This window comes from Felis catus, chromosome C1 (assembly GCF_018350175.1).
Source record: "Felis catus isolate Fca126 chromosome C1, F.catus_Fca126_mat1.0, whole genome shotgun sequence".
NCBI classification, from domain to species: domain Eukaryota; kingdom Metazoa; phylum Chordata; class Mammalia; order Carnivora; family Felidae; genus Felis; species Felis catus.
This window is the reverse complement of record NC_058375.1, coordinates 170457442-170529530: the sequence shown is the minus strand read 5'-3', so window position 1 is coordinate 170529530 and position 72089 is coordinate 170457442. Positions and strand designations below refer to the sequence as shown.

At 39.0% G+C, this 72089-nt stretch overlaps 1 protein-coding gene across 1 annotated transcript; it reads left to right on the top strand.

Annotated features, from left to right (window-relative positions):
* The first annotated feature begins 15341 nt into the window (after positions 1-15341).
* Positions 15342-48093, top strand: FRZB (frizzled related protein). Its single transcript, XM_003990920.6, has 6 exons — positions 15342-16450; positions 23693-23737; positions 38197-38262; positions 42740-42944; positions 43332-43395; positions 46841-48093. Exons 1-6 carry the CDS (start codon positions 15973-15975, stop codon positions 46955-46957), a joined length of 975 nt encoding a protein of 324 aa, XP_003990969.1. The 5' UTR covers positions 15342-15972; the 3' UTR covers positions 46958-48093.
* Positions 48094-72089: the final 23996 nt, after the last annotated feature.

The following is a 72089-nucleotide window of genomic DNA, read 5'->3' as shown; positions in this document are numbered from 1 at the left end:
AGAAAGTAATGACCAAGCATTTTGTTAAAAAAGCCAAACTGTTCTTTTTCTTTCAATCACCATGTGCTCACCATGAAGGTTAACAGCCTACAGAAAAACCTAGTGCTAAAGTTATTGAGTTTTATAATTTTATTCCAATAACAAGTGATGGTTTTCACTAAGCAGCAAGGAGGCACGTGGCATTTGGTAGGATAGGTCATTTCAAGACTTCTAGTCAAAGGATTTTTATTTCATTATTAACAACATCAGATTTTCTCTGAAAGCATTCTTTTGGAAAGACCATGTTGAACCTCAGAATGTATTTTAAGTGCCTTAATTGCCATAATAAAAAAAGATAAACACTGTGTCTGTTTTCATAAATTTTAATGTTCATTTTATGTTTTTGCTGCCCAACCAAGTCTAAAGGGAAAAAATGAGCACTAGAACTTTTGGTATAGTTCATCTAAAATTTGTTTTGGTGTTTTGCTTTCTTAACAGGGCTATAGTTACCATTTAGGACTGGGCAAATGCAGCAACACTGACCTTGGCAAAAACTTTTTTTTAAGAAGTTGAAAATTTTGGAACATTTTCAAAACATTACACTAAGGAATCTTTAATTGGTAGCAGTAAGGTTTTGTTTAAGCTTAGCCATTTGATATTTTGTGTTTGTCTGAAAAAAACTGCCTAGTGTGTGGCTGCCAAAGAGCATTAAATGCACACAATAAGTTAAATTTGTGATTCGGTATGCCATCTTGAAACAAAATGGCAACCTGGGAGAATTTTCAAGTCAATGTAACATTTTATGGGTTTCTGAAAATATTTAATGTGAGTTATTATAGAGTCTATTTTATTTTTATTGTTTATTTATTTTAAAATGTTTTATCTTTTTTTTTTTTTTTTTTTTTTTTGAGGTCGAGAGAGAGAGGGCCAAGTGAACAAGAGGCAGAGAGAGAGAAGCGGGGCTCACCCGAAGCAGGGCTCACATTTTACCTGAAGGAGGGCATGAGCTCATCTCAGGTGGGCCTCTAGCTCACGAACCATGAGATCATGACCTGAGCCGAAGTTAGATGCTTAATGACTGAGCCACCCATATGCCCCTAGAGTCTTCTGTTTTAGACTGGTGTACTAATCAAACTGTAATGGAAAGTCTAAGTCTAAAGCTTTTCTACTTAGTTTATTATTATTTTTTTATTATTTTTTTTATCTACTTAGTTTATTTTAAATCAAATGGATTTAAAATTTGTTGGTGGATATTCATAAATTGGAAGAGCTTAAATTAAACATTAGAAATCCTCTTTAGAATAGAATGGAACGCCTTTCTAAAGAGTTGTGTTTTGCTTATGTTTAATCCAATTTCAAAGCCTCCTGTCTTCTTATCAAGCTGTGCTGCACAGATACAGGCCATAGGCAGATCTTGGCTATAGTTGATGGCATTATCACAAGTGTAGACTATCATGGCTTTCCTAGAGGCCCTAATAATGAGACACTGAATCTAATTCTAACCTTATGGTACCTCATTTGTCAAATCAGGGCAATCTAATCAGAGTTGGAAAGAGAGAAAGATGTGTTGATAAATCTCTGATGAAACTTGCTCAGGTCCTTCCCTCTCCCTGCTCCTGCAAGCTGATTCTGAACCTTAAATGGTTTCTCTGCGTGTCTTAATGATCTGTTTTTTCTCTTTCCTCTTTCTCCCCTAAATTATTGTTATCAATAAAACAATTAATATGCACTTCTGATCCAGTAGAGTGATTTAAGTTACATAAATATAATTGAGTTTTCTTATAATTAAAAACAGGATTAAAAAGCCCCAACAACCAGGTAAGTCAAAATTCTATTGTATTCAATCTGGTTTTTTGTTTTTATTTGGTCAAATTTGTTTGTTAATATATAGATTCAATCGTAAGGATGGGTAAATAGTTTCTGTTTTCTAAGTGCTTAAAATAACATTGATCTAAAAATACAATTGAGTATGTAGATATAAGTATATGTGTGTATGTACAGTGAGAGAAGGAGATAGAGGAGGGGAGAAGGAGAGGAAGGAAGGGAGAGAGAGGGGAGAGAAAGGGAGAGGGATGAAGAGGTAGAGAGAGAGAGACAGAGAGAGATTGAACCTTTGGTTTGGTGAGGGAGTAGCGTTTGAAGGTCACAGGTGAAGTTACACATCATTCTATGGAATATTTGCAAATGTAAATAATTTCTAGGCCATGTCTGCTCTTGAGTACACAGATACATTTTGAAGTTTTTAATTTCATTTTTCTTCTCTGTTCCTCTGTATTTTCTTTATTAGTTTGAAAGCTACACTTGTAGTGGTTACCTTAGATACTTTGGAGGACAAATTTAACCCAATACAATCTAATGTTAATAATTAGGCAATCAAATAATCCTTCCAAACAATAAAGGATTTTAAAATGCCTTAGCATTGATCGCCACACCTTTTGGAATAACATACTATTGTTATCCAGTAAATAGATACCTATGTGAGGACATTCTTTAAAAAAAAAGAAAAGAAAAGAAATTGGTACAGATCGGTTGAGGTTCAACAGATGTAAATTTTTATAAACAATTTATAAACTAGTTAATAATGGAAGTGTACAAGAATTTTTAGCCCTAAGGCATCCATATTTTGTAACCGTTCCATCATGTGAGAACATATTTATGTCCTGACTCGAGTCTTGGCTCACAGGCTCCTGTGAACATACTCAGAATTCATTACTTTTATCAGTGAAGAGTTGCAAATAAAACAAACAGGAGAATCTTGGTGACAGCACATGATAAACCTGGTAGGATACATGGCAGATAATAAGCAGATTCACACAGAAGCTTCCTGGTTTTCATAGATATTGCCTCAGAAACGTATATTATTTAATGGCTTTAGCTACAGTACATATCAGGTTACTGAATAGCACTCATACCTTAAAAAGGTACAACACAATTTTGGCCTTATGGAAACATACAATATGCTAAAAGCACCTTCAGTCCTAGGTTTTCTGGTGGGGGGGGTGGGGGGTGGTGGGTGGTTATTTAGCACACCATCTGTTCCATCTTATATTTATGTAATGCTTAATCTCCAGGGCATTTTTGTTTATAGATAGGCGAAGAACAGGCAATATGAGAGAAAAATTGGTGGGACGGTCATGGCAAACAAGAGAAAAATGAAAATGGTAAGAATTGAAAGATTGGTAAACAGTATATCATCTGTGACTTATTTATTCTTTGTAATCCTATTTATAAATCAATTATAATATTATTTAAAAAACAATAATATTAATAAAAGTAGTACTTTGGCATCAAAACATCTCTTCGGAATTGTGTCGTTTTTGGTGGTATAACACTGAGGCACCACACAGAGGTCCCATTACTGTCCATATTATAGGGGAACTAGATTCCAGTGGCATAAAGTTGTCCCTGAGGCCAATGGAGTAAAATTAGACTTCAAGTAAATCTTGAAGGAGTCCAATAAGCAAACCCCTCCCTTATCACTTCAAATTAGGAATCCAGTTGGAAAATAAGTTACAGCAGAGAAACTAATGAATGTTGTTACTAACACAGTTGATAGGGGAATGTGGCTTTAGGTGTATGGCTAACAGGGCTTGCTAATTTTTGACTCCAGGATTAATAAGAATTAAATACCCAGTCACAGGAATGCTGGACCCCCTCAGGCTTTCCCTCCAGTGGCTGAGCCCCCTGGGGCCACCTGGAGAAGAGTGGAAGAGCTTCCCAGGAGAAGGGAAAAGCCTGAAGCACTCTTTGTTCAAATTCATAGGTCAGGAAAATGGCTCCTCCGCTTAGGTTCCTCCCATGATTTTCCATCCTGGGGAGACAAGTGGACATCTCCTCCTCTCTGACAAAATATCTTCTTGTTTCCCTACTAGCATTAAGTTTGTCCCCAGCATCCTACCAACCTGTTCCTTTCCTCTTTCCTTTGCTCTCTTTCCCTTCCTGGGATGAAGGGGGTAGTTTCACACTGTACTGATCATGGTTAGCCAACAAACATTTTTTCCTGCATTTTATCCTCATAACTTAGTTCAATTATGTATCACAGTCTTGGCGATATAACATTAACAGTACACCCATTTAAGATGTGAAAATGGGAACATGTATTTTACCTATTTTGAGATCTATATATGAAATGACACAAATCGTAATGATCTATATTCAAGAAAGAAAAATTCTCTTTGTACATTGGTTGAAAACATGGAATGTGTGAGTGCCTAAGGAACATTACATTTGTTAAAACTATAGAATAAGTTTATTTATATACAGAACCTAGAAATTTGTTTTCCTAGTAGCAATAGCTAGATAGAAGCAATTGATTGGCTATCTATTTGGGTAATTTTTTCTTTTCTAAATCTGCTTGAATTCTGTTTGATGTAAAGTAGTTTCTTGGTTGCCTTGGTTCCTTTGTTATAATCTAACTATGAATTGAGTGTTACAATTTTACAGTTTTCTGTTTGATTCTTCTTAAATACTTCAGGGAAAACCGTAGCCGGTTGTTGACCACATTCTTCAAAGAAAAACAAGTTCTAAGCCAAAATACATAGCAGATGTAAAGCGCTGCTAAGTTCCCTACCTAATCCTTCACTAGAAATGATATTTGTAACACTAGGCAGCACACTGAGTTATTGATGCAGTGCTGAGTGACAGAGAGTTCCTTGTGGCCTGTGCAAACCTGGCAATTAGGGTCTTACAGATACTTCTGTTAACATTTTTTTACATCTAGATGAGAAAATGCAATTTCCTGCAAAGAAAAACATGTCCATGGATGATGCGGGGAAAGAAAAAGAAACAGAAAATATGGACCTATAATGTGGTAAAATGAAACATTAAATGTCACCTGCAGGACAAATAATGTACACACTTAGAGTATTATTATATGCAAAGTGACTAAATAAATACATACACCAACATGAAAATATGTGTCAGTGAAATGTAAGCAGTTTTTCAAAAGCTGTTTGTATGCATTATCAAAAATGACAAATTGATCATTTTCTATCTGCCCATTCTTTCTAAACCTCACCTCCCAGGGCCTTTGTCTTCCATGTGAAGTGTAGGACCTGTCTGAAGAAAAGAATGAAATTTGTGGCTTGGTTTGCAAGGTGGAGTCATCTAAACTCTTGGAGGAGAAAGGTATTCTTTCAACAGTAACTTAATTTTTAAGAGAACAATTTCAGGACTTTACCAACTTCTACCCAAAACATTCTTTAGATCTAGTATAACTCTCTTGCCATAACATACTGTTGTAACTTAGTCTTCCCTCAGTTAAGATGCAGGGCTGACCATTTATAGTTCTTTCCATTTTGTAGAGAAGAATTTTATCAGAATGCGAGTTTTATTACGGTCCTGACTTTGCTTTGTTTATTGTGCTATTTATTCCACCTAAAACTATCTGGAACTTAGAAGGCCAACAACAAGTGCTCAATAAATTAATGGATGAATTATCTCCTCCAGGATAACAATATTCTTTAAGGTTTTTCCAGAGATTATATTCTATCACTTCCCCCCCCCCCCCGCCTCAAAAAAAAGAAACATTTCATGTTTCTTCTGAATCCTGTCCAGTTTGGTTCAACTGGGCACAGATTTTTAGACCTTAATAGCTATGTTGTCATTGTGTTAATCACCATCATTATTGTAATAAAAAACATGAAAACATTTATATTGTTTATAACAGTATAAATGGATGTAAATGGACACTTGCCTCCAAGGCCTTCTTGAAGAACTATAAACTGTTTTCATTCAAAGCAGATTATATTATGCTCACAAGTTAAAATCACTTTAGTTTCGAATTTGGTGAGAAAGGAAATCTAAGAAAAGGGATGCTATTTTTTACTGTTGCAAAATATTTAAAAAATTCAAAATGTTTTTGTTTGGCAGTTACTAGTGAAAAGTCAAAATCTGAGCTTCCATCAGAAAAGGAGGCAGATTTACAGAAATTCTGTACTTAGGAAATACCTGGATGGCCTTAACTGATCTTCATGTGTGTTGTTGTTTTCGTAACTTTGCCAGGCTTTTATTTTTGGCAGGACCAAGAGATGGCTAATTTTTTGTCCCTATCTCCCTTTTCACCTCAGATGGAATAATTGAGTGATGTTAACTCTATGTAAGATCTTTCCCTGATTCTCTCTCTGGGAAACTTTCCCAAGTACCACGTTGCCTGTTATAGAACACGTATCTAGGGGGAAGGGAGTGGTTTCCCAGAAGACCTATGTGCAAAATCCTATCAAATCCTAAACCTCATCAGGTCAAGCAAGGAATTGGAGAGGCTCTCCCTTCTCTGTCACTTTAACAATGTCCATGATCAGATTGATAGCAAATACTGAGAATCAAAATAACACATTACTTATTATTAACTATAGTTCTTAAATATTTTCTATATAGCCTTAGAATCTTATTTCTTATAAGGATATAAGTAAAAACAAGTTTTTATTTAGAGATAGAAGGTATAATTCTCTCCTAGAATTATTCCAGAGACTATCCTACATCATAATGTTATAATAAGTAGTGGGTATAACCAGATGCTTTTCCTTTGGGTTCAAAACATTATTTGCCATTGTGTTCAATTAATAACATATCAGTCATACACTCAGGGTGGGATTTGAAAATTATAATCTTCCTGTCTTGCCTTATTATTTCTGAGAGATTGCTCAAAGAAGACAGGCTTTACACAACGTTTCCTAAATAAAACCAATCTTGGTGTTAAGGTCTTCACTAATTATCATCAGAATGAACCAGGATATCAAGAGAATCAGTAGAATAGAATTGAGAATCCAGAATGATCCTTTACATTTATGTTCACTTGATTTTTGATAGAGATGTCAAGACAATGAAATGGGGAAGGAATAATCTTTTCTGCAAATTGTGCCGAGACAACTAGATAGGCACATGCAAAAGAATGGAATTGGACCTCTTCCTCACACTGCACAAAAACTAGCTCAAAATGGATCATAGCTCTAAGCACAACAGCAAAAACTATAAAATTTAGAAGAAAGCAGAAGATTAAATCTTTGTGATTTTGGGTTACTCAAAGCCTTCTTAGATATAACAATAGAAAGCACAAGGGGCAAAAGAAAAAAAAAATTGAACTTCATCAATATTGAAAACTTTTGTGCTTCGAAGAGAACTGTTAAGCAAATGAAAAGACAAACCATAGAATGGAAAAGATATTTGTAAATCATCTATCTGATAAGGGACTTGTGTCTAGACTATATAAAGAACTCCTACAACTCAAAACAAAACAAAACAAAACAAAACAAACAAAACAAGCAAAATCATCAAGGACAAACAACCCAATTAAAAAATGCAAAGAATCTGAATTGAGATTTCCCCAGAGATGATATATAAATAGCAAATAAGCACTTGAAAAGATGCTTACTATGAATAGTCGTTAAGAAAATACACATCGAAATCACAATGAGATGTCATTTCACACTCATGAGGATTGTGATAATAAAAAAGACAGACATTTATAGTAAGTGTTGACAAAGATGTGGGGAAATTGGAACCTTTTACATTGCTGGTAGAAATGCAAAATGGTATAGTGACTTGGAAAAGAGTTTGGCGGTTCCTCAAAAAGTTAAACATAAAGTTATTTATGATCCAGCAATTTAGTTCACTCCTGAGTATATACCCAATAGAAATGAAAACATAGATCCACACAAAAATGTGTACACAAATATTACAGCAGCATTATTCATAATAGCTCAAAAGTGTAAAAAACAAAAACAAAAACAGATGCCCATCAGCTGATGGATATTTGGATTTTTTCCCCCTTTTGGCTACAACATAGATGAACCTAAGAACATTATAGGAGGTGGAAGAAGCCATTCCCAAAGAACTCATATTGCATGATTCCATTTCTATGGACGTGCATATATATGTCTAAAATAGGCAAATCTATAAATACAGAATGTAGATTAGTCGTTATCTAGGGCTGAAGGGATTAAGGGGAAATGAGAAGTGACTGCTAATGGGTATGGTTCCTTTTATGGATTCATGGTGTTACATAACTCTGTGAATGAGCTAAGAACCACTGGATTGTAGGCTTTAAAAGAGTAAAGCTTTTATATTTTATATAAATTATATCTTAACACAACTGTTATTAAAAATAGATACCTGAGGAATGTCATGCAGTTTAGTAGGTAGAGTATTTATATGAAATAAAAGCATACCAAACAGCTCCTCGTGGGCGCTGCATCTAGGGAAGGAGCAACTTCTCACGTAGAGCGATGCAGTGCTAAGTGGAAATGTTCAGGCTTTGCAGCTGGATTGTCTGAATCGGAATCCTGCTATGACCTCTGATGAAGTCGTAAGTTCTTGGGGAAATGATTCCCTCTGTGCCTCAGCTTCCTCATTCATAAAATGGGAGTAACAATGTTCCTGTGTTATAGAGCTGTTATGATGATTGAATGAGTTAGATGCTTTAATCGTGCCTGGCATATCGTGAATCATAATAGATGCTGTATAAGTGTTTGTTATTATGATATAGTCTACAAGATTCAAACCTCTGGTCTGATGAAATTCCAGCTTTTTCTGCTTCCAACTTAGTGAATAAATACATGAAAAAAGGAGCCCAAGTTTGAGTGAGGAAAAATAGATTTCCCAGGGACAAATTTCAGACAGATAATAACAAAACAAGATACAGAGGAAGAATAAAATAATGTCTGCATTTGCCTCCTCATGATCCAGTTCTTTATGAAGGAAAAATGGAAAGGGTGAAAGAGTGTTAGTCAGAGGTAGAGTTATTAGCCAGTGATGGGAAGAGTAAAGTAGATGAGGGGCATCTTGAGGGTCAGGGAATCAATTAGAAAGGATCATGGGGGTGCGCCTGGGTGGCTCAGTCGATTGAGTGTCCGACTCTTGATTCTCACTCAGGTCATGATCTCATGGTACATGGGATTGAGCCCCGTGTCAGGCTCTGTGCTGACAGCATGGAGTCTGCTTGGGATTCTCTCTCTCCCTTTCTCTCTGCCCTTCCCCTGCTCATGCTCTCTCTCTCGCTCTCAAAATAAATAAGTAAGCAATAAAAAAAAAAAAAAAAAAAAAAAAGAGGAAGGATCATGGGGGAAAGACTGAACAAGATGATTAATGTTCTTGGGTTAGCAAGGTCAGTGGGCCAGGATTCTCACATGGGGTAAATTAGTTGATTGGTGATATAGAGATAATAAGCCTAGTCTCAAGAAAGGTTTTGTTAATACTAGGAGGATCCATGTCAAGATTTAGGCCTTTTCCAATGGCTACATTATTTTGAAATATCTCATTTTGACCCTAGAAATCTTTCAATAGCAATTTCTGATATTCTGATGGACATTTATCCTTCAAACCTGAAGAAACAATTTTAGACTTTAAAAAAATTCATTGGGTCTAGTAATTGATATATTTGCTAATTTGGCAGATTCCTGTTCTCATTATTTATATATGCATGGAGGAGAGTGATTCATCTTCCAGGTTAAACATGAGGTATATGACTCACATTTAACAAATCTCAGATGACTGTGAACTGGCCAGGTTATTGCTTCTTACTGTTTTGCAGGATTTCTAATACTGTGGGGATTATTTTAAGGCCATTTTCTAACTTGGCCTTGATGGTCACAGTCAGTTGCTCAGTTATTCAGTCATAACTCAAGCCAAAAGCCCATGTTGGAATGACCTCTGTGCCACTTGACTTCCCTTCTATCACCATCAGAGGGGGAACTGAGGAGTAAATAAAGATTTTAAATATATAAGATGAAAGATGTAGCAAAACATGCAGGTCTATTCTAGAGTAAGATGGTAAAAGGGTATTCTAGAAATCATCTGTAATTAAATCTTGTCAAAGGGAGATTTGAAAGAAATTCAGGTTCATCTGGGTTTCAACTGACATTAGACAGGGGAAGCACTACAGTCTGAGGTCCTCTTGGATGTGTCCCTTACCTCCCCTTCTGGACCCCAAGTCCATTTAGGTTGTTTGGGAGGTTTGGATGATTTTAAGGGATTGTGAAAGCTAAATACCATTATGTTTAATTGTCATACATATTGTATATAGGCATTGGTGTTTCCAAATGTAAGGAAAACACACTTCCAACAGAGAAGGATGGTGTAAATGGAAAGAATATTGAACTGAGCCCGTTAACTGCCATTAACTGACTTCATGGCTTTACCTAAGTTATTTTTCTGAGGTTTTTTTCCCCCCAAAATAAGATAGGGAAGCCTAGGAGGTTAGGGGGGGAGGAACAGGTGGGTAGGCTAAATTGTTGAGGTTCATTCCATTACTAAGATACTATGGTTGCTTCTGGAACTTCTTTGAAATGGATCTATTGTTCTTTTGTAGCAGTGGGGGTGGAGTGTTGCTATTTTCCTTTAGGAAAGTACATTAGGGTCAGAGAGTAGCTGATTGTATTGTCAACTCTCACTGGGGCTCTGAGGTTGACCTTTGAGTAACTAGTAGACAAATCTAGTCCTGTCTTCCTCCCTGGCCTCCCTTCAGAGTATAATTTAGATATTAGGCTGCTTTATTGAAATTATGTTTCTAAGTTCCTCATAAGAAAAGATAGGCAGGAGATTAAAAAATGAAAGCTTTTTTTTTTCAATATATGAAGTTTATTGTCAAATTGGTTTCCATAAAAATGAAAGCTTTATAGCATGCAAAGTTTACTAAGGCAAATCAAGGCTTCATATCTAGTTCAAAAGAGTGATTCTCAAAGTGTTGTCCCTGGACAGCAGTATCAGCATCACATGGGAACATATGAGAAATGCAAATTCTCAGTCCCTATCCCCAGAGGACCCACCATACCAGAAATTCTGGATGAGGCCCACACAATCTGTGTTTTCAATAGTCCTGCAGGGGATTTTGCTGCAGGTCACAGTTTGAGAGTCACTGCCTTAATGTTGATGTACCTAACAGGTGGGAAGCTTTTCTGGATTGTTTGGAGATTGGACAGGTAATATCTTCTTAAAGTGGAACTTGAGGAATTTCTAGGTGCACAGAACAGCTTGAATGAGGCCATGAAGCAGGAAGGTCTCCCCATTCGAAGCACAAGGATTTGCATTCTATTCCTGGGTGGTGGGGGGTGGGGGGGGGTGGCAGTCACAGTCAGTGTCTGATAAGCAGTGTGGACAGGGTTCAGGCTAAGACCTAGGTCCACAGAAAGCCGTGGTCTTTCCCATTCCCAAATCCTTTCTGCTTAGGAAAAAGTGTGATTGTTGGAGTTGGGGAAGGAGCATGGATTCAAGTCCCATCTCTGACTGGCCTTTATCTAGCTGTGAGAACTTTGGGTAAATCCTTCTTTCCTCTGAGCCTCAGTTTCTTCATCTTTGGAATTAATACCTCTTGTAAAGTATCGTATGGTTTATATGCCTCACAGATAGTAGGCACTCAATAAACACTAGTTCTCTTGCTCCCTGGGTACCTAGGGCTGATCCCCAGTTGGTACAGAATGGGACTGGCCTCAGTCATTCTGACTGATGGATGCCCATGCTGTACTAGTTGTTAATTATTGCACACATCAGCCCTGCTTGAAGAAACGTAAGCACGTTTTTTTGGGTGCCTGGGTGGCTGAGTCAGTTGAGTGGTTGACTCTTGATTTCAGCTCAGGTCATGATCCCAGGGTTGTGGGATTGAGCCCACGTTGAGCGTGGAGCCTGCTTAAGATTCTCTCTGTATCTCCCTCTTCCCCTCTCCCCTGCTTGTGTGTGATGTCAAAAACACAAAACAAAACAAAACGATGTAACCACATTTTCTTAAAGGACAGATGTAGATTGTCTTACAAACTCAAACCTGGGGTAAGTTTAAAGTGTATTTACCAGATGAAAAAGCATATTAATACTTAAATTGTTGACAAAATACATCACAAATTCTTCTTTTTTTTTTTTTTTTTTGAAATTGGTCAAATTTAAATTTTGGAAAGAAGGCTATTTCACAGTGAAAGATCTTTTATTTCTTTTTTTTCCCTGTCCATATTTATTTTTATTTAAAACAATTTTAATGCCAGTATAGTTAACATACAATGTTATATCAGTTTCAGGTGTACAATATAATGATTCAACAATTCTATACAGGAAGATCTTTCCTTGAAGTCACCACTGGAACCCTTGTCAGGAAGTTAGATGAAATGCCAATGCCATCATGCATTCTAAGAAGACTGGCCATGCCTAGGTCTGGGGGTACTTCCAAGCAGCTGTTGAGCCCAGAATTGACTCACAGTCCCAAATAGGTGCTGGAGATGGGTGCTATGCTGCCTCTCAGAGAGTCACGTGCCACATGGTTACTCTGAAGTGCCCTCACCCCCTTAAAAGGCTCGAGATGTGTGTTGGGGAGCCTTTCAAGGTCCTGAAATCTAGGGTTCATAAGATATTTTTCAGTAGCGTATTGGTACACTAATAGTTTGCATTTGCCACCTTCATAACTTTCTCAAACATAAAACCCACTGTAAAAATCTGTGATTTTCATCCTTAGTTCTAGAGAGTGAGTTTTAAAAGATCCCTGTTGCTCTGCCCATCAAAATTTCCTTTAAAAGCTTCAATTCTACAGCCACTTATGTGTTCCCCGCAGATTATTTACCTTAATGCCTTTTCAACAGATGTGGAGAGATATCTAAAACAGGCGGCTATCACACAGCCCTGGTGCATTTTTACATTAGGATCAGGGTCCTAATGGATCAGGGTCAGTTCAATTCTTGTTAAATTAAACCTTAAAATAACATAAGAGAAACAAATTACCTATGACCCGTTTCCTCTGAGGAATCAGGTTTCAACCTTCCCTTAATTTCTGTAAATGTGGGCCTTTTGGAAGGCACTCACTTTTAGGGGCATGGCTCATCTACTAGTGGAGACTGTATTCCTTATCTAATTTGTGTTTCCTTCATGATCACATAGCTTGGTTTTCAGACGTCACTCTATTTATTCCAACTGTATTTTATTTCTCTTTTCTTAATTTTTTTTTTTTTTTTTTTTACATTTTGTTTATTTTTGAGAGATAGACAGAGACAGAGCATGGGTGGGGAGGGGCAGGGAGAGGGAGACGCAGAATCTGAAGCAGGCTCCAGGCTCTGAACTGTCAGCAGAGAGCCCCACGTGGGGCTCAGACTCACGAACCCATGAGATCATGACCTAAGCCAAAGTTGGACGCTTAACCAACTGAGCCACCCAGGCGCCCTTGTATTTTATTTCTCTTTAAGGCATTTATTTATAATATGTTTTTAAACATTTATGTTTTAATATTTAAAATATTGCATCCCAAATTCCACCAGCTCACATTTCTCAAATGCTTATTTCAAAAGACATAGAGGATGAAGTCTCTTCTTGAAGAAAATCATACATACTATTTAGGAAGGCAGGGCACGCCCAGATGAAATAACAAAAGAAAAATATTTTAAAGCAATAAATTGACAGGTGCTAAAGAATAATTTGCACAAATGAACAAAGTTCAAGAGGAACTAACTAGAAAAATGAACAAAACCAGGCAGTGTATTCAAAAAGACATGTGGGAGGCAGTGAAATTTATTTTGGGTGTTGATAAAGACAAGTTTGGATTAGAGACTAAAATTGTGAGGGGACATGTTAGACAAAGTGGATAATTAACTTCTGTGAAGGGGAAGGAAAGTAAGCTTTTATTTCAGACAGTTGTGGAACCATAAAAACAATTAGCTTGTTTCCTCTTATACTGAAAGACTTATGGCAAACAGGGAAACACATATAGCAAACAATCTGTTGCATCTATGGTTCACTTCCTTCTAATTTATTGAAAATTCCACCTACATTTTAAAATATGGATTCCCCCAAATGTTCTAATATTGACTGTTTCAAATTTGCTTTTCCCCCCCAAATTTTACTTGCTATAGCATCTTTCATCTAATTCATTTATACAATTTTGGCTTTGTTTTCTTACATTACATGAAATAATTGTAGACCAGGCAAAGTTTGTACTAACTAAATGACTCCCTATCTACCATCTGTTGTGTTTTCTCCTAAGTGGAACAAACTTGCTTCTGAAGAAATTTACTATAGTCACAAACTGCTCTTTATGGTCATTTTAGAGATAAAATTTCATAAACTCAAGTGAGCACTGATGTTTTGTAAGTGCCATCAGGTCAGTGATGGGGAATGGACACCCACAACTCCCTGTGTGCTCTAAAGTGGGGGCATCATTTTTCTGCTTCGTGTTGACTCTGAGAAATGGCTGGATTAAAGCAGTGAAATATTTCAATGATGCAGGGCAAAGGTGACTTCCTGTTTTGTTTTAAGGTTTCTTTCTCTTCTCAATGAAAGCTGTGTTTTCTGACATTCTACAATCCTTTTGCTGGGTTAAAGGGCAGGGTGCAGGGCCTCAATAGGTCACTCCATTTACAATATGCCCTGAGAAGGCAGAGGGGGAGAGGAAGGAAAAGATGTGGCTCATTAGTGACAGAGAAGACCAGGAGGGGATCTGGTTTCTATTTTCTTCTCTAGATTGAGCTAATTTGGATGGGAAGGGTTTTATTGTTATCATCATCATGATTATTATTACCTGTGTGGTATAATTTTCCTACACATTTCTTTCAAGTGTTAGGTGAAATCCTTGGTGACAAGAGTTGAATAATAAATGCCATTTTATTTTAGTGAGTAAAATCAGAAAACAAAACAAAACCAGATACTTCAAAGCAGGTAGTTTTTCACTCTTCACCTTAAGAAGCAAAACTCCAAAGTTCTAATTCTGCAGGGCAAAGAAAAAAAATGCTTTTTTAAAAACCTGTTTCTTGCTTCTGGTGGCCTACTTGTATTATGTACAGATTTCTTTCCTTTTTATGAAAGGCTGCCCCCCCCTCCCCCGCCCACCACTTTGTTATTCATAATGCAGACTTCTGTAGTCCTGAACTCTGGGTTGATAAACCTTCACTACTGCATGCAGGGGGCTGTGTTTTCTGTGACTTGGACATTTAAAGTGACACTGCTGAAGTCCTTCCTCCTGAAGTCTGACTTTGTGCAGAGCTGGTGATGCGCAGAGGTAAAGCGGTAGTTTGCCTGAAGAGCTGTCTCCAGGGAGTGAGGGTGCTTGGGTGGGCTCCCAAGTGGGGAACTTGGTACTCCTCCGTCAGGGATTGGGGTGGGCTTTCAGCGAGGGTCTGGGGGCTTTTCTTTGGAGCCAGCGTGGGGATGGGAAAGAGGTGCACGTCTCAAGTCAGCGCTGTGTTGCGTTACGGCATCCTGGCTGCTTCTCGAGGCTTCCCTCCCCTCTGCCTCCAACCGGCAGACCTTGTCTTTCCCCCCACCCCCACCTCCGCTCCCATCCCAGGAAGAGGAGCTGGCATTGGAGGGCTGGGACTGCACCGAGGGGTTGGCGGTGGGGGGTGGGGGCGGGGCTGCCTCTCTGGCCCGGAGGTGGGAAAGTGGAGCGCAGCGGGTCCGAGGCACAGACCTCTCGCGTCGAGGCTCCTCCGGCTGGTCCTTCCTGCCTGCGGCGGTCGCTGCTGCAGCAGCGTCAACTCCCACCAAGAACTGGATCTTTTTGCTCAGCCTACAAGAACTGAAACTCTTACCGCACCCTCCTCCCCCATTAGGAGTCTTTTCCCTCTGGTTTCCCCTCCCCCGCCCCAGCCCCTCCTTCCCCCGTTGGAGAATTTCATGCTTCTGTTAGCACCTTTTCATAATCCAGGGGACGTGACAGTCCAGAGCTCCAACTGCCTCAGCTGAATTCTACTTTTGATTTTATTTCTCCCTCGCTTCCTCTTGTTTTCCTCTAATCTGCTTCATCTGCGAATCTGACGCTTCTGCCAGAGGGAGCGAGGAATAAATAGATGCTGCTGCCCCAGAAGGCTTAGACGTCGGGAAAGAACAGCCAGAGAGGCAGGGGCGGCGGCGGCCGGAGGTCGGCGGAGCTCGTGGGACCCCATTGGGGGAATTTGATCCAAGGAAAGAAACTGAGATCGTCGGGGGAGGAGAAGCTCCCAGATCATTGTGTCCACTTCCAGGGGGGAAGAGGGGACCGCGAAGCGGGCCTGTCGGCGTCCTCGGCACTGCTGAACCCTGCCCCGTCCTGCCGGGATCATGGTCTGCGGCGGTCCAGGAGGGATGCTGCTGCTGCGGGCCGGGCTGCTCGCCCTGGCTGCGCTCTGTCTGCTCTGGGTGCCCGCAGCACGAGCTGCAGCCTGCGAACCCGTGCGCATCCCCCTGTGCAAGTCCCTGCCCTGGAACATGACCAAGATGCCCAACCACCTGCACCACAGCACCCAGGCTAACGCCATCCTGGCCATTGAGCAGTTCGAAGGTCTGCTGGGCACCCAGTGCAGCCCGGATCTGCTCTTCTTCCTCTGTGCCATGTATGCGCCCATCTGCACCATTGACTTCCAGCACGAGCCCATCAAGCCCTGCAAGTCTGTGTGCGAGCGGGCCCGGCAGGGCTGCGAGCCCATCCTCATCAAGTACCGCCACTCGTGGCCCGAGAGTCTGGCCTGCGAGGAGCTGCCTGTTTATGACCGTGGCGTGTGCATCTCTCCCGAGGCCATCGTTACCGCGGACGGAGCGGGTGAGTCCGGCTCTGGCCCAGCCTCCGTCCCGACCTCTAGCTACCCCACTTCTCGGAGTTTTTGTTACTCGCCTTTTACTCTCTAATTCTGCCTTTTTTTTTTTTTCCCCTTGGGGTCGCTTCTCTTCATCACTCCTCTCTGGAGCACCACTTCTTTCTTCTCTCTTCCAGACTGATGCACTCCATTCCGATAGGCTATCCGTCTTTCTAAAACTTGCAGTTCATTCCACTCCCCGTCACACTTGTGCTCAACGGTGACCCTGCGCTTTCCATGCTTTCCATGTCTAAGTAACCACATCTTGCGTAGTGATGCTCTTTTTTTACTTTCTTAATTTGTTTACAGTCACTGAACTTTCTTGCCGGATTCTCTTGCATTCTCAATCACGCATTTTCCGTATTTTTCCTGTTGTAGCTGCTTGTCAAGATTGTATGGTGAAAACAGAAAAACTGAAGCACCATTTTCTTCTAATCATTAAAAATGCCTAGATAATTTCAGTAATCTTACTCCAACCCACAGATGTTAGTGATATGTGTTTGCTCAAAGTCCAATTTGAGCAATTACCTTCACCTTAAATTTCTTCGTCCTTTCAATGAGATAAATTGTTCTTCCATTCCAGACTGAAACAGCTGTGAAACATTGCTATGCACTGCTAATTAGCTTCTGTGACTTGCTCCCAGCCACAGAGCTGGCGAAGTGAATTGCTGGGCTCTTTTCACATTCCCACATGCCTTCAAGTCCTTTTGTAAGTGACATATGGATGAAAGGAGTTATATTTAAGGTGTGCTATCATCATATGCTCACGTAATGTTACTTTTAATCTCACCCCTTGCCCTACTGTTTGTTATGCCCTGCAAATATGTCTTTAATACCTTATTTCATGCCCTTTGTGCTGTGTGTGCACCAACCACACATTCATTTTCATCTTTCCCTACTGTAAAGCTTGATTGTAGTTCTGCATTTAATGGAATCAACCACAAGTTGTTTTCTCACTAGTATTTGGTCTAATTAGGACAGTCATAACTCTGAAGACCCCAGCTAAACCTGGTTCATTATGGTTCATTTAATTCTCACTTAATAGCACTCCTACCAATTACCCCTCAACTCAAATTTCACCCTTCATAGAATTTCATATTTGTTATGGTCTGTTCTCTTTCATACCTTCCCCAGATGAACTCTGTTATTAAATGTGCTGACTCGATTGCCTCCTCTGTTCATTTCCTGGGCGTCAAATTTTTCCTCCTGCCACTTGACCTGCTCAGCCTAAGCTCATGCCCATAGTCCATCTCTAGGTAACAGTTCTTGGCTGTCAGAGAATTGATTTGGAAAAATTATTTTCTGTGCACATTGACATGCTTACCATAAAATGAGTGGAGAGGCAGAGAGTACAAATAGCTGTAAAACCAAAAAAACAGGAAGATTCCAGAAGCTTTTCCATGGTCCCCTCACTTAATCACTCTTTGAATATACCTATTAAGTCGTCTTGGTTTTAATTAAGAACGAATAACTGGGTGTATAATGTAAGCAGAAAGAAATGTATTTCTTCTTAATCTTTGGGCTCAAAGAACACTCTTGAGTCACAGTCTGTGCAGCTTCTGGAAGAGCTTGGTCAGTTGCTGCCCTGGTTTGCCAGACACTTAGAATCTGTTAAATACTGGTGCTTTGCTCAGGCCAATGACCTGGAATGAGGTGGCTATGGTTCACTCTGAAATGCTTTCCGCCCATTAAAGGAAAAGACTTGCTCTGAAACCTCTCTTCGAGATGGACCTCAAATGAGAGAGGTTTGGCAAGATGAACAGCTTTCAAACGCTGTGGTCAATATGGATGGGAAGCAGCTTCCTTAAGTGTCCCTGAATTACCTATCGTTGGGGACCAAATGCAGAACAACTGCCTCATTGAAGCTCTCAAATAGGACATGCATGGAAACAATTTGTCACTAAGTGGGACATGATTTCTGAGCTGCTTTCAAAGGCCGTAATAGCTGCTTTGTTGACAGCATCCTTGCTGGAAAAATAGGTAGGGGTAGGCGGCAGTAGGAACCATATTTTCATGATGGTCTCCCTTTTCCCTCCCTTTACCACAACCTTCAGTGTGAGTCCTTGGCCCTGGTGGCAGGTGGGAGCTTCAGGGGAGGTGGGGATGGCGAATGGAGAGGTGGATTCTAACCCGAAGGGTCCCCTGGCTTCCAAGGCCAGCTTGCTGAAAATTTCATTCCCTATCCTGGGTCAAACTGTTGGACACCTGGAATTACTTAGTAACTACCATATGTGGCCAGTTTAATTTACGATGCAATATACTGCTTGGTTCAGTGGGATAGGATAGTCCGCGAAGCAGCTTTTTTTCTTCCTCTAGGTATAAACAGAATCACTTATGTTTTATGACTAGAATCCAGCCGAATACAAAAATGAGGTCTCCCTGAATAAAAGAGGCCACCCTTCACATTCCTTCAATGCCAAGAGGATTTGCAAGTCCTACCATTTTCACATGGGTCTCTTCCCTCCTAGCACAGTAGGATTCCACAAACAAGTTTAGGCCCATTTACGTGCTGAAATGGGGCAGTGCTTCAAACTACTTTTTGCTTTCGAAATACTAGGGGCCAGCATATATTAAAAAAAAAAAAAAAAAAAGATCCTATCCTGACCCTTACCAACAAATTCACATTAAATGTATTCTTTTTCCACATTGTATATTTACTATGGAGTTGTGGCTTCATACACAACTGCTTTATCGGAGGATTCATTTCTGCCAGTTAAGACCTCTAGTCCTGTCTTCAGTATTGTATGGCGAGTCAGGAGTGTGGGTAGGAGCCCAGCAGGCCAGGTGTTGAATCTGTACTCTGCTTCCTATCAAGTGTTATTGCAGGGAAATTATATAACCTCTCTGGTTTAAAGTTTTCTGATCTGTATCATGGCAACAGCACTGCCTACATCCCACAGGCATGGTGAAGATGAAGTTAAAGATCATGGTACCTGGGACATCGTCCCTAACAGATTGGTGCTGCTGCTATTGCTTTTTCGCCATGGTTATCATTGTAGTATCAAAATGATGTTTTCTTTTTTGAAACGGTAGGCTGGTCAATGCAGATACAGCCTAGAATTTTTATCACTTCAGCTCTGGAAAACAAGCTCCACACGGGGACCCAACTGGACAAGCAGATCTTCCTTCTGAACACACAAGCTTAATATTTCATTTTACACAAATCAACCTGGACCTCAGGATCAAGAACAAATCCCTTTGGGAGCAACAGGAAGAGAGAATGAGTCTGATGGATGTCTGTTAATTATAAACAGTTGATCTTGGATGTGTAGAGATCAAGAATTTAAGAAAACTTATGTATGATATTTCCCAGCTATTTATTCAGTACCCATGGTTCACCATGCCAAGGGTTTTATAATCAATCCTCAGTCATTGCTGGTTTCTGCGGTAGTGTTAGCTCGTCACCTCAGTTCTTGCTCAACACATTTCGCCAGGCCCTCTCTTGCTGCCTGGACCATGCCAGCTTTCACATGCATGTACTGCTGTTTAGTCATATCTCTGCTCTCTGAGAAACAGGCAGCCTTTTCTTCAGCCCTGCTCTACAAATATTTGAGGGGCCAAATACCAAGAAGGAAAAATTATTTAGTGCGATAGGAGGAAAATGGAATGGAAAGAAGAAATGGAAATTTTAGATTAAGACTGGAGAGAACACAGTTTTAAAGATTTTTAAAAACTTTTTTATTTAGAGACAGCATGAGCAGGGAAGGGGCAGAGAGAGAGAGAGAGAGAGAGAAAGAGAGAAAGAGTCCCAGGCAGGCTCCATGCTGCCAGCTGCGGAGCCTGACATGGGGCTTGAACTCATGAACTGTGAGATTGTGATCTGAGATGAAACCAAGATTCAGACGCTTAACCGCCTGAGCCACCCAGACACCCCTAAAGATGCTTCATTACATAAAATACTGAAAGGCATTCTGGGTGGGGTAGGGAAGAGACTATCTCAGAGAGTTACGGTATTTCATCACAGCTAACCTAATTATTTGTGGTAATAACATCTTATGTAGCCCCCAAATCTTAATGATTCATTTTTTAAAATTTCATTCCTACCAGACTTCCAAATAGTTGTTGCTATAAATAGCAAAACTGACTTAAGTTCTATTTGGCCTTTCTCTTTCTGCTAGGTGTATAGAAAGAAGAGACATACAGTTTTGGATAATTAAGAATTGGTTATATTTCTGCAATTGCACAGTTTTAGAGCTCTAGACCCTTAGTTGGTATTCCACCTTTGCCATTAATGTTAGACCTTGAGCAAGTCATTCAAGATTGACATTGTGAATAGAGAAGAATAAGAGAACTATTCATGTGAAGTGATCGATGAATGGCAAAGCACAATGTAAGTGTTTAATAACAATGTGATCGAGGAAAGGACATGTCCTTTCAGGGATTGTTAGCAGCAACCAGAATAAGAACTAATAACACTAGCATGTTTCATCTGCTGTTTTAAGTGTGTTATGCATTTCAATTTACTGTAATAACTACCTGGTGGGTACTATTCCCATTTTGAAGAAAAGGAAGCTGAGGCATATAAGTGGCTTGTGCAAGGTCATAAAGCTATTAAGAGAGAGAAGATTCAAACCAGAAATCATTCTCCAATACACTTGCTGTCTTAAGAAGAAAGAGGTGATTCATAACTTTTGAGAGAATCTGTGTCTTTTGACTGTCAGATTGCAGTTAATGGATCAAGTTTTGTCCATTGTATTTCGAAAGCTCACTTATATATAGCTTAAGAGAATAAAAGACAGCTCTGGACAGGGATTCCAAGAGATAAGAGATAACTACTTCACTACACTTTTGAGATAAGAGTACATTCCAGATTCTCACATCTAATCCCGAGCCCTTCAATCTCATCATGCCACAAAGTGAACTCCTCCTTTCCTTCCCCTCATCTGCCTATTCTTTTTGAGTATTTTTTTATATGGTTACGAGGCACCAGCATACCCATGCTCCAGGCCTGGGAGTCATCCTTGATTCTACCCTATTTACTGCCCCCCTTGCCCCCCACCCCCACATTTAATGGGTATTAAGTGTTATGGATCTACTCTGAATCCAGTTTCCTTCCCTCCTTCTCTGATGCTGCTCTCTTAGTTTGGGTCTCCACGTGTCACATGGATTACGGCCACAGGGTAATAATCGGCTCGCTTACTTCCAGTATTGTCCCTCCATATTCCAACAGGGTGATCTTTCTGAAATGTCAATCTGTTGCTTAAAATCCTTTGGTGTCTGTCTCTAGCCTTTGTGACTTCATCCCTTCCTACCTCTCTAGCTTCATTTCTCTCTGCTCACAACTTTCTCTATTTTAGCCACACTGGAAGACTTGCAGGTCCCTTGGTGAGTACTGCAATTTCTTTCCATATTTCTTACACACGTGATTTTCTATATGGAACGCACCCCCCACCCAACCCTCCCCAGCTCCTTTAGGACTCTTCTTCTGGAAACTTCTATGACCCCTACTATAAATTCTTGGGGCATACAACCTAATAATGCCTGCTATTTTAACTTAGGATATTGTTGGAATTCCTAAGTTTAACTTTATGAAAACAATTTTTTTGGATTATTTATGACCAGATAACTTTTTTCTCTTATAATTCTACCAATTGACTTCTAAGCACTTTTAAAAATGAAGAAACATTTTTCTGTAAGAATGAGAGTAGTAAAACCACTTTCCTAGATTCAACTATATCAAAGGGTTGTTTTTTTTCTGAGAGATTTTTTTCAGTTTTATTTCAACATTTCGACACTAAACAATTATTTTACATGTGGTTTAATATAATTTCTTCATTTACAGAAAGATCATTTTGGTATAGGTCATATATGTATTATGATTATTGGAATTATTCAGAAATAAAACCATTGATTGGCATGTTACTTTAACACTTGGATACATTTATCATGAATAAAGTCTTTGCATAGAATGAAAGTCATTAAATTAATAGTATATGACTAAGTCAAACCTAATGTTTTAGAGTCAAGTATTTGTTGCCTGCCTATTTGATGGTTACTGTCTTTCCTTGTACAGAGCTTTTTAAATACCAGATGATGATTACTAAGCCTGAGAATGTAATTGATTAATAGTAATTTTGAGTACTATTGTCCTAACATGGTATTAACCACTCCTTTTAAAATTTATTCATGATATATCCTATGAAGAAAAAGGACAGAAGAAGAATGTTATTTTCTGTTAGGATAAACAGATATTGAAGTTATTTAACATAACGTATTAATACAAATCTAAAACTTATATAAAAGTACTGAGTTGAAGTAGCAATAAGAATGGATAGCTAAGTTCAGCAAGTCTCAGCAGGGTGTTTTGCTGAGGCACTCTTATTCCCTAGAGGCAGCTTTTTTATTCTTTTTCCTTTTTTAAAAATATTTATTTATTTTTGAGAGGTGGGTTGGGAGGGACAGAGAGAGAGAGAGAGAGAGAGAGAGAGAGAGAGAGAATCCCAAGCAGGCTCTGCACTGTCAGTGCAAAGCCTGACACAGGGCTCAAACTCACAAACTGTGAGATCATGACCTGAGCCTAAATCAAGAGTCAGACCTTAACTGACTGAGCCACCCAGGCTCCCCTAGAGGCTGCTTTCTTAATTAGAACACCGAAGAACTTTATATAATTACTATTTATCATTCATCATTACCATTTTCTTGGATTATGGGATCATGAAAAGAGTCCTTGACAATTTCCAATTATTACCACGTCTATTAATTGCACTGGTCCCTGCATGGTATGCTTTCTTTCTGTTGAAGAACTGTTTACAGGTAACAAAGGGCATGAGAATGTTTTCTGAATGTTTTCTTTAGGCACCAAGAATTTAAATATATGCTAGTAATGTGTGATACATCTATTTATTGAAGAGATGTGTTGGCTTCTTTTAGTCATCAAGACCCAAGTGTTGGGTGAATGCCTAATATGTGCATGGACTTCATGGTGTCAGAAATTGCGTGAGACTCAAAAACTTACTAAATCCTGAAATTTTATGCACAATTAAGGAGAACTCAAAAGAGCATATCCTCTTTCAGTCACACAAAATAGATCTTGTCCTTATTTGACCTATAAGTAATAGAGTGCCAAGCTCATGGCACTAATAAGAATCCACTTCCTTGAGACATGACTGAATTAGATTTAATTAAATTGATGACTGAATTAGATTTTTATATGGGAATTCTCAAAATAATAATGAATGAATTATGATTCTTTATTTTATCACTTTCAGATTTTCCTATGGATTCTAGTAATGGAAACTGTAGAGGGGCCAGTGGTGAGTACATCACTATCTTCCTAGTTTTCATTTGTAGTCAAATTAGTCTTTGTAACCTAGATACTCAAGTCTTATCTGGGGACATCTGTACACTATGTTTTTGTTTTTAATATTTATTATTGGGAGGGAGGAAAAGAGTGGGGGAGGGGCAGAGAGAGAGGGAGAGAGGGGGATAGAAGATCTGAAGCGGGCTCTGTGCTGACAGCAGAGAGCCCGATGTGGGGCTTGAACTCATGAATTGTGAGATCATGACCTCAGCTGAAGTTGGACACTTAACCGACTGAACCACCCAGGCACCACCCTGTACCCTAAGTTTTAACAGTAAACGTGGAGACCTGGGTGGCTCAGTTGGTTACATGTCCATCCAGCTCTTGATTTCAGCTCACAGTTTGTGAGATTCAGCCCCACATTGGGCTCTGCACTTACAGCATGGAGCCTACTTGGAATTTTCTCCCTTCCTCTCTCTGCTCCTCCCCACTTGCCCGTGAGTGCTCTCACTCTCTCTCTTTCAAAAATAAATAAATAAAAATAAAACATTTAAAAAGTAAACTTAATTATTTATATTTTATTTTAAAAATGAACATATAATAAAATTGACCTTTTGGCCACTAAAAATTGTGTGGATTTTATGAGTTCTATGAATTTTAATGCATGTATAGACTTGTGTAAACACTACCACAGTCGAGACACAGAACAGTTGTATCACCTCAAAAGAAACTTCCTCATACTATCTCTTTGTAATTACAAGCTTCTCCCACCCTTAACCACTGGTGATCACTGATCGATTCTCCACTATAGCTTTGTAGTTTTGAGATGATCATATAAATGGAATGGTAGAGTATGTAACCTTTTGAGATTGGCTTATTTCACTTATCATAATGCCTTTGAGATTCATCCAAGTTGTTACTGCATGTAGCAATCGTTGATTCATTTTAATTCCCAAATATTTTATTACTTGAGTCTATTACCATTTGTTTATCCATTCGTGCCTTGAAGGATAATTGAGCTGTTTCAAGTTTTTGTAAGTCATGGGTAGATCTACTATAAACATTTGTGTACAAGTTTTTGTATAAACATAAGTTTTCATTTGTCTAGGGTAAATATCTGGGAATAAAATTGCTGGGGTTAGATAGTAAGGGTATGTTTAACTTTGTAAAAAAAAAAGCTGCCGAACTGTTTTCAAAAATGGCTGTTCAGTTTTGCACTAGTGGTGTGTAAGTGTTCCCCTTGCTGTGCATCCTCTCTGGAATGTGTTTTTTTCAGTTTTTTATTTTTTAAATCTTAGCCGTTTTAATAGGTGTGTAGTGATAGCACATACCTATTACAGAAGTGATATATTCTGAATATAAAGAACCATCTTTTGGTTTCATTGATTTTTCTCTATTTGCAACTTTATTGATTTCTGCTCCTCAGTACTTCCTTCCTTTGCTTAAGATTTACTTTGCTGTCTGTTTTTCCCGTAAGGTAGAAGCTTAGGTTATGATTTGAGACCTTTATTCTTGTCTAGTATAGTAATTTGATGCTAAGAATGGCTTTATTTGCATCTCACAAAGTTTGATAGGTTTTATTTTAATATTCTTTACTTTAAAATAGTTTATAATTTCCCTTGAGACTACATATTTGACTTATGAATTATTTAGGATTGTGCTGTTAAATTTGCTGCCGTTTGGAGATTTTTCTCTTTGCTTTATGTTATTCTAATTCTACTATAGAGAATACACTTTGTATAATTTTGATTCTTTTAAATTTGTTAGGGTTTATTCTATGACCCAGGATATGATTTGGTGAATGTTTTGTTTACACTTGGGGAAAATATATATATATATATATATATATATATATTCTGCAATTGTTGGGAGGAATGTTCTTTAAATGTCAATTAGATTAGTTAATACTGTTGTTTAGTACTTTCATAGTCTTGCCTGTTTTCTGTCTACTAGATCTATTGATCATTGTGAGATGAATAAATCTCCAAATATTGTAGATGTTTCTATTTCTCTTTCAGTTCTGTTTTTTTCATGTACAGGTATTCTGAAACTGTTATTTGGTGCATGCACAGTATTTTTGTAATTTTTGTTTATTTATTTTGAGAGAGAACAAGAGAGAGAGAGCAGGGGAAGGACAGAGAGAAAGGGAGAGAGAGATTCCCAAGCAGGCTCTGCACTGACAGTGCAGACATGGAGCTCGAACTCATGAACCATGAGGTCATGACTTGTGCTGAAATCAAGAGTTGGACACTTGGGGCTCCTGGGTAGCTCAGTTGGTTGGGCTTCTGACTTTGGCTCAGGTCATGATCTCGCTGTCCGTGAGTTTGAGCCCCACATCGGGCTCTGTGCTGAGAGCTCAGAGCCTGGAGCCTGTTTCATATTTTGTGTCTCCCTGTCTCTCTGACCTTCCCCCATTCATGCTCTGTCTCTCTCTGTCTCAAAAATGAATAAACATTAAAAAAAAAATTTAAAAAGAGTTGGACACTCAATTGACTTAGCCACCCAACCGCCCCCACAATTAGTGTTTTTATGTCTTATTGGAGAATTGACCCTTCATAATGTAATGTTGCTCTTTATCTCTGGTAGTTTTCTCTGCTTTAAAATCTATTTTCTTTGATATTAATATAGCTACTTCAATTTTTCTTTTTATCGGTATTTACAAGGTGTATCTTTACCCTTTTACTTTTAATATACCTACATTATTATGTTCTAAACAAATTTCTTGTAGACCTAGTATAATTGGGTCATTTTTTTGTTGGAATTGGTTTTTTTGTTCTTTTAACCAATCTTTGTCTTTTGATTGGTGCATTGAGATATTTACATCTAATGTGGTTATTGTTATGTTTTTATTTAGATCTACCATTTTATTATTTGTTTCTGTTTGTTCCCTCTCTTTCATTCCTGTGTTCTATATCCTGATTCATGTTGGATTATTTGAATCTCTCTTCCTCATGCACACATGTGTATGTATCTCTCTGTGTTATACGTTTATCTTGTGAATATATATATATATATATATATATATATATATATATATAATGACAGTATATGTAGTTGTATTTTTTCTTTAAGCCATTAAAAGTGTTTTAAACAACTCGGGGAGAATAGGGGTGCCTAGGTGGCTCAGTTGGTTGAGCGTCCAGCTCTGGATTTCGGCTCAGGTCATGATTGATCCTAGTGTTATGGGATCAAGCCCTGTGTTGAGCTCCACACTGGGTGTGGAGCCTGCTTAAGATTCTCTCTCTCTCTCTCTCTCTCTCTCTCTGTCTCTGTCTCTGTCTCTGTCTCCCTCCCTCCCTCCCCCCCCCGCCCCTTTCCCCCACTCATGTCCTTGTTCTCTCTCTCTCTCAAAATAAAAAAAAAAAAAAGAGAATAGCCTACTGTGTTTACATAGATGTTTCTATTTCTATTGTTTTTTTCCTGATTTCCAGTATTCCTTCTACCTGAAGAACTTCCTTCAACATTTCTTTTTTTTTCTTTTTTTTTTTAATATTTTTTTTCAACGTTTATTTATTTTTGGGACAGAGAGAGACAGAGCATGAACGGGGGAGGGGCAGAGAGAGAGGGAGACACAGAATCGGAAACAGGCTCCAGGCTCTGAGCCATCAGCCCAGAGCCTGACGCGGGGCTCGAACTCCCAGACCGCGAGATCGTGACCTGGCTGAAGTCGGACGCTTAACCGACTGCGCCACCCAGGCGCCCCCAACATTTCTTTTAAAGCAGTTCTGGTGGCAATAAATTCTCTCAGTTTTCCTTTATCTGAAAATGTCTAGATTTCACCTTCATTCCTGAAGGGTATTTTCATTGGATATAGAATTCTGGGTTGGCAGTTCATTCAGTGTTTAAAAAAGTTATTCCACTTCTGTGTTTCTCAAGGGAAATTGGTAGTCATTCAAATCATTGTTACCCTGTATATAATGTGTCAGTTTTCTCTGGTTGCTTTCAAGGCTTTTTTCTTGGTGTTTAGTTTTTAGCACTTGGATTGTGCTGTGCCTGGACATTGATTTCTTTGGTTTTAACCTGTTTAGGGTTAATGGAGTTTCTTGAGTCTATAAATTTTTGCCTTTTGTCAAATTTGGGAAGGTTTCAGCAACTATTTCTTCCAAGATTTATTTTTACAGCACATTCTCTTCTATTTCCAAATCTATGATGATGTGAATCTTAGAGCTTTTGTTATTGTCCCACAGATCCCCAAAGATCTGCTCATTTCCCTCTCAATCTTTATAATTTCTCCTGGTCTGTCTTCAAGTTCGGTGACTTGATCATCACTATTCTTCTACTGAGCCCATCTAGTGAATTTTTTATTCCAGTTCCTGCAATTTTCAAAGTTCAAAATTTCCACTTGGTTCTTCATTATATCTTGTATTTCTTTGTTGAGACTTTCTATCCTTCCTTTCATTTCAAGGGTGTTCACTATTACTTTTTGGAGAATTTTTGTAAGAACTGCCTTGAGATTATTGTTGGATAATTTTAACATTTGTGTCACCTGGTTGTTTTTCCATACAAATTGAGATTTTTCTGGTTCTTCATATGCAGAGTAATTTTTTAATTGCATCCTGGTGGTTTTGATTATTTATGTTCTAAGACTTTGGTTCTCATTTAAAGTTCTATAGAGAATGTTGATTTATATTTTTTTAATGTTTGTTTATTTTTTGAGAGAACAGTCAGCGGAGGGGCAGGGAGAATCTTAGGCTCTACACTGTCAGTGCAGAGCCCAAAGTGGGCCTGATCCCACAAACTGTGAGATCATGACCTGAGTTGAAATGAGAATTGGACACAGCCAACTGAGCCACCCAGGTGCCCCGAGAATGTTGATGTTTTTATTTTAGCACATTGGGTTTAAGCAGCAAATTCTGACTTGTCTTCTGTAGGTTGTGATTTCAGTATCTGTTCCACTGTCAGTCTTTGAAGTGCCTTTCAGATCTATCCCATGTGCATCCTACCCAGGGGCCAGTGTGAGATCAGGGCAATGATCTATCCCACAGTTTAGTTTTCAAAGTCTACAGTATACTGTTCAGTGTCTGATTCATACATACCCAGAGGCGAATCTACCAGCTCATAAACAATTTTATGGAATTTTTTCTAAGTTCCTCTCTGTCTGTGGTCTTCTGAGCACTTTTTAGTTCCTTTGGGGCTCCTCTTTGGTCCTTTGGCCAGAAATCTGGAGCTTTATTTATCCCACTCTGTGATGTACTTCCTGTGACTGACTCCACATCTGAGGCCAGATGGTGGAGGACAAAGCGATGGGGCTTTGCCCCAATCTCTTGACATTACACGTCCAATGAGAAAGGAAGGTTCTCCAATGTCACCAGTTTAGACTCCTGAGGGCCTCCCTTGGTGCAGCTGTTGTCAGCACTGCCCCAGGATTGCTTGAATGATGGGATACCAGAGAATGGAGTAGTAGAAGACCCTTTTCTCACTTCTTGAGTCAGAAGTAGAGGGATTCTCCTAAAGAACTCCATCTGTATCATGCCCACTTATAGGCTATGGGCTGTGTTGCAACTAGGCTGGAGGATACTAGAGCGGGGGAAGTTAATGAACAGTTTGAGAATATCAGTCTTCTTCCCCAATCTTTCTATTATTTACTTTTCAGAATCCTTAAGTAGTTGCTTCATGCATTCTGTAGCTGTGTTCAGTGGGAAAGACATGGTAGAATCTAGTTACTTCATCTCATCATAAAATAAGGTTTCAGATGAAGTATGCTATATGTTCAAAAACACAAATCATAAGCATGCAGCTCAGTGACTTGTAACAAAGTAAACACTGTTGTGAAACCATCACACAGATCAAGATTTATACTATTAGCAGCATTCCAGAAGTCTCCTTGTGCCTCTTCCAAATTATTACTTCCACCTTTCTTTCCTAAGCTAACTGGTAGCAGAAATTCCAATACCATACATTAATTTTGTCTAATTTTGATCTTTTATGAATATGTGTGTGTGTGTGTGTATATATATATATATATATATATATATATATATATATATACACACACATATATACACATATATGTGTGTGTGTGTGTGTGTATAGTGTATGGCTTTCTTTGCTACTTATTGTGCTGTGCATACCAGTACTTCTGAATTTTCGTTGCTGTGTAGAATTCTATCATATGAATATACCACACTTTATCCTAATGTTCCTGGATATTTGGGTTGTTTCTAGTTTTTGTTTCTGTGACTAATGCTACATTTGCTCTTACAAGAACATTTTAACTGCAATTAGTTATAAATACCTTTTCGATTTCACTTTCCTCTAGTAGTTTGCACTGATTTGGGTCTATGTGTCCTGCTTTGTAAGGTGTCTTATATGTGGAAGTGGAGCATTTATTTTACTGAGTCATAAATAACTTTGAAACATCAGTTTTCATTAGATTGCGATAGTTTTCACTGTTGATTTCCATTGAATCTTGTCAAAGTGACAAGTGTCTGACCAGAGGCAATGTCTGCCAAATGTGCCCAACAAACAACTTTTAAAAAACATAAGTGAATGAAAATGATTTATTTAGACTTATTTCATTACCTTCTTGGTACAATTGAGAATGTTTTGCAGTGTCATAAAATCAGCTGGAAATTATTGGTGTCCAGCAATGTTTCTGTTTTAATGATCACGTCTACTGTTGAATTTGATCAAAACAAACCACAAAGCTCATTTGTATAGTACAACAGGTAAGTCAAAAGTTTTAGTCAAGTGCATACATGTGCTATCAGTCTGTGTAGAAGTTATGGTTATAATAATATAGCACTTAGTGTGTAAATGAAAGATATGACATCAACAACACTATAAATAATATACAAAAATAGTTCAATGTGTAAAAAAAAAAAAAATGACCTAGAATGAATGTAGTATTCCTGGGCTTCGTGTGTACTGTTCCTCTTTTATAAATGTTTTCCTGTTTCCTGGTATAATGGGAATGATGAAAACAAACAAGCAAAACCAAGCTTATTCTGCTTGTGGAAAGATGCACTGACGTATTCACATGTTCTATAAGGAAAATACAGATTATTCATAGTCAAAATTTTATGCTTTGGAAAAATGTAGCTGCTGAGGTTGGTAAAGGAGAATATAGAGAAGATACAAAAACTTTGTAACCCACATAACCCAGCTTTCAAAAGTGTCAAGCTGTTTCTGCCTGGAATTTAGAAAAGAAATTCTTTCACTCTAGTTAATTTATCCTTTGCCTGGAAGCTTAACAATTTTTTTTTTTTTTACTTGAGATAATGACTTTGTCTGAACAGCTTCCAGTTTGTGAGTGTGCTCTACTATTGTAAACCCACTGTCCTAATAAGGAGAACATCATGTCTATTTCCCATAACGTGGCATATGGGGAAAAACAATTTTAGTTTTATTCCACCGAGTCATTTGGTCTGTCAAATCAACCAGAAAATTGAGGCAGGTATTCAAATGATACAATGAAAAGGTCTTTTTTTATTATTAAAATGATTCTGAAAAAAGAATTCTCCCAGTTTTCTACTTTGTGGTGGTGACCGATTTGTGAGTTTTTTTTTTTGAAGTGTTTTTCTTTTTTTAAGAGAGAGTGAGCTCACACGTGAGCAGGGGAGGGGCAGAGGAAGAGGGAGAGAGAGAATCCCAAGGAGGCTTCATGCTCAGAGTGGAGCCCGAAGCTGGGCTGGCTGTCATGACTGTGAGATCATGACCTGAGCTGAAATCAAGAGTCAGGTGCTTAACCGACTGAGCCACCCAGGCGCACCTTATGAGTTTTTATTTTTGAAAAACAAAAATTTTTCCAGAGAGCAGGTATAGTTGGTAAATTCTGACACTAATGAATTACATGAGCATAACCCAGTTACTTCTCTGGTTTGTTTCTGATTATAAAGTCAGACTGTATTGACCTTGGAGTTCCCGTGTGACATATTTTTGAATTAGGAAAACATTAGCGGTATCCCCTAGTGTAAGCTGGGTACCCTACACAGGTTTGACTAATGTCTCTCTGCCCCTATTTCTGAGGTGCTTCAGAGAAACTCTTAAGTTTGAGTGGCTGCTGCTGAGTAACTAGAGATTTCTGACTGCCTGCACCTGCCAGGCCTGCCCCAGAGGGGGCGCCCTCTTTGCGGGATGGCCTGTGCCTGACGGGTGGTAGAGATTCATTCTCTCTCTTTCCCCAAACTTCTTTCTTCCCCTTGACTTCCTCCTAATTTGGGAAATTTAGTTTTTTGCTTTGGTGCAAATGTTTACTGACTATAGCAGCTGAATTAACTTGGGGCAACTTCTGCCATTTATTGAAAAAAAATTAGGATAGATAAAAAGAATATTTACAATTCTATAGTTCCTTACAAGTATATGCTTTTTTTTTTTTTCGTTATTTCGCGGTATTTGACACTTTGACCCATTTTTATTCCTAAGCATTTTCCTCCTTGAACTGTTACCCAAGTCATGCTAGTTCTTCCCCTGTCCCCTAGCCATGGGCATTCCCTGAGACTTTGTGCTTGGCCTCTACTGCTCTCTCCTTATAACGGTTTCTTCCCTTTGGAGTATATCCAGCAACTAGGCCTAATTATCACTCTTGTGACTCCAGTTCTTATCCCTGTCACAGGTACAGCACCATATTTCTCCTTCAATAAACACTTCTACCTAGGTCACCTATTTGTACTTCAATTACAACCTAGTTAATAATTAAAGCTGTCTTTTTATTACAGATTTCCTTCTTGTAACTTTTTTAGTATGTGGCACCATTGTTTTCCCAGGTCCCCAGCATTGAAACTTCATAGTCAGTTTATTGGTTCATCCACCCCACCGTTCATTAGAAATGTAATGGCCAGGGGCGCCTGGTTGGCTCAGTCGGTTAAGAGTCTGACTCTTGATTTTGGCTCAGGTCATGATCTCTTGGTTTGTGAGACTGAGCTCCACGTCGGGCTCTGTGCTCTCTCTCTCTGCCCCTCCCCACTCTTTCAAAATAAACAAATATACTTAAAAAAAAAAAGAAAGAAGTGTAATGGCCACCTCCTTGTACCAGGCATATGCCTGCCCAGGACATGGGGTGAGGGGGGTGAGCAGGGACTGCACCTTCCTTTTCTGTCACCTCTTTTCTATGTGCTTGGGAGGGGTAAATGATGTTCTAAAAGACTATGGAGCCCACTTTATGTTTTTGTTAATTGACCTCTTTATAGTACTTCACTGAACATAACACTTCAGATCTCATGGGAGAAAATGGGCAAATCTCATGGACTATATTTCATATATCCTGAATGACTCTTGGATCCATAAATGTTGTGAAGGAAAGTTTATTTAAAAATTTCCAAAGACATAAATCCTAAAGGAATAAACTAAATTTCCTTTTCTTATTAATACAGTGTTAGCCCTCTCAATCTTAAACAGTTCCCTTTTATAAAGCACAAATTACTATGAATAGGGACCTTTATTACAATTTTGAGGTTTGTTTTTTTAAGCTAAACCGAGCAAATGTTATTTTTGCTTTCTAAAGCCTTATTATATTACCTAGGTTCACCAATCAACTGCATTGCATTTTCCACATACTGCTCTTATCCAAAATAAAATCTAATATATTCTTTGCCTTATGCATATGATTGGGAAATAAATATTATTTTAAACATGTAATGAACAGCTGCTAAGTCATGGCGCACTTCAGTTTATGGAAATATGAAAGGAAGGTCTCATGAATTTTTATGTTAATGGTACTTCATTGATGTATAATTTACTTACGGTAAAATGCATAATTAAGTGTATGCCACACTGAATTTTGACAAATGTATATACCTATGTAGCTATCCCCTAGCTCAAAATAAAGAATATTTCCATCATCTCTAAGAATTCCCTTGTGCCCAGTCACCCGCCTCACTGTGAGGCAAGCACAGGTGTTATTTTTATTACCATAGATTAGTGTCTGTTCTTCACATCCATGTAAATGGAATCATATAGTACATACTCTTTTGTGACTGGCTACTTTTGTTTTTACATAATGTTTTTGATATTTATCCATTTCTGTGCATCATTTCATTCTTTTTTTGTGGAATAGTGTACCCTTGTGTGAGCATAATACCAATGTGATTTCTAAATTCTATTTTTTTTTAAATTTTTTTTTCAACGTTTATTTATTTTTAGGACAGAGAGAGACAGAGCATGAACAGGGGAGGGGCAGAGAGAGAGGGAGACACAGAATGGGAAACAGGCTCCAGGCTCTGAGCCATCAGCCCAGAGCCTGACGCGGGGCTCGAACTCACGGACCGAGAGATCGTGACCTGGCTGAAGTCGGACGCTTAACCGACTGCGCCACCCAGGCGCCCCAATTCTATTTTTTTTAAACCCGCCCAACCAAATGTAATATATATAAAAGTTTCTATCTCTAGGGAAAAATTCAGCACATTTTCATCTTTAAGCTTAAACTTTTAAGTATAAACTTTAAACTTTAATCTTTAAATCAACTTGCAGATGATTTTTTTGTTAGAAAATTGTCTCTTATTTTATCAGCTGCTCTTGAATTTGCATAAAATACCTTAAGATCTTTTTGGTGTGTTTATATATTACTATTGCTAAGAGCTAACAGTCGGTGAATGATTACTAAGTAATAGTCTCTGTGCCAAATTCCTTAAGTGAATTATTCTTTAAATTCTTAATAACCCTGTGAGGTAGGCAGTATTAATTTAGAAATAGGTTTTGCCCGAAGTAACTTTCTCAAGGTCATACCACTAGGAAGAAATGGAGCTGGGATTCAAATCCATGTGCCCTTAATTGTGTTGTCATATTCTCTTGCATTCTAATACTTATTAGAATGGTCACATATGTGACCATTTGATGTGTCAAATGTGTATTTGATGTGTATTATGTCATTTAATTCTCCTGGTAACTCTAAAAGATATGTTTAAAAATCACCTTAGGGCATACTTATGGGCACATCTTAAAAATATAGATCTGAATCTCTAAAGAAGTTATAGTTAAGAATATAGATTTTCAAATAGTAAAAATTTATTTTTTATGTTTGTTTTAAAATTTGTGGTTTGCTCCTATGTTTCTTAAAATGGAGAGAAGGGGACAAGTGGGCTTCAAGGGTCAAATGCCAAGATCTAAAACATATAATACATTTGGTACAAATTAAAATCATTTAAATTCTAAACTGATTAGAATGAGCCAATCTTGAAAGAATTACAATGGAAACTGCAATGCAAATAGAATTATATTTTCTTTCATCCCCATGTACTTTTTGACAATAAATCCTGCACACAGACCTAAGACGTCTTTTCCTAGAAAAAGCAGAAAGATACTAATTCCTAGATAGTGGTATTCCAAAGTCATTGGACATGAAAGGTTATAGTGGTTTTGGAATCTGGCAAGAGAAGTTAGTTACAGTCTTATGGCCCTGGATGAGACCCAACAGTAGTCAATTTCAAATAAAGGTCACGGTTAGAGAGTTGTATAACACTTAAGCATTAACTTGAACAGATTGCATTAAGTAGGGAAGGTCCACTGAGAATCACATTTCACAATTGTATCAGGTACTTGGAATTCCTTAGACTTTATAAAACCGTCTGACTCTTTAAAAATACTATCATAATTATGTGTTTTCAGTGAGCCTATTTTTATGAATAAAAATTGGAATAAAGAAGGATGTGATTACTTTCCTCCCTGAACTATGTTAATAAGATGCCTTCTTGTTGAGACCACGAGGCTGTTTGTGGCTCGGGCACTGCAGTGCCCTGGGAGACATCTCTGAATTGCAAACCAGATTCTGTGGAGCTTAGGGATGTTAATTTTGCAAACTAATATTTGTATGAGAGTGATAAACTCATGTTTGTACTAGTATAATAAACAGTCGTCAGTTTCATTAGCAAAGAAGTAGGAAACCGTTGATGCTAGGAGAGAGTGCCTGAGAGAACCAAGCAAGAACTTGAGGGAGAGCTGCCAAAGATGGTTTCCTGATGGAGGCCCGTAGATGCTTGTGAGATGTAGGATGATGTGCTGTTCTGCAATTCATGATGTTACATTCAGTTCTAGACATTGAGGCAAGTGAATTGTTAATATAAAAACTTACCCACATTTGAAGAATTCTTTGTCACTTACTTTGTTGCAGCCAGCTCCTTTAACTTGTTCATATATTTTTTTCCCCCGGATAAAAACACGAAGGCAGTTCCTTTACAACCTTTTCTTCTCAGTGGTGGAATGTAAGCTAATCAATATCTAACGGTTTTTGTGCAAAGCTCAGTAAATAATAGCTTTTATTTTACCACTGTAGAAAACAAAATTTAAAAACCTTATGCAATTGGAAGCTGAGAGAGGAAGACTCCTAGCAAAATTATTAGCAAATTAAAGTAAAGAAATGATAATGGTATTACTGCCTCTGTAAAAGTCTGGGAAATCAACTGTTGATAGTTAAAAAAAAAAAAAAAAAAGCTGTTGCTATCTTACTTAGGGTGGCAGGTGCAAAAAACATAATTAATAATGCAAGCAGTATATCCCTCTATGGTTTCTTTGTAATTTCCCAGTTCTTGGGGCTTTGGGGGATATATATGTAGATGTGAGTAACTGAACTTGAGAAGAAGAATAATTCTCCAAATTTTTTGATCTAAGGTATATTTTTCATGAATACACTTAGGTATGAATACGTTTGGTTTGAGCTAGCATAAATAGGTGAAAGGAAGTTCTTCCATATTTGAGCCTTGTAGATATAAATTTCCATGTCTCTTTATTATTTTATTGAGCTACTAGTTACTTCAACTAGGCAGATAATTGTTTATAGCGAAAGGGATTGGAAGCATGGCAAGGGTCACATATATGGTATGGTATTGCCACCTCTGAGGCTAGCAGATATAAGTGCACTGTAGATGAATCAAATATAGTCCCACCAAGAATGTAACTGCTTCACTATTAGCTATTAGGAAATGGTCTACCTATGTGCATGTAGTTGTGTATATATAGTTATGTAAATACATACTTGAAATCTTCCTAAATCACTTTATAATAAAATTTTTAAAAAATCTCTGGGAATGTTATGGAATCCATTTGTCTATGCTTCAAGCAAAATTATATGGTAACATCATCATTGAATCATATTAGATTCAATGAAGTGATATTTGGTATAGTTTTGCCAAGAATTTTTATTAGAGTATGAGCAAATTTCTAAAGAATTCCAAATATGTAGATAATTTATCTACATGCATTACATTTGAAAAATACCTATTTTTAAATGATAGAAAAAGTACAAATCCCTTTCTGTATATGGGTGAGGATAGTTTGTAAATCAAAGACTGTATCAGTTACTTCTTCAGAAATAGTCTCATCTTAAGAATCTCTCCCTCATGAACTCTTCATAGGAATGTAAATTGGTACAGCCACTGTGAAAAATAGTATGCGGGCTTCTCAAAAAATTAAAAATAAAAGGGTGCCTGTCTGGCTCAGTCAGGATAGCATGCAACTCCTGATCTCAGGAGTGAGATCTCAATGTGAGTTCAAGCCTCGCACTGGATGTAGCACTTACTTGAAAAAAGTTAAAAATAGAAACACCAGATGACCCAACATTTCCATTACTGGGTATTTACCCAAAGAAAACAAATACACTAGTTTTTATAGATATATACACCCCACTTTGTTTATTGCAGATTTGTAAAGTATGGAACTTCTCATTTCAAGTTATGTACTTAGTAAATTTCTTCCAGTAAGTATAAAAATATCATTGAGATAAATAGCAGTTATTCTGCCTATACATGGGGCTCATGGCCTCTCTTAAGAACTTCACTAACTTCACTGGGTTGTAATAATACATGCTTATCTCATTGAGTTGCTTTTATTTATTTTTTTAATTTTTTTTAACGTTTATTTATTTAAAAAAATTTTTTTTTCAACGTTTATTTTTTTGGGGACAGAGAGAGACAGAGCATGAATGGGGGAGGGGCAGAGAGAGAGGGAGACACAGAATCTGAAACAGGCTCCAGGCTCTGAGCCATCAGCACAGAGCCCGACGCGGGGCTCGAACTCACGGACCGCGAGGTCGTGACCTGAGCCAAAGTCAGACACTTAACCGACTGAGCCACCCAGGTGCCCCTTGAATTGCTTTTAGATGCAGGAAATAGTATTTGGAAAAGTGCTATATAATGTGTAAAGCATATATGAATGCAGGTGGTACCCCACAGGGGTAAACCAGTTGCCTGAGCATAAGCAGGAAATTGCCTTTCAGTAGGCATTGGTTCTGCTTCCATAGGCATTAAATGCCTTTTTTGGGGGATTCAGGGGTCATGATCTCTTCTTGCATGGTAGTGAACAGGGTTTCCTTAGGATTCGGGTGGTTTGTTGAAGAGAAGGAGCTTATGAGCATACTCACATTAAATAAGAGGCTAGGTAAACAGAATAAACATGAATGTAGTTCCAGGAGAAAGAGATCAAACACATAGAATTACTAAGAGCCTCCTCGCCACCAAATTTGGATCTACCTTACCAAAAATGTGAATGAACAAAAGAAAGCTCATGTTGAATTTTTGCTGACAGCTAAAATGTTGTATTTTTCAGAACGCTGCAAGTGTAAGCCTATTAGAGCTACACAGAAGACCTATTTCCGAAACAATTACAACTATGGTAAGGATAACTGCTGTGCTAAGAAAGTAGTGTGTGTGTGTGTGTGTGTGTGTGTGTGAAGCACATAGTCCCAAACAATTGAAATGTCTGATGGGCAAAATTCTTAACCAATGCTTGATTTTGAATCATATTGGGCAGCATTGCTGGCATCTAGAACCATGTAATTAAGTAAGTACACAGAGCTGCATTTCAAACTAGATTGCTCTCTGAGAGGCTGAGGAGGATTTGAGCTTGAATGTTTGGGGCTGCATGGGTTTTCAGTTTTGCTTCCAAGTCAGCTTCACTGGGGTGAACAGAGGAGCACTTTGATGCATAAGGGATGGATGGTTAACAGAGGACAACTTGGTTTCTCCAATCAGTCTGTCTCATGGAACACATTGACAGAGCTGGAAAGTAACACAGAAGTTGTTAGTATTCAATTAAGGAAATGTTTTGTTGTCTAGCTTGACCTAGAAATGTGACATTTTGATAAAATATTAATCTAAGAGCCACCCATCTAAATGTAGCCAACAGACTTAAATGGAGGAAAAAGCCTCCTGTCTTTGTACCAGGTACTGTGCAAAGTGACTTCTATACACTATCTTTTATAGTTTCCTCAACTGCCCCATGAGATGTATTATTATCCTAATTTTATCAGTGATTATTGAATGTAAGTTGTCCTTTCTTAAATTATTTAGAATGTACTTTTGGGTACTGGCATGCTTCAGAGTCACAAATATCAATTACTCTTATATTTAGACAACTCAGAATTTTCCAGTTGATACAACAAGGGACAAAAAACATTTGCTGTAATCCATAGGCATTTTATTGTGATTTTTTTCCTGGGCGTCTATAAGATTAATAAAGGTCATGTGACTATATCTCTGAAGATTGTTGATGTGGAGTCAATGAATAAACATGACAATTAAATACATTTTTAGGGGCACCTGGGTGGCTCAGTTGGTTGAGCGTTGACTTTGGCTCAGGTCATGGTCTCACAGCTCATGGGTTCAAGCCCCACGTTGGGCTCTGTGCCGACAGCTTGGAGCCTGGAGCCTGCTTTGGATTCTGTGTCTCCCTCTCTCTCTGCCCCTAACCCACTCACATTCTGTCTCTGTCTCTCTCAAAAATAAACATTAAAATGTTTTTTAAATACATTTTTAAAGGAAACTTTATTAAAATGAGAATTTTATTATCAAATTTACAGGCCTTATTTTAGAGGACATAGAACATATATAGCAAATTTATTTCTGTACTGTTGGGAGTAGGAAGGAGAGAAATTGGTAAGACTCTGTAAGAGTAATCTTTGATATCTATGAAAATATCGTGTATTAGAAAGTATAAAATAGAAAATTCTCAGGTAAATCTCTTTGAAATAAATGTACTAATTTTACAAGTTTTTCTTCAGTGGAATAAATTTTTATTTTTTGCTTACTGCTCATCTTAAGAGGAATCTAATTTCTCTTAGCCAACGGTGGCTTGCAAGGTTGAAAGATTGTTTTTCTGAGAAGTCAAATGCCTGGCTGCTAATTGGAGGATTCATTCTTCTAAAACCCAATGTGAAAAATCACAGGGAAATAGAGGTCTTGATTTTTAGGAGATTAGGTTTTCAAGATTGAAAAATGTTTTATGGACTTTTAAGTATAGTTATAGTAAAAAAAAATAATAAAAATGTTATTTCAAGGGAATTTTGTTTACTTGGTATTTATTTTACTTTTCTTATTGATTTTTACTTTATCTTACTTTCTTAGTGCTTCAATGGTTGATGCTGCTGTTTTGATTAAAAGTTAAAAAACTAGTGCTTACAAGTCATGGAAAGAGAAGATTTTTGACACAGTAGCTGAGGGAATAGTATAACGTAAAATGGAATACAGATCACATTTAATGGGAGAGAGATCATTTCTTTTTCATGGCCAAACAATAACCAGGTTGCCCAAAGTTGAAGGATTTCATGTGTCTGCAGCTTAATGTGGAACATCTTTGGGGGAAGTCAGGCACTCAAATGATTAAATAGAAGGAAGAATGCTGAAAAGAAAATGCAATTTAATTTCTAAAATCTGTTGATTTTTGTCATAAGTATCTGCCTGTGTCTAATGAGAAAACAAAGTTGGGGCGGGAGTAAATGATAATTCAGATGACCTGTGCTTCATTCAGATTAATTCAGTAAAAGCTCTTGAGCTTTAACAAAATTACTTGAATAATAAAGTAAGTCTTGTAGAGAGATATTTTTTTTGGAGTGGGTACATGTGCTAAAAATTTCTAATGAAAATAGTAGACACACTGGGTAAATAAATCATTAGTTTGAGAACATTTGCACAGTTTGCTAATCTCTAAGAGTTGATGGATGCTATGAAGCACATTTACATAAACCAGGACACAAAAAAATGCCTGCTAGCTGGGCTTGTCAATTTATCATCTGATTCCCCCAAATGACATTTCAAAAAAGGGCAATCTTACTTTTTGTTAAAATACAGACTAGAGAGAACACTAATAAGGGATTTCTTAACTCACAAGTTTCACCAAGCAGGGACAGCTGGGTAGTTATGTTTGTTTGCTGTAAGTTCTCATACTTTTCTCCAGAAACTGAAATACCTGAGAAGCAAAAATGAGATTTTGTCCTGAAGTTTTTAGAATTTGCAATTTAATTTCTATCATACATATATTGTACTGGTGGAATGTTATTGAATGTTTCCATATAGACTTGGGGCATTGATGAGGGGAATGGTTTATTAGCTAGCTTTATGTTTTCATGGATTACTTTTTTCCATTCCTGTGTAGTCCAAAAGACCCTAAAATACATGGGAAGGAACTCAGATGAAAGTGGTTTGCAGATCTGTTCCTAAGAGGCTTTCAAAAGTGGATTAATTTGGATACATTGTGTCTTCTTCCATATAACATCCCTAGATATTAAACTAGAGCAGCCGGGGAGCCTGGTCAAAAGCCATTGGCTTCTTACTAATTGATGTTTTTACTTCTTTGTAGGCTTTTCAAACTCCTCTTTCAAAAAAAAAAAAAAAAAAAAAAAGGATAACTCATTTATCAGAAGGAGGAATCTAAAAAATTTGGCTCTTCCAAAGGACAGAATACCCAGACTAGACACAGAACTGTGCTTTCTAGATTCTGAGACAAATACTTTGACTTTGCAGCGAAATTGGTTATTTTTTTATTTTTTTTTTTTTTTCAACGTTTTTATTTTTGGGACAGAGAGAGACAGAGCATGAATGGGGGAGGGGCAGAGAGAGAGGGAGACACAGAATCGGAAACAGGCTCCAGGCTCCGAGCCATCAGCCCAGAGCCCGACGCGGGGCTCGAACTCACTGACCGCGAGATCGTGACCTGGCTGAAGTCGGACGCTTAACCGACTGCGCCACCCAGGCGCCCCGAAATTGGTTATTTTTAAGGCAGTTCATCTTTATGTTGAGGAGTGAAGCTGGCTCTTGTGAGATAAATTGGGTGCCAGCATTTCCACTGAGAGAGGTAGATTAATGCAATTGACACATTAGACCATTGTCCGTACCACATGAGAGGAAGAAATGTTGGAGTGTCTGACTTCAAAGCAGATGGAGGAAACAAAGTCAAGTGGTAGCAGTTTTTATTCAAAAACAAAGTGTAGTATACTCACAGGAAAATGTAAAAGATAATCTGCTCTGAAATGAAGAAAGGAGCTGATGTCTAAAGAGTCACTAAGGTAAGGAGGTGGAAAGATGGTGGAAACAGTTGGGGGACACTGTAGAACAGGACTTGAAAGCACTGAAGACCCCAACTCTTTTTTTTTTTAATTTTTTTTTCAACGTTTATTTATTTATAGGACAGAGAGAGACAGAGCATGAACGGGGGAGGGGCAGAGAGAGAGGGAGACACAGAATCGGAAACAGGCTCTAGGCTCTGAGCCATCAGCCCAGAGCCTGACGCGGGGCTCGAACTCACGGACCGCGAGATCGTGACCTGGCTGAAGTCGGACGCTTAACCGACTGCGCCACCCAGGCGCCCCATGAAGACCCCAACTCTTTAGAAAATCTATGAATCTGATAGAATACTGACAAGTAAACAAAGCATATTCAAGTACTAGGTCTTTACATATAGTGAAATTAATATAAACTTCTGTTGGTAGCAATTGAAACTACATGTATGCACACATTCCAAATAAAATTTTGGAGGAAAATCACATCAGATTCACTCAACCTTTGATTATCTAAATGGATTTTTCACTATGAAGTACATGCACACAAGTACACACACATATACATGTGTATATATGTATACACAAATATACATGTACATACAAATTGGAAGGGGATCAGGGCTGAACATTAAAGGGGGCAGGTGTGTTGTGAAGTGTGTCATTCACTAATGTCTAAGGCAAACATCTGATTGACTTCTCCATTTGTTGAGCAGGAAGTGGATATGAATTGACTAGAAAGAAGTCTACCTGTCTTTTTTGAATGGGGCATCTATCATGTATCATATTACCATATCGACTTTATTTTCTTTTATCCAGTCATTCGGGCAAAAGTTAAAGAAGTAAAGACCAAGTGCCATGATGTGACTGTAGTAGTTGAGGTGAAGGAGATTCTAAAAGCTTCTCTGGTAAACATTCCAAGGGAGAACGTTAACCTTTACACCAGCTCTGGCTGCCTGTGTCCTCCACTTAATGTTAATGAGGAGTATATCATCATGGGCTATGAAGATGAGGAACGCTCCAGGTAATTCATTCCCTAAAGGTTCAGAATAATTGCTATACCTATCATCTCTTTATTTCATTTCTCTAGACGTCTTACTCTGGAGTTCTTACCTGGGGATCTAACTCCTAGGGGATTACAGATAGGTTGTATTTGGGTCCCTCAATATCATTTACTGGATAGAAAAGTATATGTGTGCAATTTGTGGGTGTGCATTTTTCTGGGGAGAAGGATCATAACATCATTTCTTCTTAAAGGAGTCTATGACTCACAAATTATTAAGAATTTCTATTCTAAAATCTGGCTGTCCTATTGTAGAATAAACAGTAAATCTTTCTTGGCAACGATTCCTTGTATTTTTCAGTAATATCTTTTAATTTTCAAAAATGGTTGCTTCTTTAAAAAATACAGATTACTGTTGGTGGAAGGTTCTATTGCTGAGAAATGGAAGGATCGACTTGGTAAAAAAGTTAAGGTAAGCCTATATTTTATGTTCAAAGTGATACATAAAGTAGAAAACCAGACATTTGTCATTTAAACAAAATAGCTGCCCTTAACAGCATGAGAAATATTAAAACCTGAGCTGTGTGTGTGTGTGTGTGTGTGTGTGTGTGTGTGTGTATCTCAAATTCTAACGACTGAGTTTGTTTTAATGTCAATTTAATTTAAGGAGTGAATTCTCTATAAGTGTATCAGAGATTTAACTACAGTTGCCTAACTTCTCACAATGAGAAGTCTGGCTATAGTCAGTCCAGTCCTGGTTGGGTAGCTCCACATTATCATTAGGGCTCCAGCTCCTTCTAGCTTGCTGTTCTGCCATTTTTAAGGGCATTGCTTCCATGCTCATGTTCACCAGGAGGTCTCAAGATGGCTTCCCACCTCCAGTATCACACCTACATTTCAGGGAGAAAAAAAAAGAGGTAAAAAGAAGTTTCCAAGTGCCCCATCTAGCAATTTTTACTTAGGTCTTAGTCTCATATCCATCTCTAGCTGCAAGAGAGGATGGCAAATGCAGTTTTTTAGCTGGGCATAAATTGCAGTTCTGGGAGTCAAGAGGGGAGAACAAAGGGTGGGTAGGAAACTACCAATGTTGTCCCCATTCGTAGACACCAGTTCTTCTGTACAAAATGCAGCCATGTTCATCTGTGTATAAGACATCTGACCAAATTAGGTCCTTAGAGCAGTAATGTAGCTTTGTTTTTAAACCACTGATTCTTAGATTCTGTAAGTGATACATTTAAAAAATCACAATAGGGGCACCTGGGTGGCTCAGGCAGTTGAGTGTCTGACTCTGGATTTCAGCTCAGGTCATGATCTCATGGTTCATGAGGTTAAGCCCCACATTGGGCTTTGTGCTTACAGCACAGAGCCAGCTTGGGATTCTTTCTCTCTGTGCCCATCCCCAGCTCATGCTGTCTCTCTCCAAATAAATAAATAAACTTGAAAAAAATTTTAAAAATCACGGTATATAACCTTATTATAGAAGGTTAGAAGGTTTCATTTCTTTTCTTCTTACTATATACTAAGCTAATCTGTTCCAAAGAAAGGAATGTATGCGCAGATTGGCAAAGAATTGAAAAGGGTGTGTGTGTGTGTGTGTGTGTGTGTGTGTGTGTGTGTGTGTGTGTGTGTTGTGGGCAGGGAGGGAAAAGAAAGAGTGGGAATTGTACCAAACATAATACATCCTCTAACTTCTGTGAGTTTGAAGGCTTGGGAAACATTTACAGGGTAAGTTAAACACCCCTGAGCAGTTTATCTTATACATCTGGCACTTGACACAGCAGACACATTTGAGTTGAAGTGACCTACAAAAATGTAAAGGGCATTATTTTGCAGGGAGAAACTACCCTTCAGTAAGTTCTTTTTTTCCCTGGTATATTTGTCAAAAGTGAGATGTATTTCAAGTTCAGACTTGTGGGAATTCTCCATTTGTATCTATTTTCAGTTACTTTGGTGTTTATTAAAAAGTGGCTCTTCTTCAGTAAGTTGGAATCTCTTACTGTTCTTTTAATTTGGTTTTCTGCTTGCTAATGCAGAACAGGAATTTGTCCTAAATTCCTGTACCAGTTGGAAGAGCTTTCAACATCCCTGCTGCAAAGCATGTAACGAGGCTTGCTTGCTGCTTCTCTTTTGGTACCAAAACAATTACCATCATGTAAAGACCCAGGACACATGGCTTGTTTATCCTATTTCTTAGGCAAACATTTTCCATTGCTTTCTACAGGGGACTCCTAGAATTGTTGTGAAATTCTTTATATCTCAGTCTGGATGTAAACATGCTAAAGGGAAGAATTAAATCAATAATGTGAACATTTTTTTAAAATTAATTTATTTATTTTGAGAGAGCGAGCGCAAGCAGGGGGAGTCTGGGAGAGAAGATCTGAAGCAGGCTCTGTGCAGACAGCAGTGGGCCTGATGTGGGGCTCAAACTCATGAACCGTGAGATCATGACCTGAGCTGAAGTCAGACATTTAACTGACTGACCCACCCAGGCATCCCAACAATTTTTACTTGATATTGCAGATACTCATGACTAAATATCTTGGGTAGGAAAATCTCTTTTGGCTAGAATTATTGAGATCCTTAGTTTAGTTTTCCTGTCAATTTGAGGATGTAAAAAAGAGTTTTATGGATTTTCCCTTTTCGGCTGATTTTTTTTTCTTCTTTTTGCTCAGTGAATAGAATAAGAATGAGATAAAGACCTTCTTTTGGTTTTGTCATACAGATGGTTGTCTACCTAAGTCTCTGTTAGAGCAGGTTGTTCAAATCAAAATATTTGGTCTGCCTTGGGCAGCTGAGAATCAGACTGTTTTTTAATATGAAAAACAATAAGATTGTAAAGTATGCTAAAATGAAGAATTACTTTCAGTAATTGAAAAATGATAATTCTATGCTAAGCCCTTCAGATATTTTTCATTTGTTAATCTTCAGAACAGTCTTATAAGTATATTCTATTATTAATTCCAATGTGCTAATGATTAAAATGAGGTTTAATAAGTTCAAGAAACTTTGCACGGTAACTGATAGAGTTAGAATTTGGGCTTGGGCCATCTGACATTAGCTCCTTGCTGCTCAAAGTGTGGTCTTGGGGCCAGCAACATTGGCATCACCTGGGAGCTTGCTACATATGAAGATCTTGGGCCCCAGCCTAGACCTATTGAATGAGAATCTGCAATATTAATATCTCCAGGTGATTTCTGTATTCATTGAAATTTGAGAAGTAGTGCTGTGGTCCTTATTCACTACGTTTAACACCAATAATATAACTTCCTTTTATTATATTACATGTAAATACTATTGGTAGTGTTACTATGAAATATTAGTGAACTTGACTGTGGTCATTAGAAATATTGGTAATGTCGGCTTTGTAAAACAGAATGAGTGCAGGACCTTATCTGTTGTGATGGTCGCACTTGGTAGATATTACTTGGAAATATGTTTTTAAGAGATCTTATTTGCCCCCAAAATTTCTATTTTTTTCACTGCTTAAGTCACATATGTTTTAAAAGGCTATGTTCTGATGTATTGTAGAAGAAGAAGATGAAGAATAGCCCTTCAAATTCTCTGTGTAAATCTTCCATTGGTGATCCCCTGTGTAGTGCCAGACTTGTGCGTGTTAGTTCCGGAAGTACCTGCAGATTTTGATAGATACTTTTGTCGCCATTTGATGTGGAAATTTTAAGTTTAAGGTCTGATATGAAAACATAACTGATATATTATAGGTGGCCAATTTGGTGCTTTTTATGATCAGAGAATTATGTTCACGTAGCATCAATTTTGTTATCCTGGGATATGAATTTTATACTTTTGGAAAAGGATTTTGAGTTCTGACTTTGAGGTCTTACTTAGTTGTTAGAATAATAGAAATGATGACCCTGGTGATACATGCACATGAGCATTTTCTGTTTTGAATTTCACAGCGCTGGGATATGAAGCTCCGCCATCTTGGACTCAATAAAAGCGATTCAAGCCATAGTGATTCCACTCAGAGTCAGAAGTCTGGCAAGAGCTCCAACCCTCGGCAGGCACGCAACTAAATCTTGAAATGCAGAAAGAACACCAGTGGACTTCCTATTAAGACTTGCATTGCTGGACTAGCAAAGGAAAATTGCACTATTGCACGTCATATTCTATTTTTTACCACAAAAATGTGGTAACTGATATTACTTCTATTTTCTCTTTCATTTTCTGTTTTTCTCTTCCCTCTTTCTTTTTTCTTTATTGTGTTCTGAGTGCAGCTCCTTAAATATATGTATTCTGTTTCACTAATCCTGGGAAAACTATTCTCTGCAATAATAATAAATTAAACATGTTGATACCAGGGCCTTTTTGCTGGAGTAAATGTTAATATGCTGTTCTGCACCCAGATTGGGAATGCAATATTGGATGCAAAGAGAGATTTCTGGTATACACAGAGAGCTAGATATGCTGTGAAACATAGTCTGCTCATCTAATTACAGCCTCATTTTCACATGCCTTTTGGGCATTCTCCTCACGCTTAAAAGTTCTGAATGTTTATAAAGGTAAAATGGCAGTTTGAAATCAAATGCCACACAGGCAAAGCAATCAAGCACCAGGAACCATTTATGAGGAAACGACACACAAGATAAATTATTTGCAAGATTGGCAGGAAGCAAAATAAATAGTGCTAGGAGCTGGGGAAGGAACATTTTGCCTGATTGAGAAGCACAACTGAAACCAGTAGCTGTTGGGGTGTTAACAGTAGCATTTTTCTTTTGACAATACATTTGGTTTGTTTGTGAATATATTAATCAGCATTAGGGAAGTGAATTGTAACTAGACGTCTGCTGTTATCAGCGTACCTCTGTAAAGTTTGCTTCCCTTTAAACCCATTGGTGTAAGGTTTTTTTTTTTTTTTTTGCATCTTTTAAAATAAATCTTGACTTGATGTGTTGACCAGGAAAAGAAAGTATGTATGCATGTGCACCAGGGTATTATTTTTGAAAGATACATAGCTCTATAAAATGCTGTAGTTTGCAGCATGGTAAAATGTGCAAGGGTGTGCCTGTGTGTGTGTGCGTGAGCGTGTGTATGTGTTTGTGCACTCACACCCAAGCTGGACTGAATTACAGGCCTGTACTTGATCATTTGGATTTGTGCTGTTTAATGCTCAGTAAAATATGCCTAATAAAAGGAATTACGGTTGTCAGGAGAGAGATTATTCTTTTTTCTTTTAATATTTTTATTTATTTTTGAAAGAGCATGCAGGCAAGGGAGGGACAGAGAGGAAGGCAGAGCATCCAAAGCAGGCTCTGTCCTGACAGCAGAGAGCCCAACACAGGGCTCAAACTCATGAACCGTGAGGTCACGACCTGAGCTGAAGTCCAATGCTTTGCTTAATTGACTGAGCCACCCAGGCGCCTCAGGAGAGAGGTTATGCTGACTTTTGAACCAAATGCACAATCTTGCTACCCAAGCTGCAGTGTCTCCAGGGACCTTGGGGAATAACTGATGCTTTTCCTTCCTTCCTCTAGCAAGTTCTTCATAGCTTGTGCCAATCACTTGGATGTCTCATTTCCTTCAATTTATGTGTTCGATATTAGTAGAACAGATTTCCAAGATATGGTACACTGAAAATAAAACATTTATGAAGCAAAATGGTGCTGTGCTTCCTTCTACACGGACAATCGTGTGGGAATGAAATTCAGTCTAGAACAAACATTTCCACAAATGGTAAATAATAATTCCTCTAAATTCTCTCTTTTGAAAGTAAGTGACCATCTCAACCTTCTGGCTGATGTCCAAGCCTCTACAGTTTCTGGAATCCCACAAGAAAGAGTTCCAACCTTGCCTCCATGAAGACCGCATGCTCTTTTGAGCTGCTGTATGGTTGCTATCGATAATTTGGCCACCCGTTTTATTTTCAGATGGCTGGGGCAGGTGCATACCGTTCTAGATGCTACTGTTACAGCCTTAAAGAGGTAAGTTTGGGTGTCACAGGGCAGGAGTGAAGTGCCGCAAGGGAAGAACTACACCTTGGGCTCTCTCGTCCTGATGTTGATGCCCCAACTGAGCTTCAAGGATTGAAGAGTGGAAAGTAGAATTCTGCCTTGTCCTGTGTTTCTCAGGCATCTTTCATGTTCACTGTGGGAAGAAGGGCAAGAATGGACTGCGGGAGATTTAAAAGAATTGATTTCTCAAATCCACACAATGTCATCGCTTATTCCAAAGCACAGTAAGAGGAATTTTAAGTGATGAAATATTTTGATGTACCACCGAAGCCACAGATGTATCCAAGCCCCTGAAGTATTTTTTTCGGGGTGGGGGGCCTCTAGTCTAGAGGACTAGATTTTGGGATTCAGCTGTGTTCTTTACCACCTTCCCTTTAGTGATCTGCACTGGCAATGGTTGATTTTGTTTATCTGTGTGAGGCTCTGTCAGTTAAAGTTTCTAATGGTATGAGGTCCATGAATAAAGTACTTTTGGCACTCAGTTTGATAGTGGCAATGTCTTCATTAATTAGGTGCAAGCCTCTTTTGGGAGATAACATGATTTTTATGGTGGTCATGTTTCTAATCAGACTGCAAAATCATTTCTACTCTGCAATTGCCATAATACAAATGCATCTTATTAGTGCCTCTCTACAGGCTTTTCTGACAGGTACTCACTTTGAAAGCCACTAAAATTTTAATCTATATGCATCCTTGTCAGTGACCTTGAGATCTATAAAATTCACTTAAAATTTCTTTGAAAACTTTTGTTCACCTTCAGGATTTTAATTTCCCCAGCCAAGTAACAGGAACAAAATGTTAGGTGCGTGCTGAATAGCAAAAATTAAAATAACAGCAAACTTGGAGTCTCTTTGCAGATATGTGAGTATTTTACTGTGTCACATACAGAGTGTAATCTGACTCGGTGCCATATGTTGCACTGAGCATTGGGGGTGGGGTGGGACAGATCCATGGGTCTCCACATCTGTTATGTATTAAGAAGGCAAATACAAAAATTACAATCACTGTGAGTAAATAGCACTACTTATTGCCTTCTGCAAGAAATTACTTGCTATTATTTTTTCAGCAAGTAAAATGACAAGTATTTCAAGATTGGTATTTATTTAGCCTGTGAATTTTATTACTTAGTATGAGCATTCAAGAAGATGGTAAAAATGAGATAAAGCAGAGATTTCTAATACTGTTAGTGAAATCTGATAGAATTTTTGAATATGGTTCCCAGCTGTATTAATAAAAAAATGGTATAGTTGTACCTTTTGATAGTTATCTCTCTGGGTAATAATATCTAACAGTGGCTAGAGCTCTATACAAAATACGTGCATGTGTATAACCTCATATAACCCTTGGAAGTCTGTGAAGTAGGTATTTCTATATTATGGATGGAAAAATCAAGTTATGGAAGGAGCAGAGCTGGGCCTCAGACTCTATTTCCTAAGTTATATGTTTTCAACCATTGCAAATACTGAGAAAGATCAACGCATCCTGACATTATGAAAAAGCATAGTGTCAGGCACGGAGTGGACTACTAAAATTTTTTCTTAAACTGAGGTCTACCGACTGAATGCCAGAAAGCATATGTAATATAGTTCCAACCTGATCCCAAGTACTGTCATTTTTGCTCTTCAGTTTTCCTTGCCTATAAAATTAAAATTTCATGGAATGATTCTTGTAGAGGATGAGCAGGTAAGTGAATTAAGTGATTCTTTTGGCATTAATAGTTTCTTTTGTTTTGGCATTACTAAAGTTACATGATTCTCAGGAGGGGAAAAAAAGGTATTTTCCCTCTAAGTGTCCGTTTTCCCTTGAATTTGGAGAGAAGTATGGTGTTGAAAGTACTTAACAAGGTCAGGAAGAAAGTTGAAATTGAAGGTTGATGGTTACTACAAATAAAACCAGGTTGGCTGCTTTCCACTGAGAACTCTCTTTTCTCATTCTTAGATCTTCCCTTAATCCCTCCTGCCACCAGCATCCTCCACAGCTGAGAAAGAAGATGATTCTACATGACCTAATTCCTCTTGCTTTTCTTTCATTAAATATTTTTATTATGACGGGGATTCAACACGTTGAAAGACACCTAAAGCTGGGGTTTCTTTGGGTAAAGTGTAACCATTATTTGTTGTTTCTACTTTGAATGGCGGGTGTTGAGAAGTCAAGGAACTACGAAGAAGGGAAGGGCATGCTCAAGGAAGTGTGCCCGTCCAGAAAGGGAAGGATGTGTGGGCTGAGGAGGCTAAATCAGAAGTGAAAGGAAATGCAGAACAGAACTGCCCACTAATCTCTAGGATGTGAAGGGGAACAGCATGTCTTAGTAGCATGGTAGTGCTGGGGCTGCCCTTCCAAACAGCCAGCACTCCCTCCACACACACTTAACATCATGAAATGGGATTGAGTGGGATTGCAGGGTTGGGTTTTAGGAAAACTTGAGGCAACAGCAAGGGTAGGTCAAGGTGATACTTGAAGCTTAGGATAGCTTGAGATGGTAAACAGTCTGTGAAACAGAGAACCAAGTATTTCTTGTCTATACTGGATGGCAAATAACGCTAATCAAGTTGATCTCGTTCCCTCTGATTTTATCTCTACATTATTTTGGTGACTCTGGGGGAATCAGGGCTTCTCAGAGATAGGATCCCTGCACTAGTATTAAGAACAGAATTTGAGGTAAATAGTTATGACTTAACTGGACAAAAGAATAGATGAATATAAACAAAATGCCTACTGAAAATCTCTTTCCCTGGGACTTATAACTCCAAGTGAGGTATCAAAGCTTTAAAAAGAACCACGAAGCTCAGAAATATACCCACAAAGGCTGCGTTGTCCTGTCTGTGCACATTTATCTCTTTGCCTCTTGTTCCTTCTCACCTATTCTGCTTCTTTTCATATTGTTCTGCTCATTAAATCAAATACAGTCCTGTAGGAAGTATTCAGAATTGCTAGAAAATCAAGCATGGAGCAAATGGAAGAGAGTGACATTCTTTAAAGCCTCTGGTCAATATCCATGAAGCTCATCTGAATTTCTTTCAAATCACTAGTTCAGGCAGTCTTGTCTTTAGCTTCTCCTGTGTACCCAATACCAACAGCCCGAAACCACAGCTTCCACACTCCCTCCTTAGAAACATTCAATCAAAATAGTCCCCTTATCACACCTTGAAAGGATCTTTGGAGTTAGGGCACCTGGGTTCAGATTCTTTCTTTGAAACTTTCTGACTGTTTAGCCTGCTCTCCACGTTTTAAGATCAGGTGAGTTGAGCTGGGCAGAGCCTGTTGAGCACTGCCTGGAGCATGGTAGGGGCTTAATAGATATCAGAATTATTTGACCTTTTACTTTGGAATTTTCTCTGTAAGGTGCACAGTTCTCAAATAGGGCTCTAGTGAGTGCTTACCCAGTCAAAAGAAGAAAAGGCTGCTTCCAAGAGATCCTACATCCTGCTCTGTTCTCCCTCTGTCATCTTTAAGATGACAAACCCAACAAAAATCTCCTTCCTGCATTCTCAGGTTGAAGACTGAAATCTTTTTTCTTTTCTTCCTCTTCCTTAGCAAATGTGCTTAGACAGTAGCATGGTCAGGAGACCAGATGAATACTCATTCCATAAAAAAAAAAATAAGATTCTGAAAAAACTACATAATAATTCTACAAATACTATTATCACTGGTAAAATTTTGTTTTTTTCTTGGGTGCCTGGGTGTCTCAGTTAAGCGTATGACTTTGGCTCAGGTCATGATCTTGCTGTTTGTGGGTTTGAGCCCCGAGTCGGGCTCTGTGCTGACAGCTCAGAACGCGGGGCCTGCTTCAGATTCTGTCTTCCTTTCTCTCTGCCTCTCCCACACTCATGCGCTCTCTCTCTCTCTCTCAAAAATAAACATTAGAAAAAAATTTTTAAAAATTTGTTTTCTTCCAAATATGATTTGTTTTGGAAATCAAAAAACCCAAGTGCTTCTCCAACCACTTTTTAATATAAAGGATGGTAAACTTATAAAAAGCATAACATCTTTACGCTGGTTATTTCTATGCAGATGTCAACTTCCAAATTGATTCACTTTTTCTTCCAACTTTGGAACTGGGTTTTTATACTTTACTGTTATTCATGGTAACTAAGAGGTAATTTCATGTAAAGGAGCAAAACAAGTAAGCCAACAGTTTTCTTAACGGTATTGGTAACATTCTGGTCCCCCAGAAAGGTTATTGTTCATTGTTTAGGTGAGCAAGAAGGGACCTCTTGCAAAGATATATGTTCTCAATATGAGCAGAATTTTGTCAGAGGAGCTTCTTGGTGTTTTTCATTTCCTAGGGAGTTCCAGAAGTACTAAAATTATATCGAGACAAAGTGTTTATATTTGAAAAGTGCAGGCTCTGCATTCCAGGCTGCACACTGAGGGCTCTCTAAACAGAGGCAGCTTTTACTGAAACTTGGGAAATAAGGATAACTCATAAAGGCTTGGACTAGCACATACTGGAAAAATAGAAGATAACCTGTGAGCTAGCCGCAAAAGGGAACAACCTAATCCAGGAGTTGGCACACCTTTCTGTAAAGGGTTGCATAGTAAATATTTAAGGCTTTGTGGGCCATACAGCCTCTGTTGCAAGCTCTGCCCTTGAGGCTTAAAAGCAGGCACCGATAATACATATATGAACGAGCATGGTGGTGTTCCAATAAAACTTTATTTGCAAAAAACAGGAGGTAGGCTAGATTTAGCCTTTGGGCTGTTGTTTGCCTACCTTTGTGGGTCTAATCAAATTCTCACTGACTAGTTTCAATTATCTTATAGTTTTTTGGACTTATGGAAATAGGTAATTTTGGTGGCAAAGAGACTTAACTACTGAGAGTTTAGGCTTGTGCTTAAATAGGACTTTGCCTTAAAATTTTACCATTAGAGAGTAATCTATTGGGTAGAATATTGTTCTCTTCAGGAATAAAATGCAAGGGCTTGGGAAAGATATCAAATTACCATTTCCTAGTATCAATCTAGAACTGAAAGAGGCCCTAGAAGTTGCCTAGAGAATAGGGGATTGAAGGAAGCCAGAAAAGGGAGACGTTAGTTGCCCCATTTAAGAAGTTATTCATAGGGCCCATTTGACCACCCAGTAATATTTCGTTGTTGTTGTTTGCCTGCAAAGGCACATTCTTTAGGATGATCCAGCAGGGAAAATCTATGTATAATACAAGATGGTAGAATCTACAAAAGAAATAAGAACAAAGAGTAATTCTTTTAAAAGTCCCTCAAACTGCTGGTCTCATTCCTCTCTTACCTCCCCTCCCATTCATTCTAGTTTAGTGTATTGAAATGTGTTCCTACTGCTAATTAGCCACTATTTTTAAAGCTGGCATGCTTGTAATAATGAAAAACTATAAATATGGTTGGCAGTTGCTATTTTAAAAATATTATTTTAAAAAAAAAAGGATACTAGGAAGAGTTGCGCATGTACTAAAACCCTCTTGTGTTCTTAACCCATTCACCAGAAGCTTGATTTACAACTGCGTTCCCTGCCTGATGAATCCCACATGCCCCATAACTTAAACATCTTAATGTGCCTCTCACTGGAGTCCCTTTTTATTTGAATGTAAATTGATTCTGAAACTGCTCCCAGCCAGAAGTTTGTGTTTGAAATACTGTAGCTTAGAGGCGAATATAGTTATACTAGGTTCAATCTGCAAGGCATAGGAATGAGGTTCAATTGCCAGCATAATTAACCTAGCTCAGGTTAATTTAACCATGAAATAGCCAGCTGACTGCTGAACCTGTCATAAATAAATGGCATAGATCCTGAGCCATTCAACAAATGGAATGTATCGTATAAATATAAAAGAACCTTGAGTTCATTTCTGGGTTTGTGCAGTTTATTCTTTTTTGAGGACTTTTAGGGACTTTCAGTGGAAGGCAGACAAGATTTTCAGGCATTCTAGACCTAAGAGCAACCTCACTAATTCTTTTTTTTTTTTAATTTTTTTTTTAACATTTATTTATTTTTGAGACAGGGAGAGACAGAGCATGAACAGGGGAGGGTCAGAGAGAGGGAGACACAGAATCTGAAACAGGCTCTAGGCTCTGAGCTGTCAGCACAGAGCCCGACGCGGGGCTCGAACTCACGGACCGCGAGATTATGACCTGAGCCGAAGTCGGCCGCTTAACTGACTGAGCCACCCAGGCGCCCCCTCAACCTCACTAATTCTTATCTTGTCCAGGTAAAACCTAATATAATCTATGTAAGATAGTGGTTTATCTATCATCTATCTATCCCATTAAAAAAGAGTATTCTGGAAGACATTAAATCATCTCTTTGTAAGATAATTCTAGAATTTAATAATAATTTCTGCTATTGGCAATTTCCACTGCAGGTTTTAGCGCAATAAAATGTCAAATTACATGAAATATTTAGCTACAATTATAAAGGTTATACTTTTTTAAAAGTACTTGTTCAACACCTCACACTTAAATAGGCAGATCTATAAGTATTTTAGACTTAGATTGGATATTATCTTAATAAGTCTTGGTATCGTTAGAAGTCCTACTCTTCTTCTTTCCACTCAGGAAGGAATGTGATAGCTTCAAATATGCCTGGGTTCAGGGGTTAGCCCTCCTTGGAGACAAACCACAGTCCCTTGACTTGATCCTTTTCTCAGAGCCACAGCCTGGACAGTGGGAAAATGTCTTGTGTGATGAAGCCAGGCTGACTTAAAAAACCTCATGAATAAATGAGACAATGGCACGCAACTGTATGCAAAGATAGGCTTGAGCCTAGAAAAAGTCCGGAGCTCCATGGAGAAAGCTAATACCCTGGCCCCTGTTTAGTGTCAGTCAGAAGCCATGTTGAAGGAGAGATCTTCCTCCAAAACACAGAGGATGGTGATTTTGACCCAGGTAACCAGCCCTCTTGGAAAACTGCCTTTTTTTTTTTTTTTTTTTGTCTCTGGAAATTAGGTTGTGGTCTTAAAAATTCCTGAGGATTTCTACAAAGTTGTATTCATCACGACAGTATGGTATTGGCACAAAAACAGACACAAGGACCAATGGAATAGAATAGAGAATCCAGAATTGGACCCACATATGTATGGCCAACTAACCTTTGACAAGGTAAGAAAGAGCATCCAATGGAAAAAAGTCTCTTTAACAAATGGTGCTGGGAGAACTGGACAGCAACATGCAGAAAGATGAAATTAGACCACCTTCTTATACCCTACACAAAAATAAACTCAAAATGGATAAAAGACCTAAATGTAAGATAGGAAATCATTAAAACCCTAGAGGAGAAAGCAGGCAACAATCTCTTTGACTGCAGCCACAATAATTTCTTACTTGACACATCCCCAAAGGCAAGGGAATTAAAAGCAAAAATGAACTATTGGGACCACATCAAGATAAAAAGCTTCTGCACTGCAAAGGAAACAATCAACAAAACTAAAAGGCAAGCGACAGAATGGGAAAAGATATTTGCAAATGGCATATCAGGTAAAGGGCAAGTATCCAAAGTCTATAAATAACTTGCCAGACTCCACATTTGAAAAACAATCTAGTTAAGAAATGGGAAGAAGACATGAATAGACACTTTTCCAAAGAAGACATCCAGATGGCCAACAGACAGATGATGCTCAACGTCACTCATCATCGGGAAATACAAATCAAAGCCACACTGAGATACCACCTCACACCGGTCAGAGTGGCTAAAATGAACAAATCAGGAAACTATAGATACTGGTGAGGATGTGGAGAAACGGGAACCCTCTTGCACTGTTGGTGGGAATGCAGACTGGTGCAGCCTCTCTGAAAAACAGTGTGGAGGTTCCTCAAAAAATCAAAAATGACCCAGCAATAGCAATACTAGGAATTTACCCAAGGGATACAGGAGTGCCAATGCATAGGGGCACGTGTACCCCAATGTTTATAGCAGCGCTTTCAACAATAGCCAAATTATTGAAAGAGTCTAAATGTCCATCAACTGATAAATGGATAATGAAGATGTGGTTTATATATTCAATGGAATACTACTTGGCAATGAGAAAGAATGAAATCATGCTATTTTCAGCAATGTGGATGGAACTGGAAGGTATTATGCTGAGTGAAATAAGCCAGTCAGAGAAGGACAGATGTTATATGTTTTCATCCATCTGTGGGTCTTGAGAAAATGAACAGAAGACCATGAGGGAAGGGAAGGGGAAAAAATAGATACAGAGAGGGAGGGAGGCAAACCACAAGAGACTATTGAATACGGTGAACAAACTAAGGGTGGATGGGGTGTGGGGGAGAGTGAAAAATGGGTGATGAGCACTGAGGAGAGCACTTGCTGGGATGACCACTGGGTGTTGTATGTGTAAACCAATTTGAGAATACAATTATATTCATAAAAAAATTCCTGAGGCTTGTTGCAGATAAAAAGGCCATAACAATTGTTTCCTCTGTACCAGGAATTTTGCGATGCTGTAAACAGTTCTTATAAGGGAAGAAAGAGAAGGAAAACAAGCCTTCTTTAATAACATGCAAATTTAAATTTATCTAGTACTTTACATTGATCTAGCACTGTTAATCTTAAAGGACACTTTGTCATTTATTCATTTAAAGGCAAATTTTTACTGAGTGCTACTGTGCCAGATGCTGTTTGGTGGTGGGCATTCTGGCACGGTCTCTGTCCTGTTGTACCATCGGATACAGGAAGCAGATAAGGCAAGTGACATATCGTTTGAGAAGTGCTAAAAGGAAAAATAAGATGCAATAATATTAGGGGTGCAGGTGGAGGTGGAGAGGGAGGTGGCAGGGAGCAGGTGATTTTCTGCTGAACAAGGGTAGTCATAAAGGTAGAATCAGTGTGAAGCTAACGAGACTAAGCTTCAGCATCCTTCACATGTCCTGGCCTCTCCCAAGGTCCTGAGGCATCCCATGATCATGTGTTTTGTAAAGTTTGCAAATTTAAGATTAAAAAAAAATTACTTTCCATAAATAGATTCTTCCAAACTGCATAAGTTTTAGGGCTCAAAAAATATGAATTAGTGGTTGGTGGTTAGGGAAATGTTCTCTGTGGAAGAAATATTTGAATTGATTCCAACAGGATAAGAAGGAACCTGCTCTGCTTGACTTGGGGCTAGCGGTCCAGTGGGGTTGCAGGGTCATTCAAAAATTCTCAAGCTGGGGCGCCTGGGTGGCGCAGTCGGTTAAGCATCCGACTTCAGCTCAGGTCACGATCTCACGGTCCGTGAGTTCGAGCCCCGCGTCGGGCTCTGGGCTGATGGCTCAGGGCCTGGAGTCTGCTTCCGATTCTGTGTCTCCTTCTCTCTCTGCCCCTCCCCCCTTCATGCTCTGTCTTCATGCTCTGTCTCTCTCTGTCTCAAAAATAAATAAAAACGTTAAAAAAAATAAAAAAAAAATTCTCAAGCTGGAAATTACCTTGCCCGTTGGAGGACCTGTGGAGGTAGTAGAATGGGGAATGGAGAGAGAGGTGGGCAATAGATTGAAGAAGTTAGCAGGGCATGTATGGAGAGTCGTGGTGGCCATATAATGTAGTTGGGTTTATGCAATGTGATATGCAAAACCATTAGTATGTTCAAAGCAGGAGAATAGCACAATCAGATTTGTTTTTAAAAGATGACTGATTCTATAAGAACGATTGGTATGAGGTTGGGAGCATGATTAGAGAAAGGAGGCTGTTGCAATATTCCAGGTGAAAGAAGATGGTGGTTTGGATTAGGGTGGTTATGGAGGGAAGTGGACAGACTTAAGATGCATATTAGATTTTGGAACCATAGGACTAGCTGATGGTTGGATGTATGGAGCTGGAAAGAGACAAGAGTCAAAGGTAACAAGTAATTTTCTGACTTGAGCCACATTGATAGGTTTACTAGAACGAGGAGGGCCTAGGAAAAGGGGAAAATTGGGTGGATGGTTGTGGGGAAATAAAAGTTCTGATTTGGCTGTATTGAGTTTGAAATACTTATTACTCAACAGGAAGATGTTGAATAGATGGTAAGCTACATAGTCCAGAATTTAGGAGAAAGCTATATACCAAATTTAAATAACAAATACAGGAGTACAACAAATAACAAGTAAATCATAAATTAAAATAACAAATTTAGGAGTCACCAACACATATTTGATAAATAACATATTTCCAAACTATATAAGATTCCTATTTCTGTTCTTTTTAGTGGTTCTTCATCCCATAACTTACTTAAATGAGACAGGACAAAGCATCTAAACAAGATTAAGTAGAAATGCTCAGTTGAAAAGTTACTATATGTGGAAATACAGGATTCTTGTTGAAAGATGTTGGAGTCTGGGCCAAAGTACTGCCAGAAGGTTGCAATAATCACAAAAGTTGTATTAGGAGTATCTAGAAAGGCATTTATTAGTATTATAATGGATATGGTTTCATATGTGTAAATATGTCAATGTTGACATCTCTTTGAAGGTGATATCAAAGCAGGATTACAGAGTTAAAGGTGATTCTGCATTATTTAATCCCATTTGAGTGTGCAGGAATGAGTTAGGTATGTGAAATATGTATGCCGTCTTAATAAATCAGACTTTAACTTTGTTACCAGAGTTAGTTTACATTTCTTAGTGGCCTGTGAGAAACAATTATATGACTACCACTGAATCATTCCAATCAATGAACAGACCAGGCTTTTAAAACATACATGAAATGTGGCCAAACATGGTGTTTGCCTGTGGATTAAGACCTTGACTTTAGGTTTCAGCTGGGAGATGTTTTCCCAGAGTTAAATTCACATTTTTGCAAATAAGCAAGGAACAGAAGTGCTGGCTAATCTGGCTGAAAAGTTCTAAGTGTCAACTATAATTAGACACAATCTGAGGGTTTAGGATCCTGACAAGACCATATTTGTGCATGGTGTCAGCCACATTAGAGACAATTTCAACAAGGTGTGAGAAGCAGATACTGTACTGTAAGGGAAAAGTAATTTGTTATGCTGGCCTTCCAAAATTTTTTACCTGTTCCTTATGGAATAGAGATCAGTATACATAATCAGTACTTGCAAATGCAGTGAAAGTTGTATTATTCTTAAACAGTTTCATTCATTCATTCAGCTTTTAAAAAATACACAGGTATTGAAATAACTTTGGAATTCAGGAAGGAGATTATTAGGCTACAAGGTAAGATTTGTAGGAAATGACATCTGTAACTACGCAATGTGAAGAATGCCAGAGTCAACTCAGCAGTCGACGCTATAAGAAATTTTCCATGAGCAGATTTTGTATGAATGAGTTTCCATCTTATTTCAGACCGCTTTCTTCAGATTCTTCTGTTTTTAACAAGGGTCGGTGACCTAGAAGTTTTTGTATCTTATCTTTATGGGATTTCTGACCTCTACTACCCTCATACATATAATTCCTGAAATACTTCTTTTGAAGCTTGGTAGTATTTGAGTAAAAATCTAATCCAGGGAAAAAAAGGTAGGCATGAAGAAGGTAGCAGAAAATGATAAGCAAAACAGATGAGCCAACATAAGCACTTTAAGGGTTGAAAAGAATACTTTTCGGTTGCTTGACATTAGAGTGTTAAGCCCTAAAGGCCTACATTAAAGATAAAACAAAAACATTTTAGAGAAAAAGAGGCAAAGACTAGATTAGGATTATAATGGGATGATTCAAGAGACCTTGCTGATAGCCCCGGAAGAAAATGTCACGGCAAATTCTTCTCCTTGTAAAATTTTTGGTAGGTAAATGAAATAGGGCAGGTGGAACAGTCCGCAGGACAGCTGTTCACTTATGAAGTCTGCTTTCTGCAGTCCTCGGCTAACAGCAATGTCCACAGTCAAATCTAAGTCGTTAAGAAGTGTTATCACGTGGGAGGTCCACAGTGCCAAGCCTGAACTCTGCAAAGTGACCCATCCCTTCCTCCTTCCGGCTGGGACATGCCAAGCGGCTGCCGTACAGACCCATCCCTCCTGCCGTGGCTCATCTCATGGCCCAATTCCTGGAGATGCCACCGTGAGCTCTGAGCTGTCACAGGCACTGGTGCCAAAGGGCTCCAGGGAAAGACTGTGCCAGCAGGACAGGGAGCCTGTGCCTGGGAATTGCCTCAGAACTGCCTCTTACAGAGCCAGAGTCCACCCCAAGACCTTCTTGCACTCTGCCCTCCCGGTCCCATCAGTTTACCTATGTGTCGTTATTCACACGTTTGGGGTTGTCTCTCACCAGTTGCATTTGAAACTATGATGAGCAGCTAAGCAATTGAGTATGCTGTGGCTGCCCAAATACCGTTGTTGACCATGTCACCCACAAAATGCCCTTGTTTGATACTTAGCTTTGTTTGCCTGCCTTTGGTTAAAAAAAAAAAAAAGATGACCTTTAAATAAGAAAACCTTGAATGAATATGAGGTGGAAGAAAGTCTTTATTTTACTGTTGCCAAGCAAGTATTGTTTTGTGAAAGCTTGCAGAGTTAAGAAAATGGATAACTTTTCTTCAGCCACTAATGGAAAACAAAATAGCTTAAATGTGTGACTTTCCACAAGATTTAACTCAACTTCGGGAAAACTGGCTAGACTTTCCCATCCCTCATGTTCTGCTGTAAGTACACAAGGCAAATACATCACAACTAATTTCGCCCTTCTGTTGCGTATACCGATAAAAGTAGTTGTGCATGCAGTTTGGTTGATCCTGCCTTCTATGGCCCAAAGCTGCTTTGGCATGCTCATGGAATTGTCAACAGTAAACACAGGAAAGGGGGCACATTCGGCTTACCATTTCCACAAAATCTTCACTTAAAGGCCGCCTGCTGTTTCTTCCAACTATGCATAAAAAGCAATTAAGAAAAGTCTTGTATAACTGTCATCTGCTAAATTAAGTATAAGCTGTATGTTGGAACGCACGAAAGACACACAAAAATCTTACAAATCTTCTCAGAACCAAACTGTGTGCAGTGGTGCTTGTAAGAATGTGTGGCCCAATTAATGGAAAACCACTTAACTAAAAGTTAAATTGCCCTGTTGCCTTTTGCCCTATAAACTGGTGTCTAGCCTTGAGCATGAGAATCCTAGCTGCATGCTTATTTTACTAAGGCGGTAACACAATGAACCAGATATGAACCAGTCTAATAACTTTAGCAGTCCTGGGCCAACTATTAATGCTAAGAATTTATAAACTGAGTGAATACATACCTCTTTGTTATTTCTAATTGTGGCGGTGAAAAGGTTACTAAATTCCCATACCTGATGGTACAAAAGACACTGTACCAACACAACGACTCCATTTGACACCCGTGGAGGGAAGGGACGGCGGGTGTGCAAGCTGAGTTTAAAAAAAGTAACATAAAATAAAGGTTGCATTTGCAGGCAAGTAGATGTGCCGTGGTAACACGAACCTAAGTTACCAGATTTTAAAGTTGTGTGAAGTTATTCTCTTGTTACTAAGAGCTTACAGTTTTGACATCTATTTTACCTCTTAAAATTATTCACACATTTTTTTAAGCCCCAAATGACATCGCAGTTTGAAGTGTTATTAAAACAATCTCTGGGATAAAATACCTACAGATTCTTTTGCCCCTAAAGCCCTTGCCCTTCCCTGGTGGTACAGTGTGTGCAGAAGTGACATCCACCTTAATCCAGGAGGGGCCACAAAAAATGGGCCCATGGAATCTGGAGGCATATTTAAAGGCATCTGTCAACATTTTGTGAAAAGTAAGATTTTGAAAGTAAAGTAAAAGTGCGAATTCATCAAATAGACATCGTAAAGTAAAAGCATGAACACTACTCAAATAGTTCATCAAATAGACATCGTAAGCATACATTATAAAATGGAAAGTAAATAATAATAGTGAAAATATATACAAGCTCTAAAAATGCTGATTTATCCATTTTAAAATCAACATCATAGCAGGCTAGAGTTTGGGAAGTGTATGTGTGTATATTCACATATGTATATGGCTATTTATTATAAGTGAAAATATTTTCATCAACTGATTCCAATTAATCCCTAATTATGTTTTAAGTTAGGGTATGCCATACTGTATTATTTTAATTTTCTAAGGATTATTTTTGTTATTTCAAGTGTAGACCGTAAGTGCCTTTACTGTAGACAGCAGCATCCTTTGTTCTGTCGAGTAGAAAGCAGCTGTCATAAGACTGGGTTCTTTGCTTCTGTCTCTATTTTTAGTAAATCAAGGATGTATCCTAGAAAATATTTCCTATGATCATTTTATTCCCTTTTGCTTACAGTGCCTAGTGAAAACCAATCACTGGAAATTTAGGAAAACTAAAATCGAAATCATACAATAGCTTGATTCAAATTCTATGGATTGTGAGGCTCGAATGGATTTGACATTTCTTTCTAATAAAGAAACTATTGCAGCTATGAATGCAGAATGGATAAGCATGATATTAATAAAGCTGCACCACACACACGTTCCCTCATGGAACACTTTTGTGTTTAATCAGTTAACTCGAGTAAAATATGGTGACTATCAGGAAGAGGTTGTAAACCTACATGGTAAGAAAAGTTTTTATTTCTTTTTTGCTCTTCTCATTTTTTATTTCATTCTTGTTTATAAAAATCTTGTGGCAAGAATTACTGGTATTCAAAACATCTACTCTGAAATGACTGTCCTTGCTTACCGATTTGAAGCAGCTGTAAAACCTGAGGGGATCAAATGAGTTTCCAATTTCCATAGGCATTTAGAAATGCCTATGATATATCCCACATGATCAGGATTGTTTTGCATTCTTGGAATCAAGCTAGTTGGGCTCCTGGGTTCTTCTTGGGCCTCAGTAAAGGCTATGTGATTCCTCTGTGTACTTTTGAAAATATTCAGATACCAAATGGAAAGTTAGCAAAGAAGTTAGCCAGCACAAGACATTGCCCCTAAATGTTTGCAGTCAATTAAAGCCCTGTTCAAGGTTAGGCTGGCATTCCTCCAGCTGTGGTGCTCCATGTAAAATAAAATATTGCCAGCTGTGGTCAATTATTTGCTTTCTCTCTGAAACTCGAGAAATGTGTAATTACTGTTAATATGGTAAAAATTGATCAAGTGTGACATGCTATATAATTCACTGATTGCAATAGCCTTTTAGGTACCAACTCTGAGAGCAGTACCCAGTGATTAGTTCCTAGGTCTCTAGAGCTGAAGTAAGATTTAGGTTAACCTTTATACTTCAAATGTAGCTTTAGTCACATGATGGTGAGTTGGTTACAGACCTATGATTTATCCACCTGAGAGAATAGAATCAACTATTAAATGTTTTTGTAAGTGTGTTTAATAATGTCAGAAATGCTTATAATTTGAGTGAATAAAGCAGGACTCAAAGTTGTATATATAATGATTACAGTTGTATAAAAAAATCTGAGGTTAATAAAAAGTTTAGAACATCAAAACATCTTTTTTTTTTCTGGTTTCCATTTCTACTAAGCCCAACGTATAGATTCAGAAAGTACAACTGGCAGTCTGCATACGTTTGGGGAAAATGAAGAGGAAAAAATAAAGGATTAAAAGCACCAAAAATTGGGACCACCTGGGTGGCTCAGTTGGTTAAGCATCCAACTTCGGCTCAGGTCATGATCTCACGGTTTGGTTCGTGGGTTCAAGCCCCGCATTGGGCTCTCTGCTGTCAGCACAGGACCTGCTTCAGATCCTCTCTACCCCTTACCCTGCCCCCCTCAAAGTAAATAAAAAATTTTAAAAAGCACCCCAAATTGTAAAGAACCAAAACAAACACAAACATTAAAAAAAATTTAAAAAAGGGGTGCCTGGTTGGCTCAGTTGGTTGGGCGACTGACTTTGCTCAGGTCATGATCTCTCGGTCTGTGAGTTCGAGCCCCGTGTCGGGACTCTGTGCTGTTAGTTCGGAGCCTGGAGCCTCCCTTGGATTCTGAGTCTCCCTGTCTCTCTGCCCCTCCCCCGCTCACAGTCTGTCTCTCTCAAAAATAAACATTAAAAAAAAAAGAAAAGAGGGGCGCCTGGGTGGCTCAGTCGGTTAAGCGGCCGACTTCAGCTCAGGTCATGATCTCGTGGTCTGTGAGTTCGAGCCCCGCATCGGGCTCTGTGCTGACAGCCCGCAGTCTGGAGCCTGTTTCAGATTCTGTGTCTCCCTCTCTCTGACCCTCCCCCGTTCATGCTCTGTCTCTCTCTGTCTCAAAAATAAATAAATGTAAAAAAAAAAAAAAGAAAGAAAAGAACCAAAACAAACAGAAAACCCAAAAAGCAAAAAAGTGAAAAAGATCTGAGAGCCCAGATATACACTTTTACAATTTGTGCCAAGACGTTAATTCTGGGAAGACGTTTATCTCTCCTTCTATTCTAAATAACAGACTTGCTGGATAAAGGATTTTTGGCTGCATATTTTTTTCTGTTCATCACATTGAAGATCTCCTGCCATTCCTTTCTGGCCTGCCAAGTTTCAGTAGAGAGATCAGTCACGAGTCTTATAGTGACCTATAGGTCATGAGTCTTATAGGTCTCCCTTTATATGTTAGGGCACATTTATCTCTAGCTGCTTTCAGAATTTTCTCTTTATCCTTGTATTTTCCGGTTTCACTATGATATGTCGTGCAGAAGATCAATTCAAGTTACGTCTGAAGGGAGTTCTCTGTGCCTCTTGGATTTCAATGCCTTTTTCCTTCCCCAGTTCAGGGAAGTTCTCAGCTATGATTTCTTCAAGTACCCCTTCAGCACCTTTCCCTCGCTCTTCCTCCTCTGGGATACCAATTATGCGTATATTATTTCTTTTTAGTGTATCACTTAGTTCTCTAATTTTCCCCTCATACTCCTGGATTTTTTTATCTCTCTTTTTCTCAGCTTCCTCTTTTTCCATAACTTTATCTTCTAGTTCACCTATTCTCCCTTCTGCCTCTTCAAGCCGAGCTGTGGTGGTTTCCATTCTGTTATGCATTTCGTTTAAAGCGTTTTTCAGCTCCTCGTGACTGTTCCTTAGTCCCTTGATCTCTGTAGCAAGAGATTCTCTGCTGTCCTGTATACTGTTTTCAAGCCCAGCGATTAATTTTATGACTATTATTCTAAATTCACTTTCTGTTATATTGTTTAAATCATTTTTGATCAGTTCGTTAGCCGTTGTTATTTCCTGGACGTTTTTCTGAGGGGAATTCTTCTGTTTCGTCATTTTGGATAGTCCCTGGAGTGGTGTGGGACTGCAGGGCACTTCCCCTGTGCTGTCTTGAATAACTTGCGTTGGTGGGCGGGGCCGCAGTCAGACCTGACCTCTGTCTCCAGCCCACCGCTGGGGCCACAGTCAGACTGGTGTGTGCCTTCTCTTCCCCTCTCCTAGGGGTGGGATTCACTGTGGGGTGGCGTGGCCCGTCTGGGCTACTTGCACACTGCCAGGCTTGTGGTGCTGGGGATCTGGCGTATTCGCTGGGGTGGATCGGCAAGGTGCACAGGGGCGGGAGGGGCAGGCTCAGCTCGCTTTTCCTTCGGAGATCCGCTTTGGGAGGGGCCCTGCGGCACTGGGAGGGAGTCAGACCTGCCGGAGGGATGGATCCACAGAAGCACAGCGTTGGGTGTTTGCGTGGTGCAAGCAAGTTCCCTGGCAGGAACTGGTTCCCTTTGGGATTTTGGCTGGGGGATGGGCGAGGGAGATGGCAATGGAGAGCGCCTTTGTTCCCTGCCAAGCTGCACTCTGTCATCTGGGGCTCAACAACTCTCCCTCCCGTTGTCCTCCAGCCCTCCCGTTCTCCGAGCAGAGCTGTTAGCTTATAACCTTCCAGATGGCAAGTCCCACTTGCTGTCAGAACACACTCCGGCCGGCCCCTCCGCTTTTGCCAGCCAGACTCGGGGGCTCTGCTTGGCCGGCGGGCTGCCCCTCCGCCCTGGCTCCCTCCCACCAGTCCGCCAGTCCGTGGAGTGCGCACCGCCTCTCTGCACTTTCTACCCTCTTCCGTGGGCCTCTCCTCTGTGCTGGGCTCTGGAGACTCCATTCTGCTAGTCTTCTGGTGGTTTTCTGGGTTATTTAGGCAGGTGTAGGTGGAATCTAAGTGATCAGCAGGACGCGCGGTGAGCCCAGCGTCCTCCTATGCCGCCATCTTCCCAGGATCCTCAAGACGTTAATTCTGGTATTTTATGTGCTTTGGTGATAAATATTCTTGGGGATCTTAATACGTTGATTATCTTTGGAGAAAGTGATATCGATGAGGCCATGTAATGATGTATAATCATAGTCACGAGGGTGAGTTCAGGAGCTAGTCATAAATCCAGCATCAAGTCTGTCAGATTTCAGCTTTCTCATTTAGAGTGGGGGAGTAATAACGTTATTTACCTAGCAGGACCACTAGACAATCCAGTGAGGCAACTCATGGAAAACATTTAACGTGCTGCCTGGCCACTAGTAAAAGTTCAGTGTTACCTATTTTTATGATTTTCAGAATGTCTACATTTGTATTTTTCAACTTATAAACTTAATCTGTAGGTTTTGTTTTTGTGACACAATATATAGTCAGCATTAAAAGATACTTTTGTGAGCACAAAATATTTTTACATCTCTCTAATGAAGATCCCAGGATATTATCTTTTATGGCCTCTTTGGGTCTAAGTAATCCTGCCCTTTGTTATCCTGACTAGTTTACACACATCCTTTGGGATTCACTCCAGCATTGCATCCTCTGTGTTCTGCTTTTGGCCCTTTAATTCTACCAAATTCAGAAAATCATTTTGTTGTATTCAATGATCATATAATTTTGGAGCAGAAAAAGTCCAGTTTTTACTTTGGCTCAATATATCTAATAAACAGACTGCTGAGAAAAGGGCTAAGGATTAAGGCCGAAGTTCATGTTTCATCTTCTAGGGGTGACAGTGCCATTCAACTTCAGTAGAGGCTCCTAAAAATCCATCATTGTTCTTTTCTTTTTATGTTTATTTACTGAGGTGAAATCGACATGTAATATGATAGTAGTTTCAGGGGTTCTATGTAGTGATACATTGAGCAGTGATCACAAGAAGTCTAGTTACCATCTATCACCTTACAAAGTCAAGTGAATGTTGTTGACTATATTGTGCATACTATACATTGCATCCCCATGCTGTATTTATTCTATAATTAGAAGTTTGTACTTCTCAATCCCCTTCACCTGTACTCCCCATCCCCTGTGCTAACCACTAATCTGTCTGTATCTATGCATCTGAAGCCCACCATATTTTAAATTCTATTTTTTACTATTTTATCACTCCTTACACCTAGAATTTTATTAGTAATAATTATTCAAAAGGGGAGTAGGGGGCACCAAGTCTTTGAGCTTCTTGTGCATAAGTGGTCCTTTTTAAGAAGTCAAACAAAACATCTCCCTTAGAGTTCACAGGCCCTCAGTCATGCCTCAGAAGATGGCTAGAACAAACCGTCTGACTACAGATGCTTTACATGTCTAACAAAGATCACCACCTTGGTGCTACTTCAGCCAAGAGGGTTCCTCACAGAGGTCACCTCTCTGGGTCAGGTCAAGGACTGGAATCTGCCACCATCGTGGCCTAGAAGCTCTGTCTCTCTTTGATGACTGGGCTGGGTGCAGTGGCCATGCTCCTCATCTGGTCTCTCTACTACCACAGTGTGTGTTTGATTTCCTACCGCTGGGCCTTTTGTCAAGACTTCCTGGGTCCTCTGACAGGGGTTGGTCACCTGCCAGCTCAGAAGGGGTTGGAATCACTGTGTGCAAATTTGTCCACTTCTTGCCCAGCTACTTTCAGGCTCTGCACATCAAGAGTGTGAGGGGGAGGGGTGCCTGGGTGGCTCAGTGGGTTAAGTGTCCGACTTTGGCTCAGGTCATGATCTCACAGTTTGTGAGTTTGAGCCCCACGTCGGGCTCCCTCCCCACTTGTGCTTTCTCTGTCTCTCAAAAACAAATAAATGAAAAAAAAATAAAAAAAACAAAAGAGTGTGTGGGGGAAAGTTCAAGGTGAGCACTTTAGTACATGTCTAAAAACACTGACAGCTTGGTGACACTTTTAAAGGTGTATGACAGTATGCGTCAAACATGGACCAGCATTCCAGTTGCTTCCACAGTGTTTCCTTCCACTTTTGTTTTCCCCAAGTTTTGCAAATAACTTCAAAGACGAGAGTCAAGGTTTTAGGGAATTCTCAGCAGGTAGTTTTTGCAGTGAGTATCCATTCCCAGCAAGTGTTTAGAATATCATGAACAGAAGAACAGATGTGTTTTCCCTTGGAAGATACCCATAGTGCCCGTCTCATGTATTTCATTTATGCTCATTCAGCCTCTTGCAAGCACAAAATAAATATTTAAAATATTTTACTGTTGTTGGGCATAGAGACAAGCTGGCACTCCAGTTCCTTATAAATACCACATGCCTTTTGGTGATTTTTGCTGAACTGTAGGTAAGTAAATGTTCCTGGGGTAACCAGATAACACACTGGATTTTTGGCTAATTGTAATTGATTTTCTAATCAAGGTAATTCATGCAACCAAGATGAAAACACTGAAACTTGAATATGTTGGTCAATCTTTTCTACCACTTCCAACTACATGCCATATGATTACTTAAAAGAAACCTCCCCAATCCAATCAGCTGGTGGTAATGAGGGCAAATTATACCAGAAAAGGTAGAGATTTGTGTGATTGTGTTATTTTATCTAAACATAAACTTTCCTGGTGAACCCCCACAGCAGTGCCTCATTTCCATTTGGAAAATTGCAATTGGTGTTTTTCCCATTGTCTATTTTGGTCCTTATGAAAAGAAAGTGGAAAGTGGCCTGATGAGGTGGCATAATGCTTAAATCCACACACGGTCTCTGACTTGTCTCCCCACCGGGTTCAGTCTACAAAGTCTCCAACACTTGCTGCTATTAATAAAAACGGAATAAAATGATGCCTTTGTCTGAAGACATTAGCAGAATTGCAGTCGTGTTCCAAAGCATTGGGGGCAGAGAGGAGGGTGTGAGGAGGCCAGTCGCCCAGGGTGCAAACCAAAAGGGCCCTGCTATATTTGTTAAGGGGAAAGGCACCCAGCCAGCCCTCCGTGAACCACAAGGGCTCTGTCGTCCATCTAGGTGTCCATGCTGCTCGAACAGCGCTGCTTGCTTTAAGCAGTTCTACCACATGTGCTCAGAGATTCTAAAGACCATTTATATATTTTACTGAAACAAGTTTTAAAAAGTTGGGCAGGCAGTAGTGCTCTATGCTCATGTGAATGACTACTTTAGAGTTAACGTTATAAAAGTATTAAACATGTTGGACTTAAACCAGGAAACTAGCACCATATCCTCCCTCCCCACACCTCCCCACCTCCCAAACCCTCCACAATAGAAAAATTCTTGTCCTATTTACTTCTTATTTGAGGATACTGCAGTGGTGTCGCACCCTGGCCGAATGGTAAAATCAGGTGATTTTACTCTGGGCAAACTCTGGGCCCCATCAGAGCCCACCTAAATCTGCCTTTTAGGTTAGTCTCCCAGGAATCTCTACGTCGTAAATGTTCCCCAGGTGATTCTGATCTACAGTGAGGAGTCAATGAGAACCACGTGACAGTGCTTACTGTTATACCCTCAAAGTTTCGCTCTCATCAGAAACACCCAAAGAGCTTGGGAAAACAGATCTCTGGGCTCTCCTCCCAGGGTTTCTGACCAAGTCTGGGGTGAGTTCTGAGAATTTCCTTTCTATCAAGTTCCAATGCTTCCTGATGCTGCTTCAGGGATCACACTGGAAAAAACCACTGCTCTGATATGAATCCTGAATTCATTCTGCATATCCTAAGGTATTTTCAGCCCTAGAAAACATCTAGAAGTGCTACTGTTGTTCATAATGGAGTTTTGGAGAAGGGGATAGAGTCAGTGCTACAGGGAAGGAGGTGGAGGAAAGGGAGTTTAAGGGGAAAAAAAGGTGAGAATGTTATAAAAATTGAAGAGAGGGAAGGTTTGAATTTGAGAAGTACTTCCTGGGCAGAGAAGCTTTTTTTTTTTTTTTCTTTTTTAAGATTCAGATTTTATTTATTTTTTATATTAAATATAATTTATTGTCAAATTGGTTTCCATACAACACCCAGTGCTCATCCTAACAGGTGCCCTCCTCAATGCCCATCACCCACTTTCTCCTCTCCCCTGCACCCCATCAACCTTCAGTTTGTTCTCAGTATTTAACAGTCTCTTATTGTTTGCCTCCTTCCCTCTCTGTAACATTTTTTTTTCAGAGAAGCTTTATCAGAGGAATTTGAGGGGAGAAAACTAGGGGAAGCTATAATGGATGTAAGAGGATTTAAGGGAACCTTTTAAAAAGTGTATTGGGGTCTCCCTGTCTCTCTGAATGTGCCCAGAAATATAAAAACAAGAGGGTTTCTGATTGTGTCACCTAACATCAGTGCCACCCTCTCTCAGATGAACTATGAGGCACACTTTTATAAGCATTGAATTCCCCACACTTTTTTCCTTCCTCATTCTCCTCTCTAGAAGAACAACAAGCTAGCTTCGACAACTCCCCAAGAAACAAGAATTAGAAGGAATAGGGTTTCAAAGACTCTAAAGACTGAGCGTTTGGGGCCTAAGCAGAATGAGATTTGCTTAAGTCTGAGCAAAACTGTGTTCTGGGCGATAATGGGGATGAAGGAAAATGTGGAAAAATTTATCCAATGTCTCTCCATCTCCGTTTGGTCAAAAGAAATCTTGTGGTGTGAGAGTCCCCTGCACTTCAGTTGTGTGTGTGTATGGCATGGGTGGGAATGAAGAGGTGCCCAGGAGGGCCTTATATAGGCAGGGTACCTCAGGTGGAGGTGACTGCTCCAACCATAGGCAGGCTATCCCCGGGGAGTTGTCAGAATTGACACAGGTCTGCGACAAGATACATGAGGGCTGAGAGAATCTAGGGGGTGCAGAAGAGGCTGTGATTTGGTCATTGGGGTCGGGGCACGGATGCTTATGGAGTGGCACATGGTACCCACCCACAATTGCTCATATGACAAGAATCTACACATGAAACAAAAACAAATCACAAAATCTCAATAGACCATTTGTCTCAAAGTTCTATCTAGATTCAAAGACTCTGCAAATTCACCAGACCAAGGTAGTCTTTCCCTTTGTTTGTAGTGCCCATTCTCACTACAGGAAGCATTAATAAATGATATAGAATGACCCAAAAGCCAAATGGGAACATGGTCTCTGGTTATCAATGAACAGGTTCACTGATTTCTGAATTAGTGAAAGAGGGTGACATGAGTGGGAAAGAAGTGGAGTTTGAAATTTACTTCAGAAGAATTGGATTGGATTCACCTTACCTTTGCATCACAGTTAATTTCGTATCCACAAATATTTGCAAATG

Coding starts and splice junctions, on each gene's coding strand:
- FRZB (XM_003990920.6), top strand. CDS start 15,973: ATGGTCTGCGGCGGTCCAGGAGGGATGCTGCTGCTGCGGGCCGGGCTG. Junction 23,738..38,196: donor AAACTGTAGAGGGGCCAGTG/GTGAGTACATCA, acceptor TGTATTTTTCAG/AACGCTGCAAGTGTAAGCCT. Junction 42,945..43,331: donor GAAGATGAGGAACGCTCCAG/GTAATTCATTCC, acceptor TAAAAAATACAG/ATTACTGTTGGTGGAAGGTT.